The sequence below is a fragment of the Podarcis tiliguerta genome, assembly GCF_965153285.1.
Source record: "Podarcis tiliguerta genome assembly, chromosome: 10".
Lineage (NCBI taxonomy): Eukaryota > Metazoa > Chordata > Lepidosauria > Squamata > Lacertidae > Podarcis > Podarcis tiliguerta.
In genome coordinates, this window is record NC_139543.1 from 45,908,227 (window position 1) to 45,969,174 (window position 60,948).

At 45.4% G+C, this 60,948-nt stretch overlaps 3 protein-coding genes and 1 pseudogene across 6 annotated transcripts in view; 2 read left to right on the top strand and 2 right to left on the bottom strand.

Annotated features, from left to right (window-relative positions):
• Positions 1–489, top strand: part of ANKRD54 (ankyrin repeat domain 54) — an 8,872-nt gene extending 8,383 nt beyond the window's left edge. The window contains exon 8 of the mRNA XM_083400705.1: positions 1–489. This exon is cut by the window's left edge and continues 1,498 nt beyond it. The gene's annotated coding sequence lies outside the window, so the exon portion shown is untranslated.
• Positions 490–20,602: 20,113 nt separating this feature from the next.
• Positions 20,603–29,152, bottom strand: GALR3 (galanin receptor 3). 3 transcript variants are annotated; one of them, XM_083400829.1, is made up of 4 exons: positions 28,533–29,152; positions 23,929–24,095; positions 23,723–23,844; positions 20,603–22,536 (listed from the first exon to the last, which is right to left on the bottom strand). In XM_083400829.1, the coding sequence occupies exons 2-4, from the start codon at positions 24,070–24,072 to the stop codon at positions 21,672–21,674; spliced, it is 1,131 nt and encodes a 376-aa protein (XP_083256955.1). In that variant the 5' UTR covers positions 24,073–24,095; positions 28,533–29,152; the 3' UTR covers positions 20,603–21,671. The 3 variants fall into 3 exon arrangements, with proteins under 3 accessions (XP_083256955.1, XP_083256954.1, XP_083256953.1); XM_083400828.1 differs by adding an exon at positions 25,620–25,663 and having other exon boundaries at positions 23,723–24,095; XM_083400827.1 differs by having other exon boundaries at positions 23,723–24,095.
• On the top strand, positions 28,592–37,192 carry LOC310658846 (noggin-like; annotated as a pseudogene). Its single transcript has 2 exons — positions 28,592–28,687; positions 36,521–37,192. The product of its transcript is annotated as a noggin-like (transcript).
• Positions 37,193–45,034: 7,842 nt separating this feature from the next.
• On the bottom strand, positions 45,035–58,351 carry GCAT (glycine C-acetyltransferase). Its single transcript, XM_083400195.1, has 9 exons — positions 58,113–58,351; positions 55,396–55,526; positions 53,357–53,458; positions 51,820–51,966; positions 51,529–51,683; positions 49,630–49,712; positions 48,373–48,544; positions 47,810–47,931; positions 45,035–45,407 (listed from the first exon to the last, which is right to left on the bottom strand). The coding sequence occupies exons 1-9, from the start codon at positions 58,312–58,314 to the stop codon at positions 45,256–45,258; spliced, it is 1,266 nt and encodes a 421-aa protein (XP_083256321.1). The 5' UTR covers positions 58,315–58,351; the 3' UTR covers positions 45,035–45,255.
• Positions 58,352–60,948: the final 2,597 nt, after the last annotated feature.

Genomic DNA, 60,948 nt, shown 5'->3' on the forward strand with positions numbered 1-60,948 from the left:
CTCGTTTTGCCTGATACATGCCAACTCATCGGATTCAAGGATGTTGCTGCCACATAACAGCATGTATTGACTTCAGCCAATCCACATTTTTTAATCGGAGGAGGCAGGGGGCATTTGTAGCAAATCCATTATTGTGGTCTGATTCCTGCATCATTGAAATTCCAAGGCTGCTTCTGAACCTTGAGCCTAGTAGGCTATTATGACTGTCTTTTGTTGTTGCTTTAAAAAGTGTGCTGCTTTTGTGAAAGACAAGATTTAATGGGATTCGTATCTTTCGACAGAAGTCCACGTTTTCGATTTCACAAGCTAAGCAGCTTTGATAGGAGAAATCCTGAATGCTCAGGGGAGGAAAGTTGGGGACTGACTTGACTCTGACCTTGCCAGAGCTGTCACTGTGAATACGGAGAACTTTAATACAATGTGCAAGGAGGGTGGGAGGTGATTTGAACTTTTCCATTGTAAACTTCAATAAAGTGCTGTCTGCTTTCAGGGTGGCTTTGCACATTTCTGCCTGCCTACTTTTCCTCTTTCTCCCCCACCGCCCTGTTGCCTTCTCTGCCTGGGGCCTGGAGGTGGACTCGGTAGTTTCTTCACTTGAGCAAACTGCATTGAAATGAAAGCTGACAGTGTCTCATTGCCTTAAGCTCAAAGACGGAGGCAGTCTGTAGACCTGATGTAATTTGCTGCCTCCGTCTTGTGTTTGCGGCTCTGATCCCACGGTTGCGGCCTCCTAACTCTTAATAGACTGGCTGAGGACTCCATGAAAATCAATGTCTCTGCTACCCCCTGCTAGTTTCCTGGCAGTCACTTACGTGCACTGTACCTGGGAAACAGCGAGGCTGTCTAACTGAATCACATTTTCATATTGAGCTCCTTTAGTGTGCAGCCGGCGAAAACATTAATCACCGTTTGGGGGAGGGGAATAGCCGAGAGGAGGGTGCAGAATGTCCTTATATTTAAAGCAATTCACCAGGTTGTGGGAAACGTGGGCGGGTTTTTTTTCACAGGAGGACAAGTGGGAAAGGGCAGCACATACAAAGGGCCATTCTGGTGATAGGAAAAGTATGTAGTACAAGAAGCATAACCTACTCTTCGTTTCTGAGAACATCTCATTAGCCACATTTTAAGACAGGTGTTGCTAAACTATACCTCTTGTCAGCCAGTGTGGTGCAAGGTGTAGTTCACCTGTTTTAAAACGAGGAAAGGTCTATGTTGGAGGTGCGGTAAAGCAGAGGGGACATTTATACATGTTTGGCGGAGCTGTGAAAAAATCAAAAGCTTCTGGGACATGGTGTATGATGAACTTTAGAAAATGTTTTAAGTATAACTTTATGAAAAATACAGAAGCTTTTCTATTGGGGATAACGGACACAGGTATAACAAGAGAGGATCAGAAAATATCCCTCTATGCCACAAGCATGGCAAGGGCCTTAATTGCCAGAAACTGGGGAAAAATTCGTGCCAACAAAAACGGAATGGCAGGATAAATTACTAAACTGTATCGAATTGGCTAGATTAACAGAGGCAATTCGGGGACTCTCCAGACAAGAATTTCAAAAAGAATGGGGAAAATGTAAAGAATACTTTACAAAACAGTGCCCCAAAATATACACCTGGACTTGTTTCGATTAATGTCTGCAGGAGACTTTGTGGTTTGTTTTTAAGTCATAATTTGAAAAATTGTAGTAACAGCTCATAAAAGAAACAGTTCATAAGAAGTAAACAAGGCGGCCATGTCTTTTCTTTTGTTGTTTGTTATATTTTATGTTATGTTTATTTTTTGTTATGTTTATGTCTAATGGTGGCGGATTTGTTTATTTGAGTTGTGGTGGATTTATGTTGTAAATAAATAAAATAAAAACGAGGAAAGGTCACTGCAAGTTCTCACCGTGTGGGTAAAGGAAGCAATAAAGGACCATGCCTTTCTGCTTAAGATACCCATCCACACTTGAAAAATGAAAATGGGGAACAATTCCATGGGAAGCTCTCCGGTGCAAGCCCTTTGGAAGAACAGGAGCTGCGTAAGACATAAGAAGCTGCCTCACACCAAGTCAGGCGGTTGGCAGTGGCTCTTGAGGGTTTCAGAGAAGTGTACATACCCAGCCTTGTGTGAAACCTGCTGGAAATTGAACCTGGAACTTTCCACCCACAAAGCAGATGCTCTTCCTTTGAGGGACAGTCCCTCTCCAGTGGAAGCAGCCTGGTTCGTTGCCAAGGCGAACTGAATCACCCTTGTGTAGGAGAGGAACGACCTCTTTCTTCTGCCGTGTAGTTAGCCTCTGCTGTAAACTGGGCCCTCCTCGCCAACTGTTTACTCCCAAGAAAAAGGGTTAGGGAGGGTAATGAAATCTAGGCTTCAGCTCAGGCATGCAGGGGACCTGATCCACTACAAAGTTCACCTCCAGTGTGAATGCTGGGAGGCTTGTAGTGCTCCTACAGCATATATTTGCACCATCCTTGACTTAATACACAGACTAAAAAGTTCTACGTTCATGCATGTTATTTCAGGCTCTGCCCCTTGTTACCGCTTCCATTTCAGAAGTAGTGTAAACCATACACACATCACAGAAAATGTCAGGTGCTTTGTACTTCACCATTGTCCTTTGAATAGACATAATTACCATGTTTGTTTATTCATAACATGGGCCTGAAGAAGTGTGCATGCACACGAAAGCTTATGCCCAGAACAAACTGAGTTGGTCTCTAAGGTGCTGCTGGACAATTTTTTAATTTACTTTGATTGCGTCATACCAACACGGCTACCTACCTGAATCTCTAGTATCATGGGCCTGAAAGATTCACCTTTCCTAGATAGATCTGTTTCCTGATTCAAAGATAGTATTATCTTTGTATTATCTATATACCATGGTACAATAAAGGTAGTTTGGCATGTAGTGTTAACAAATACCAGGGGGCACATAATAATGGGAATGGGAGAGAGAGTCTGCTCAGAAGCAAGTTTCACTGTGTTCAGATCTCTCCCACATAACGGCATAGGATTGCAACCTTGAAATAAGCTGGAAATTGGGGTGGTTGATAGCACTTAATGTTAGTAGCCCTCAATGTGCTATTGGACTATACAGGGTTTGGAAACCTTGTGCCTTGTCGGAACCTGCGTTCGATCGAGCTCCTCCGGAATCGCCTCCGACGTGATTAACGACCTGAGCCCCTGATAAGGCTCCAGGCACATTCCCCATTACGCAGAGTTTCAAAGCAGCATGCGGAAGGATGAGAGAGTATGAGCTACATCGCAAAGAGTTTTATTCCTAACTACGCAGACAGAAAAGAAATAAACATGCTTTCTCTGTGAGAGCAGAGAGCAACTGAACAACAAAGGAACAGGAAACCAGTAACATCATATCCGTCTCCTGTCTTCCGTGAGACTTCAAACAGCCTGGAATGTCTCTGGAATGTAAACAGAGTCTTGTGACTCCAAGAGCACTGCACAGTGGCAACACACAGAAACCAACAGGCTTGGGGGCCAAATACAGCCCCCGGTCTGGCCCTTGGAATGCTCCCCGGCCACACCCACCACCCCTTGCTTTGCATCCTCCTTTATTTTTGCCTCGCTGAAATGTGCCTTTGAACTCTGATTATGGCTGGCTGGCTTGCTTGCTTGCTTGCTTGCTTGCTTGCTTGCTTGGATGGAGGACAGAATGTCTGTAGAAAGTAGCCCTACTCCAGCGAGGCCAAATTTACATCCATTGCTCCACCCACTTTCACCTCTGGCGCCTCCTACCTCCTCAGGGTCACCCAGAAGGGGAGTGCAGTTGTCAGGCTGAAAAGCCATTTTCTAACCCCAGGCTATAGCTCCTGTCCTCCCTGAGCATTGGCTTTGCAAGAGCTGCAGCAAAGGCCACAGATCTCCCCTTTCCCTAGCGCAGCATTTCCCCATAGTTATTTGCAGGTTGCTTTGTTATGTGGGGCATGCATTTCTTAAGAGCTAGCGAATGAGAGCAGGGATTGTAGTTCTGTGGTATAATCTATTCCCAGGGATTTAGAGGACACCTACGTGAACTTCACACTCTGTGCTGGGCAATGATGATACGAAGAGGACCATTGACCCTACAGGGCCACAGGTTCTCCACCCCTTGCTATAGGCCATCAGCATTGTGATAACTACAAAAATCCAGCTCTGCCGCACTGTTTATCTTCATCTGGGGTGCATCTGCTATCATGAAGAATTCATAAATTCCAGATACTGCGGCAGATGTAGCCATACAACCTAAAATGAGCACCACCAGCTCCTCAGCTACTGAAATATTTAAGCTAGGCTTTGAGACAACTGGCATTTCTAGAATCAAAATATACCTTTGTCTTCCCCTCCTGTTAATTTCATACTCCAATCATTTGTATTCATTATCCCTCATTGGACCTTTGATCCGACTTTTGGGATGACACGTTTCTCACTACCCGTTCTTTGAACTCTCTTCTTTGTTTATTGCAGAACATGTTTGCAAAACAAGGTTCTTATTCACTGCAATGTGCAAGGACACTGCGGGGAGAGAGCAGCCATGTCTGTGGAGGAGAAGCATTTGATGAACGTGTGGATAAGTAAGAACTGACAAAGTAGGCTTTCATAACGTCTTTTTAAAATTATTTTTAAGGCCCCTTACAATGATGCTGTTAGCAAAGGGTTCACCAAGCAGCCAACTGGGAAGGTATTACAAAACCATTGAAGACTGAAAAATGCTGATACATATATACATACACATTGGAGGCAGTGGAGTAAACGAAGAGGCAGAATGTATTGCTCATCACATCCCTAATGGTTTTAGTAACTACTGGAAGAGAGAATAAGAACTGCAGAACAACTGATACTAATGGCCAGTGAAGCTGAACAAAATAAAAAGGTGTCTTTATTACAAGCAGCTTTAGTTGGTGGTATAATGATAACTGTTTTCAGTTCGGACCACGAAGCCCTGGATTCAAATCCCTTCTCAGTCTTCAAGTTTGCCTCATGATCTTGGGTCACTCGCTGTTCATCCTCAAAGGGTTGTGAGGATAAAATATGTATCAGAGGTGAAGAGTTTTGCATTCTGAGCTCTTTGGAAGAGGGGAAACAAGTGCCTAAGAAATACTAAACATCTTTCATTGCAAGTTGGACTCAAATTTGATGGTAAAACCACAGGATATTCTATTAACTGAATTGCAAGCCATGTGAATCAACAGTTTTGCTGATAAGAATTGTATTACGACTACGTGGTCCTTTCTGGCTGACTCAGAACAAATCCAAGTTATCATCCGTAGCTATTATGCATGGTACATTTTCACAGTCCTAATGGCACTATGTTAGGTTGACAAACAGGTCAGTTTGACCCAGATTCTTGCTGTTCTTGTTTAAAGCATCCTCTGGTAACAAAGGGCAAGGTGGGGGTACTAGGAAATGGAGAATTATTCAGAGAGTGTGAATACCCTGCATCAAATATGGCAGTGGTGGTGGTGCTCCAATTCCTCATGGTTGTTACAGTGATGAACCAGAGAACAAAGACGGCAAAGGACTTCCAGCGGCGAAAAGAGGATAGAGAGTTTGATAAGGCGCACTGGCAAAACATGAAGTCCCAGAAAAATGTTTTGCCCAGTGTCCTCACTGCCTGGCATTGGATTGTGAAAATAGTCAAAGTAAGTAATCTATTTTCACTGTTTAGAACTGTTTGTCGTTATTAGCACGATCCGTTCCATGTCTACTCAGAAGCAAGATCCACTGAGTTCAGTGGGACATACTCCCAGGCCAGCAGGATATACGGTAAATAAAATAACAACGACAATAATCCATATAGCTCAGTTGGTCGAGCACGAGACTCTTAATCTCAGGGTTGTGGGTTCGAGCCCCACGTTGGGCAAAGGATTCCTGCATTGCAGGGGGTTGGATGAGATGAATCTCATGGTCCCTTCCAACTCTGCAATTTGTGATTCTATGAACTCATACGAAAAGTTTGCAGCATTTAAGGCTTTTTAGTTGAGAGAAAAGGCAAGGTAGAAGTTTTTAAAGTGATGAACAGCATGGAGAAAGTATTTGTCCCTCATAACACTGGCACTCATAGACGTCCAATGAAACCGAATGTTGGGAGATTCAGGACGGAGAAAATATATTATTCGCACACCACATGGTGACACCAGGGATCTTGCTTCCACAGGAGCCAGCAATGGCCACCAACTTAGATGACTTTAAAAGAGGGTTTGGCAAATTCATGGAGGACAATGCTATCAGCAACTACTAGCCATGATTGTTTTGCTCTGTCTTCATGGTTGAAGGCATTATTCCTCCTTAGGCCACTTGTTGGGACTCTCAGGTGGGCAGAGTTATGTGGTGCTCTGATCCTTCTTGAGAGTTTCCCATAGGCATCTGGTTGGCCACTGTGAGAACAGGATGCTGGACTACGGTGGACCATTGGCCTGATCCAGCAATCTTGTCTTCTGCTCCTATGTAACCCTGGCACCAGAGGACTTTGCACTGCCACATTTTGTTGCAGGTCCCTTTTGTATATGCTAATAGTGAATTCAGTTCTCTCAGTGCCAGACCTTAATGCAACCAAAACAGCATCGCCCACACACACAAAAGAGAGGTGTCAGCAGCCTCAGGGAAATCCCCAAAGTTTGCAGGCTTAAAAATAAGATTTATAAAGCCTGTAAAGCTCTGCTATGACTTTCCTGAGTGAAATTTTCCATTCAAACAGATTCAGCAGAAAAGCAAGGTAAAACAACGCAATAAGAACTCCTTGCATTCACCTAGTAAGTGAGACGGGAGAACAGCAAACCTCAACCCACAAAGTAAATGATTTTAATTAAAGACAGTGCCCAAGAGCTGAAACGTCATCATGTTAATTCATTTGGAGGAAGCAGCAGAGTTCTCCAGAAGCCAAAGGAAATATTAGAAATGTTCTTTTGTGGTGGTTCTTTTCCCTGTGAGCAGCTGTGGCAAAGGCAACAACAACAAAATACCCTTGTGGCTTTTTTTGCTCCTCTTCCAATGAAACTACCAGCAGCTCAGGAACATGGCTGCCCTTTGCTCACTAATATTGATTCTCCTCAGAAATTTATTGTATTACTAGCTAGAGGCCTGTGGGAGAGGGGAGCAGGTTGCATTTGCAGGAAGGGGGGAAAAGGCATCCACCGTTTCCCTTTTCACTCCAGTGGTCCAGCTCTTTTTTCTCCACTGCGACCCCATCTTCTAGTGACAGCCCAATATATTTTGTTGCCTGAAGCGAGGGACAAAATGGCTTCCCCTTCCTCTTCCACATATAGAAGCCAGCTAAAATGGCAGGTTACTTGGATGCTGGCAACAGGACTGTGCCCTCCTCTCACTACACCTGCAAGCAGGCTATATCACAGGCTATAAGAGATCTTCTTCAGTACATCTCTGTCACTTCCTGCCACATCTGCTGCCTGAAGTGACTGTCTTAATTTGCCAATGCAGGGACGGGGATCCTGTGGGCCTCCAGATGTTGTTGGACTACAGCTCCTATCATCCCTGACTATTGGTCATGCTTGCTGGGACTGATGGCAGTTGTAGTCAAAAACTGTTGCCTGGGACTATACCCATTACACTGCATTGCTTCTCAGAGTAGGATTGTCAACACTGCTGCAGCTGCCAAGACTAGGCAAAGAGTGTGCAGTGGGAACTAGAAGATTAGTTAAAGACCATAAACAGAGAACGGATGATGGTATTGGTTCCATAAGAAGCATTGGTGTCCACTGCAAGACAATACAAACATAATTACAGAATGTGAAACCCAATTACGAAGCTCCCAGAAGCTGCAGCAAACAGGATCAAAACAGCCCTGAAGTGACAAAAAAGCAAACAGCTACAGAACAGGGTCAACAAAAGTTCAAACGAACGGTGAACAAACAGGTACCCTATAAAGAATGGCATCCCTTCTTGACAGTCTGCAGTTGACTCCCACCTGTAAATACAGTGGTACCTTGGTTTACGAACTTAATCCGTTCCGGAAGTCTGTTCTTAAACCGAAGCATTCTTAAACCAAGGCATGCTTTCCCATAGCAGCGGGGGACTCAATTACAAATGGAACACACTCAACAGGAAGCGAAACATGTTCTGCTTCCAAGGCAAAGTTCACAAACCAAAACATCTGCTTCCAGGTTTGCAGCATTCTTAATCCAAGTTGTTCATAAAATAAGCTGTTCTTAAACCAAGGTACCACTGCAGTGATATTCTAAAAGTGCCCATAGTCTTCCCCACTTTGGTGAAATACATTGTATTTATGTTTAAATTATAGTATTTATTTATAAACTGGCATCTGTACTTATTAATTAGCATGTGCAAATCAGAGTACTTTTTTGGATTTCTTCTTTTTTTTGGCAATGCATAAGTGTGGACACGTTAACTTAGTTGGGAGTAAGTCTCATTAAGTGCACTTCTGAGTAGATATGTATAGGATTGCACTCTAAAAACAACAACGGTAATTATAGTGAAAGCACCAAGATTCTTCAGTTGTAATGCAAACTTCAGACCATGGGTGTTCAGCTCAGATGCTGCTGCTCCTGTGTTCAGTTGCATAACCAGCTTATTAGTGGCTTTTGTGAAAGTGCAAAAAAACATTTGAGGCTGCAGGGGACCCCTTCAGAACATTAAATCCAGGCCACCTCCTTCCTACCAGTCTGCTCTGTGACTGAAAAGATGGTGCTCAGCAGACAAGAGCTGATGGAGACAATGATGTGGGCTGCAATCCTATAATCATTTACCTGGGAGCAAGTTCCATTGAACCCATCTATACACATATAGAATTGCACTCTTGGAATAATAACAACAATGGGTTTTATATGCGGCCCATCTGACTGGGTTCCCCAGGCATTCGGGACAACTTCCAACAAATACAGTAACACATCAAGCTTTAACAACTTCCCAGCACAGGGTTGCCTTCAGATGTCTTCTAAAAGACAGATATTTGTTTATTTCCTTGACATCTTATGGGAGGGCGTTACACAGGGTGGGCGCCACTGCTGAGAAAGCCTTCTACCTGGTTCCCTACAACCTCACTTCTCGCAGTGAGGGAACTGCCAAAAGGCCATTAGAGCTGGATCTCAGTGCCACGATGGGGGTGGAGATGCTCCTTCAGGTATATACAGGAAGCTTCAGGAAGCTTGATAAAAGTCCTTCTGTCCTTCTTTCCTTTCTCAAGAGCTGCAGCCACAAACCTCCATGCAGGCAGCATGTATGTGTGAATAGAGCCATCAACGAGGACTTGGGTTAGCATCCTGTTGTAAACGTCTTGTGACATCCCTCCCTCAATATCTTTTCCCTCTTTAAAGCAGCAAGGGCCTGGAGTACACTCTCTTTCAGACTCCCGTACGGAATATCATTTCCTTCTCTTTCTAATTACAGTCACTGCTTCTGCTCTCTATTGCATTAGTTGGAATTATAGATTCTAGCCTGCGGGATCAATGAATTATTCACATGTTTCCTCCCCCTCATTTGGTTCCCCATGCTTCTGTTTGCTTACTCCTTGTCTTTGGCATTATTCAGATCAAGGCTGGCAGTACAATGTGTGTGATCCCAAATCCCAGGCCTAGTCCTTGGGTAGGCTTTAAAGAAAGCCTATAACATCCACACACACACACCCTAGGGATTCTGATGTCAGCTTTGTTCTCCTCTCTGATACTCGGTTAATTAGCTGACTGGTGTGTCATCTTTACATAAAACCCAGAACAGTGCATGAACTTTTGCAGTTCTGCAGCTACTGAATTCTTCACAGTCATTTCCTTTGGTTCTCAGAAAATATATGCTATACACATAATTCACACAAGTTGAATGCATGTAAGTTGCAGACTTAACTGTACAATGGTACCTCGGGTTAAGTACTTAATTCGTTCCGGAGGTTTGTTCTTAACCTGAAACTGTTCTTAACCTGAAGCACCACTTTAGCTAATGGGGCCTCCTGCTGCTGCCGCGCCGCTGGAGCACAATTTCTGTTCTCATCCTGATGCAAAGTTCTTAACCTGAGGTACTATTTCTGGGTTAGCAGAATCTGTAACCTGAAACGTATGTAACCTGAAGCGTATGTAACCCGAGGTACCACTGTACTGCAAACTCCAAATTAGCATGAATTTGGGAGGAGGGTGGTGTTTAGGTTCACATCTTGTTTCGGAAAGCAAGTTTGCCTTTACGTATGAACTGAATCGGATTTTGCCCCCATCTCTGAAGGTGTCAGGGTTTACACGTTGGACTTAGGCCAGGTTCACACCCCAACCAACCCTGAAGCTCACTCCGTGACCCTGGATCAGGAGGGGCTGAACAAGTGGAGCAGAGCTGCAGCAACAGCCTCCTGTCAGGGACGCCACTGCTGCTTACCAGGAAGCTGTGGGGTGAGGCAGCGTTGAGGTTGGGGCTGCCCCAGTAGAGCCAATCCAACATTTCCACTGGTGTGCCTGCACATCCCTGACTTTTCTGCCACACTCCATCCCTCCACCTCCTGGCGAACATTGTCACTGTAGCCGCACTCCCCTGCTCCTGGCCACCTGATGAACCTCAGGACTGACCGGGGGGGGGGGGGGAGGAAAACGTGTTAAATGCAGCCACACATACAGGGCCGGATTTAGGTTTGATGAGGCCCTAAGCTACTGGAGGTAATGGGGCCCTGTCCTTTGTCAACAGCATGTCCTTTATATGTCCAGCTGTCCTTTGTCAACAGCAAATTGTTGCTTTTTTGTGTTGAATGTATGCTATATGGTAATTTATGGACCTAATAAGTATCTAAAGCCAGTGTGGTGTAGTGGTTAAGAGCAGTAGTCACTGCATGCATATAACATATATATCTTTTGAAATTCAGGAAGTCAAAAAATCAGGTACAGCCATTTGTAATTTAACATAGAACCATATAATTGTAGAGTTGAAAGGAACCCCCTGCAATGCAGGGATATCAGCTGAAGCATCCATGGCAGGTGGCCATCCAAAATGGGTTGGGTTTTGTTTTTGTTTTTTGGTGCGCCACTCTTATCTCCTTAGGGAGGAAAAGCACGATAGAAAATTGTAAATTGCAAAAAGTAATAAATGAAAAAGGGCTCGTTTATTCAAAGGGCTGCTGTGCATATCTTTGACCATCCTGGCAATAGCCATGAGTCATGGATAATACCTGTAATAAGATACTTTCTGCTTCTTCCCTTCCTTGTAGTCCAGGGGTGTCAAACTCAAATTCATCGGGGGCCGCATCAGCAGTTTGGTCACCCTCAAAGGGCTGGTTCGAGTTCGAGTGTCTTCAAAGCCCATGACACCTTTAACAGCTGGATTAAGTAATGCAGAGCTTCTGGCTCATGGAACACTACACCTTGATTTCATTTGAATACATATATGAATATAACAATTGTTTCCTGTTTGGCTTAGTGTTTAAGTTACACAAGATGTGCAGGTTTTAATTTTTCTCATTCCCCAAATTTTAATCGAGCATTTGGATTTTTTCCCCTTTGCTACCTACCCTAAACCTTTGAGGAGGGCGGGAACTGATGGCCGGACTCTGTAATAACATTGAGGAAAAAAATTGCATGGTGTGTAAATACCCTAAAAAATAAACCAATTCCTTATCAGCTTTTTTTCCACATATAAATTTTTGCAACGCGCACCCTGCGGAAGCCGCGCCTGACGTTATTTACAAAACATGCACTTGCGTATCGAATTTGCTTTTGAATCACGAATCCCCAGAGGCGGAGGATGCTGTTCATTGGGCAGCGCGGAAACGCGACTAAAGAAATAAAGAAAAGAAAAGCAAAAGCACGCCGCCCCGAGTATTCACAGGGTGCGCTCCCGAAACACAAGCGCTCTCTCGGTCTCCCTCTCTCCAACGCGCACGAAGCCGGCTCTGCTCTTCTCTGCGTTCCATGGCGTGCTGCGCTCCTACAGGGACTTATTTCACCCCGGCGAGCCCAAAAAGAAGTTGAGAGCAGCAGCAGCGGCCTCCCATATCCAACCCCGCCCTCGCCGTGTCAAATAAGTCTCTGCTAGGTAGCTGGAGGAGGGGGAGGCCTGCGCCTGCGCAGAAGGGACCCGAGGCGCCCTGCGCGCGCACCACAGCCCAAGCTTCCCTCACAGATATATATAGACCAGACTACACGGGCCACATGACGAGGTCTGGCGGGCCGGATTCGGCCCGCGGGCCTTGTGTTTGACACCCGTGTTGTAGTCTGAAAATGCTTCACCATGGTAACAACTAGCTACTTTGCAGTTCTGAGACATGTTCCTCCCCAAAGAATTCCATTTGGAGAATGTAAGCAACATTCAGCAACTGCTTTGATTAGGCAAGATCATTAGGAATTGATGATACAAAAGGGCATCTCTTTAGATTGTCAGCCGGATAGATTTAAATTGGTCCCTTTTCCAGTTTTCACCTTAGTTCTATCCAAATGCTAACCCATGCTGATTATTATTTTTATATAGAAAGAAAAACAGCATACATTGAAATGAACTGACATTTGCACATGAACAGGAGCCAGGATTTTTGTTTTGAGTACTCTAGCTGGGAGGCTGCATATCATCACTGAAGACTTCACAGAGCAGAGAAGAACACATCTTTCTATGGTGGAACCATCACGTTTAGATCTAAGACCAAAACACTGTGCATGATAACTTGGGAGGACACGCCATGGAACTCAGTGGGGCTTATTTCCAAGTAAACATACAATGTACAGGGCTGTGTGAATCATATTGGCCACAGGATGTTGAAAAAAATGGCTGCAATTCAGAGGAAGACTAGAGGAAATGATTTATTATGGGAGAAGATGAAAGTCTATTGCACATAGCTCTGATTATTAAAAGGGAAGACTGTACAATAATTATTCAGAAGCCAAACCAAAACCATCAAAGCCCCTGAGTGGTCAAAATAAACAAATTCATAATTATGTATTTGGAGTAACACCCTTATGCCCAAAGGAGCTGTATAGTGACAGAGGAAAATTGGGGACGAGTAAGGAAGATTCATAATTCATAATTTTGAATTATGGTGTTGGAGGAGACTCTTGAGAGTCCCGTGGACTGCAAGAAGACCAAACCTATCCATTCTTAAGGAAATCAGCCCTGAGTGCTCACTGGAAGGACAGATCCTGAAGCTGAGGCTCCAATACTTTGGCCACCTCATGAGAAGAGAAGACCCTGGAAAAGACCCTGATATGGGGAAAGATTGAGGGCACAAGGAGAAGGGGACGACAGAGGATGAGATGGTTGGACAGTGTTCTCGAAGCTACCAGCGTGAGTCTGACCAAACTGCGGGAGGCAGTGGAAGACAGGAGTGCCTGGCATGCTCTGGTCCATGGGGTCACGAAGAGTCGGACACGACTAACAACAACAAGGAAGAGCAGGGGGGGAAATACATACAATAGGGTGACACTGTATCTTATTTTGCAGAGTACAGAACTCTGTTTGAACAGCTGTTCAATTTGAAGATAAACACCAAGAAGCCTTGGAATTGCTTATCAGCAGTCAGACCCTGGACAACAGACAGAGGTAAATCCATCACCTGGTCACAGCCCACTACAGTGACAGCCATCCGGAATGAGAGGCAGACACAGGCAGGACAGAAGGAGGGCTAGGAGACAGAGATGCAGCAGGCTTCTGAAGAATCCAGGGAGTCTCGCCCTCTTGCTGTAACCAGCTCCCCTCCCCCCTGGTCTCCCAGAATCCAAAGGGGTTCAAAGAGGGCAGAGCAACAAGATACAAGGCAGCAGAGCTTTGGGTTGCTTGGGAAGGAACCGATATTTTAAAAATGCTGTGAAAATGCTTTTTTTTAAAAAAGAAAAAAGTTTTGAAAAATACATTGCATTTTGCATAGCTCACTGTCTCCATCTAGTGCCACATTTGTATATCGCACTTTAAAACACATTTTAAATGTTTTATTTGCAGTTGTATAGCTGAGTCCCAGGAGAAGAGCCTTAGAGACCAGTGGGAAGGCGGGGACCTTGAGTCCTCACAACTGTCTCATTGGGGCCAAGGCTTATTAGGAAGAGTTGCTGTTCTTACTAGGCCTATGTTGTTTTGGTTTCTTTGAATAAAGTGTTAACTTCACTGACACTGGTGATTTTATTGCTACTCCTACTCCTGACAGTAATTATTTCTAAATATGCACATATGAAATGTGTGGTATATGCCGATAGGAACATAAAAATGTTATGCAAATCTGAGTCTTCTTTTGTTCTTTTTAAAACCATGCATTCCTCTTCTTTACTTCTGTTTCAAAATCTATATCTTAGCATATGCAAATTTTAGGCGAATATGTGTCCTTTTATGACAATTAATTTGTTATTTTTGGTGATATATACAGTGGTACCTCGGGTTACAGACACTTCAGGTTACGTACGCTTCAGGTTACAGACTCCGCTAACCCAGAAATAATACCTCGGGTTAAGAACTTTGCTTCAGGATGAGAACAGAAATTGCGCGGCGGTGGCACAGCAGCAGCGGGAGGCCCCGTTAGCTAAAGTGGTGCTTCAGGTTAAGAACAGTTTCAGGTTAAGAACAGACCTCCTTAACGAATTAAGTTCTTAACCTGAGGTACCACTGTACATGGCCACCCTAATATAAAAAATATGCTACATTTTTCTTTAGCATGCTTGCCTACAAAATGGTGTTTGAACAACTGCACAGAGCCTGTTACCTTCATATGGCAATGCACATACTGTTCTCTGAATGTTGAGAGGTCTTGGGGATCTGATCCAGTGTCTATCTTGGTTTTGATTTTCCTGGAATTAAGGTCGCTGCAGTGAAAACCAATACCATTTCTTAAGATGTAATGTTTGTTTACACAGACATATAGGCTTAGTGTGAGGTGGAAGGCTCCATCCAAGAGGTCTTGCTCCTAATCATTTAGGGGGAGGGGGAAGGTGGGGAGGAACCCAAGCCATAGCTTTGGTTTATCCCGGAGAACAAGCTAAGCCTCTGTGTCTCTTTCACTTCCAGTTACAATACTGAATCCCAGACGGCAGGCCAGCTTGCCCACCTCCCACTCCACATAGGCAGAGGATAGAACAGGGGTTGGGGAAGTTTTTGTGGCTTGGGCCAGTTCACGGTCCCACAGATGCCGCGGTGGGCCAGAGTGTGCGCGCATGCATGTGCAAATGCTGTTTCTGGTGCTCCTTTTGGCGCAGAGGAGGCGTGCACAGCTTCCGAGTGGCTGCAGGAGCTTCTTGCAGCCAATGGGAAGCCGGCCAGCATCGCAAAAGGCAGTCCCAGCTCTGCTCTACGCCGGTTTAGCACGGCACACAGGAGCCAACTGAGCGGGCGTTGGGGCTCCCCAATCGGGCAGCAGGGATCCATGGGCCAGTTAAACAACCCCCATGGGCCTTAGGTTGCTGACCCCTGGGATAGAAGCATGAGCTATCCCTCACCTAGAACCCATCTGCACTATATATTTAAAGCACTATTATACCACTTTAAACACTCATGGCTTCCCCCAAAGTATTATGGGAGCTGTTCTTTGTTAAGGGTGCTGAGAGCTGTTAGGGGACCCCTATTCCCCTTCCAGAGATACAATTCCCTGAGGGGGTTTATCAATCAGTTGCTCTTTACAAGGAATTCTGGGAATTGTAGTCTCCTAACAGCACCCAGCACACTTAACAAAAAACAACTCCCACAATTCTTTGGGGGAAGCCACAAGTGTTAAAAGTGGTATCATAGTGCTTTCAAAGTATAGTGTGAATGTGGGTCATAGAGGAAGCTCTGACTTATTTGGTTTCCCTGCTCCTGAACACCTCCCACCAAACTCCTATTCACAAAGTTGTCACCTGCGCATTTGTGTTTATCTCCACATTTGCAACGGCTGTCTTAAATGTGCACACCTGGCTTAAATACAAAGCAAATGAGGCTTAACTTTTCAAGGCAGACTGATGCTTGTTTGAGGGATGGGGGATGCACCAAACAGTCGTATTTGTCAAGAAACTACAGGGGGAGATGGGGCTTGTCAACTTGGGAAGGTAGCACATTTAGGAGAAGGCAAACTTTAATCCGAAACCTCCACTGCCTTGCAGGGTATCTTAGCCTTGCAGGCTAAGGAGCAAACACTACACAAATCCAGAGTGGAGTCCCTAAGATGGTTGGATGGTGCCTTGTACACCTCCTTCCAGCAACTCCTACAAGCCAAGCTGGTGCCAAATGTGGACCACATCAGTGAGGCCGAGCGGGGTGGGTGGTTCTTGTCATCTAGGCAGCTCAGGGCCTCCATATACACTGTCCAGGTTTGTGCCCCGGGGGGGGGGGGTCACTTCAGTGCTACTAATGCAGCAGTTTGACTTCACCTGTGGAGGTGCACTCCATTGTCTCTGAAGACAGATGTCAACAACAACAGGAAGAAGAGGTTTGACATGGATTGTGGCTAACATCATGTGAATGCAACTCCAAAAACTAGCACTGGGAACACACCGGGATGTGGAGTAAGCAATATTGTGTACACAGGAACAGGCTGGGGACATTAAAATGTAGGCAGAGGACAGATGATTGCGTTTTCAGCAAACTGAAGGCGATTTGGAAAAGGGATTACTTTTCATCCTACTTTTGCCACAGCAGATTTGGAAAGCTTTTTGCGTTGTTTCCAAAACCCGGACAACCTATTTGAACGGCGTCAGCAGTGGGACAAAAGAACTAGACGTGTTCGACTTGAGGAACCAAAGTCTCAAGCAACTTTCATCTGCCATAAAAATCTTGCCTGCCTCTTTCTAGCCTGTGAGCCAAGCGCTCAATGCGGCCTTCAGAACGAATCTGAGCGGGGAGATGGCTGGTGGAAAGGTCAGCCTGATGAGTGATTAGACCTTTTCCGTCTGTAGCTTCTGTTTCCATCAACCAGCAGAGAGTTGGAATGGCAATAACAAAATGTAAGAAAAGCAGGAAGGTTTCCATATCCCCCCTTCCCCTCAAGCTTCACAGTTATTCTGTTGAGCCATAGCTCCTGGGGTGAAATTGGAATAATAAGCTATTTATATGAGCTGCCAGCTTTCCTTCTGGTTGGGGCTTAGTAGGAACAGGATTGAAAATGAGGCCCTCCGATACAAAGCAGCAAAACGGAAGAGGCAAAGGATTAACCTCCAAATACGGCCTGATCATGCTGCAGTTTTCAAAGAGAAGAGAGAGAAGGCAGGAACTGAATTGCAATGCCTATCACTTGCACATATGAAAAGCCTTAGAATAATAATATCAGAGCTGGAAGGGACCCCAAGGGTCATCTAGTCCAACCACATGCAATGCAGGAATCTCAACTAAAGCATCCATGACAGATGGTCATCAAACCTGTGCATGAAAACCGCCAAGGAAGGGAGAGCCCCCCACCTCCCAAGCGAGTCTCTTCCACTGTCAAACAGCTCTTACAGTCAGAAAGTTCTTCCTGATGTCAGAATCTTCTTTCTTGTAACTTGAAGCCATTGGTTTGTGTCTTACCCTCTTGAGCAGGAGAAAACAAGCTTCCTCCATCTTCCATGTGACTGCCCTTAAGATATTTTTGAAGATGGTTGAAGATGGGTGGCACTGTGGGTTAAACCACAGAGCCTAGGACTTGTCAATCAGAAGGTCGGCGGTTCGAATCCCCGCGACAGGGTGAGCGCCCGTTGCTCGGTCCCTGCTCCTGCCCACCTAGCAGTTCAAAAGCACATCAAAGTGCCAGTAGATAAATAGGTACCGCTCCGGCGGGAAGGTAAACGGCGTTTCCGTGCCCTGCTCTGGTTCGCCAGAAGCGGCTTAGTCATGCTGGCCACATGACCCGGAAGCTGTACGCCGGCTCCCTCAGCCAATAAAGCGAGATGAGCGCTGCAACCCCAGAGTCGTCCGTGACTGGACCTAATGGTCAGGGGTCCCTTTACCTTTACCTTTATTGTATCTCTCAGTCTCCTCTTTTCCAGGCTAAACATACCCAGCTCCTTCAACTGTTCCTCATAAGCCTTGGTTTTCAGACCCTTGATTATCTTGGTTGCCCTCCTTTGCACACATTCCAGCTTGTCAACATCCTTCTTAAATTGTGGTGCCCAGAACTGGACACAGCATTCCAGATTTGGTCTGACCAAGGCAGAACAGAGTGGTACTGTTACTTTCCTTGATCTGGATTCTGGACACTATACTGTTGATGCAGCATAGAAAGCATTAGCTTTTTTTGCTGTTGCATCACACTGTTGACTCATGACAAGCTTAAAGTCCACTAAGACCCCTAGATCCTTTTCACAGGTACTGCTAGTAAGCCAGATGTCCCCTATCTTATATTTGTGTATCTGGTTCTTCTTGCCTAAGTGCACAACCTTACATTTGTCCCTACTGAAATTCATTTTGTTAGCTTGGGCCCAGTTCTCCAGTCTGTTGATGTCATTTTGAATTCTGATACTGTCTTCTGCAGCATGAACTACCCCTCCTAGTTTGGTGTCATCTGCAAATTTGATGAGCATCCCCTCAATTCCTTCGTCCAAGTCAATTATATAGACGTTGAACAACAGGCCCAGGACAGAACCCTGCGGCACCCCACTTATCTCTTTTTTCCAGGGTGACAAGGAACCATTAGTGAGTACTCTTTGGGTTCAATAAGTCAACCAGCTACAAATTCCCCTAACAGTTACCTTGTTCAACCCACATTTTACCAGCTTCCTCACAAGAATACCATGGGAGGCTTTGTCAAAAGTCAAGATACGCATGACCACAGCTTTCCCCTGATCTACCAAGCTTGTTCTAACCATGTCTACTTGGAAGCCAGCTGCATTCATCTGAACCCAAAGCATGATTCTAAACATGGTTGCCTAAGTGCATACTACTGAATCTGATAACAGACTCTACTCCCAAGCAAACATGCTCAGCATGGTACATGCACACACACAGAAGCAAGAGTGGGGAAGACACACTTTCCTTTCCTATTCCCCAGAAATTTCTCCTCGCCCCCCTCAAATGTTCAAGCTCTGAGCCTGAGCTCTTCAGCACCTCTGGGTCCCTCTTGATTGGTGTCTTTCTCGCAGGCTGCAATGCATAAGATAATAAGCACATTAGTGGTGGGTTTATACTGGACCATCCATCCATCATTCTGCTTTCATAGTTCTTCGGTGATGCTTTCCCCATGTTATTGCATTCTTGCCAACCTGACATTCTTACACAATAGTGCTGGAAAAGCAGGGCACACAAACCCAGAATGGTTGCAGTATGAAAAGTTACAGGATTTCAGCAGGAAACTATGGGACACAAATCATTTGGAAATGAAGCAGTATGCCCGCCTCAAAACTTTTGCAAGCGTAAACAGTCAGACAGCGGGATCGCATATAACCAAATTGATTCTGTCATGAGCACAAATAATCATGAATGCACAAGAAAAGGGGCATATGGAGCCCATAGTAGGCATATTCCTGTAAGGGATTGGTGCACACACGCAATGACATTTTTTTGTGGGTCTGTGTTCTGGCTTTCAGCAGGAGCAAGATTTGTGCTATCAGCCGTCCCCCATGTCAATCTGAAAGCCAACTTCCTCGCTTCTCAGAACAGCACAAAACCTGGTGTTTAAAAACATTGCAGAGAGTCTTTAAAAATATAAAATAAAAGCACTGAACAAATTTTTGGTTCAATAGACATGTGGTCTCTTGTGGGGAGGGGAGGAAACAAAGCAGACATGTCTGAAGACAGAGGTGGTGGGGCAAAGAGGAAGCAGCAATCCACAGGATGTGCATGTATCAGTGCAGGAAGGGGCTGATCAAACAAACAAAAACCTCAACAACCACTTCTCTTTCCAGGTATTTTTGCTTTTATTATCATTATTTATTGAATTTATCAGTCACTTTCCACAGAACATCTCAAAAGCAACTTACAAAAATAGCAGCACACGGTACAAAAATGTTTAAAACCAGTTATAATACTTGTAGCAACATCAAAAAGTGTTGATGTTCCTCAACAACAACCACCACCCCAAAATAACAAATCCCCCCCCCCACTCCATGCTCCCCACCAAAGAATTAACTAGCTAAAATACCATCAACTGCTGCAGAAATTAATACTGCCCAGGAGGAGAAAGACACCTTCATCTGGCAATGAAAATACATTGGTGTTGATGCCAGGCAAGCCACTCTGGGGAAAGCACCTCACAGATGTGGGAGCCAGTACTGAGAAGACCTGTTCTTACCACTTTCTGGACATCCGCCAGAAGGGGAACACAAAATAAGGCCTCTGATGACCTCAGGCTCCAGTCAGGCTCCTATGGGAAGAGGGCTCTTGTAGAAAATTGGGAACCCAATCTGTATAAGGCTTTACAAGTCAGAATCGGCACTTTGAATTGGACCAAGAAACACATTGGTAGCCTCTGTAATCAAGCCAGAACTGGTGTTACATGCTCAAAGCACCTGGTCTCCACCAACAAACTGGCTGCTGAATTTTGCCCCAGCTGCAGTTTCCCCAAACCATTGTCAAAGGCAGCTCCACATACAATGCATTGCAGTAATCCAGCCATAGGTCATAGCTGGGCTGACAGATAGAGCTGAAAGAAGGCATTCTATGCCATTTGCATCTCTGGTCACAGCAATGGAACAAGGAGCTTCCCCAATCTGTGCATCTGATTATACAGTGAGATACAGTGGCACATCACCTACCTGGACCAAGGAACCACCTAGTAGCCGTAGCTCTGACTTAGCTGGATTGAGTTACAGGTAGGTAGCCGTGTTAGTCTGCCATAGTCGAAACAAACAAACAAAAAAAATCCCTTCCAGTAGCACCTTAGAGACCAACTAAGTTTGTTATTGGTATGAGCTTTCGTGTGCACGCACACGTCTTCAGATAAGCTCATACCAATAACAAACTTAGTTGGTCTCTAAGGTGCTGCTGGAGAGAATTTTTTTTTATTTTGTTCTAACTGGATTGAGTTTCAGTTGTTTCCCCTCATCCAGCTGTTTACTGCAGTCAGGCACTGATTCAGTAAATACATGGGGGGATATGATGAATCCCTGTGAAAGCCCACAATGAAGCCTCCACAGGACTGAACAATAATTCTAAGCATCACTTGTTGGAGTGGACCACCCAAACAGGAGAGGAACCGCCGCAAAACAGTGACACCCACTTTCCATTCTGACAGAAGGTCCAGAAGGATACCATGCTCAATGGTATCAAAAGCAAACCAGAGCTCAAGGGGAAGAACAGCATCACCCTTCTACAATCTCTCTCCTGATAAAGGGTAATCATACAGGGTGCCCAATGTTGTTTCAGTGCCTGAAACCTGACTGAATTGGATCCAGAAAAGCAGTCTCATCCAAGCATGCCTGGATCTGGTCAGCAACTACCCGCTGAAGATCTTTGCCAAGAAAGAGGTTGATTGCCACCGGTTTGTAATTATTCAGCTAGATCTTCCAGATCTAGGGATGGCTTTTTCATGTTTTACCGCCATCGCCATTAGCTAGTCTGGGACCACCCACTCTTGTCAAGAGACATTAATAAATTCTCTGACCCAACTAACCACCCCTTCACTGCTGGGTACATCTCCATGCACCCCTTATTTCTACAACCATTTGGTGGCTTCATTAATAGTTTTTGTAGCCATTACCCAAGGACAGGGTGTAAATAGAACCATTAAAGTGCAGTCTCAGCTGGGAAACGTTGACATTCTCATTGAGAAATTCTGGGTAGTTTGTGTTTTTTGAGAAAAGCTATCTCAACCCATTCCACATCTGATGCTGATGGGGATAGGACTGTGATGCTAAGAGGCACCGCCCTCCATTTAAATAATCTGCCATGGATAATTAGTAGGTTACAGTCCCTCGTGTGTTGTCACAGCCAGTTGATTGTTGTCAGTTGCCCCTTCTTCATTCATTAGCTCTCTCTGATCCGAGATGGCTGTGTCTTCTAACTGATGAGACCATGCCTCAGGCACCCCCCCTTCAGTTTCTTTCAGCAACAGGCCCTGGTAGCATCGGATATTTTCCTCATGGAGTTGGGTTACCTCTGTGTTCCCTCCACAGAAGCCGGCCGTATGGTTGGCTAAACCATTGTTGACATTGGCTACGTGGACCTTGTTGCCTGCTCGCCTCTTCTTGTTCTTGTCCTGGATGAGGAGGCAGGTGAAGACCTGCTTGAATCTCTTGCGGAAGTGCTTGGAGATGAGAGCATAGACAATTGGGTTGAGGCAAGAATTGGCGTAGGACAGGCAATGGGAAGCCAAGCGGCAGGCGTAGGTGGCCCGGTTAAAGGGGAAATAGCCAAACCAGAAGCACAAGATCACTAGGTGGTGGGGCAGCCAGCACAGGCAGAAGAGGACGGCCACTGCTATGATCATCTTGGTGACCCTGCGCTTGGCTTTACGGGACTCCGAGATCCTCTCAATGGGATCTACAGCGGTCCACAAGAACTTAATGGTCCTAGCGTAAGCCAGGCTGACAACAAAGACTGGGAGGACGTAGCCAAATACAAAGGTGAGGATGTCCAAGATCTTGCGGCGCTGGTCCTCCCAAATAGGGACACAGATGGGCACCTCCTGGTAGTGGATTATTTGGTAGTAGCTGAGATACGGTCCTGCAAAAAGCAGTGACAGCGTCCAGATCATTACAATGGCAAGAGCTGCATTGCGGGAGGTCCGGAGATCCCGGGATTTCAGGGGGTAACGGATAGCCAGATACCTGGAAGCAGAGTGGGTGTGGGGTAAAGGGGTTAGTTTCTTGAACACAATAAATTTTGAGAAGCCCAAGAAACATCACCTTCCCTTTCCTATGGTTGCTTCAGTGCCTCACCTCCTTATTCTCATTTCCACATATTATCTCAGGTCACAGCCATACCATATGTTGAAAAAGCACATGACTTCCCCCAAAGAATCCTGGGAAGTGTTGTTTATTGAGTGTGTTGGGAATGGTACCTCTGTGAGGGGTAAACTACGGTTCCCATTATTCTTTGAGGGAGGCTATGTGCTTTAAATGCCTGGTGAGGATGTGACCTTGGTGACAAGCCAACAGAGTTATTTTCTAGGCTCTTCCCAAAACTCCTTAAGCTTAAACTGCCAACGAAAACTCCAAATTGGGGCCCACAACAACTTATGCAGATCTAGGAAGAGCTTCCATAATTCACAAAGCTTTTCATATGTGTACAATGCGTTTCCTTCCTCCTTCAATACAGAAAACTGAGTGCAGAAACACATATGCCTGAGGAATGCCAAGAATCCAAGTGAACTGGGAGATTGCATGTTCAGGCACAAATTTATTAAGGTGCCCCCTATGCAGAAACAGCAAGAGGTGCTAAGTGGGATTAGGTTGTTAAGGACAAAGGAATGGAGAAAACTTGAGAAAGGGTATTGAGAAAATGTATGCGGAGCAGGTTTGGAAGGATCTTTCATTTTTCTGGTATCAAATTCAGCTCTCCACAGTTTGCAGCAATTTAAGATTCATTCATTTATTTTAAATCATCATGGAAATTCATCAGCATTTTAGTGAAAATATTTTTCCATGCAATCTTTTCTTATAACCAATTTTCCCTAATACAATGCTATTTTTGGTGATGCGTGCATTTTAATACACACTTTACTTTAGTATATGCATCTTTGTACGCTGGAAAACTGACTGCAAAATTCAGAAAAGCGTGACTTTGGAAACAGAGCTGTGTTTCTGTTCCCAAGTGCAAATTTGGTAGGTTCACCTTTAAATGCAAAGTGGATCAAATTTCTCTCCCATCCCTGAAAGGTATTCAAAGGAGCAAGGTCCTTTGTCCTCTACTCCTTCCTATGGAAGAAGTAGGATCCTTCTCCTGATCAAGCAATATATTGGCTTGGAGGACAGAGAGGGAGACATGCCAGAGAGAAGGAGTGCTTGTATTTACCTGTCCACAGAGACAGCTGCCAGGGTGAAACTGCTGGCATACATGGTGAGGTAGATGAGAAAGTGCACTGCCTTGCAGGCAAAGGCACCAAAGAGCCACCCATCCAGCGTGTAGATGGTGGCCTGGAAGGGGACACAGAAGACAATGAAGCACAGGTCCGCCACCGCCAGGTTAAGGATGAACAGGTTGGTGGTGTTGTATTTCACCTGTCCATTGCGCAGCAGCACAGCCAGCACCAAGCCGTTCCCTACTGTGCCCACAAAGAAGATGAGGGAGAAGACCACCGGCACAATAATGCCTGCAGTTCGTGCTTCTACGCTGTCTGAAGATGTGTTCCAGCTGTCTGGCATCTCTCCATCTGAGAGAAAGGGGCCTGGCGAAAGAGGAAGAGATGAAATGAACAGAGGTAAAAGTAGGAAATCATGGGACAAGCCCTGCCTCAGATCCCTGCACTAGTTTCCTGTCCGCTCCCAGATCCTGCACACGCTTCTTGTCCCTTCAAAGCTCTCCAGGACCTTGTCTTCCATTGTCTCTTGTATCCCAATTTATCCCTGCTCAGAAGATTCACTCCTCCAGCTCTACCTTCTTCACCAGCACACACACACACAGCAAGCATACACATAATTCCATTTTTCTCTCGTGTGCATGCGCGCACACAGAAACACGCACTCATAAAGACACCATCATACCATCATAAAATTGTACCACACACACAAGATTGCTTTCAATCTCATTTTATTAATAAATGGGGAAATAATCCAGATTTATCAATAAGTGAAAAAAGAGTAGCCAACCAAGAGGTTGATGTTGTTTCATATATCATCTGGACCTGTTGACTGCCCATTCAGGAATACCAGGAGGCAGATATAGCTGCAAGTTACAGGAACCATTTTATAGGAACCTTTTGATGATGGTTACAGATGGCCTTAAAATGGTTCTCCCAAACCCTGGTACATGGCAAAGAGACCACTCACATTAAGGACTAAAATTCCCGAAGCTAATTGCCCAAAGTTTTCAGAATTTCAAGAATAGGAGGCCATTATCAGTTGATGCCATTAACTTAATACAGCCTGAACTGTGAGAATTATAGGGGTCTTGTACTTTTTTCACGGATCATAATAAGAGGTATCAAAAGACTTCTGTCATTCATATGATAATTTATATATCGGGTATGCGATTTACTCCTAAGAATCTCTTTATCAACCAAATCTTGTACAAATAGCCATTTCAGAAAGCATGCACTGGATTGTCAATCTGAGCATATTTTAGACACAATGGATTCAAGCCTTAATGTACTGTGCTCAAGTGAAGAGTCTGCTATTATTCTGCCTAAGCACTTCTGTATGGTGTCTTGAGAACTGAATCCATATGCCAGCCACAGCTCCAATAAGCAGGAAAGATTACATTAGATCATGATGCATCAAAGACAATCAATGTCCCCTCTCACACACAAACACCAATGCAACTCCAGTGAGGGTAAGATACTAGAGTTGGTTCCCATTTCCTTATTGCCCATTAGCCTGGATTGGTCAAATTCTGTGCATTCAAAATTGCAATAAATGGAATGTTCAGGAATGGGTTAGGGCAGGCAACTTGCTCTTATCAGACTCTGTTGGGTACCAGCATGAAACAAGTTAATTTATCAGTGACATCAGGCTCTGTAAAGCTCCTCTGTGATGTAAATGGCTCAGATTACGTTGGCATGAGACTGGATTAACTCTAGGTCACTCTGGGTGTCTGGGTTCAAGACCCCTTTCTCCTTCAGCAGGCACAAGTCTTAACCCTGACCGCCAATCCATCGTGGAGAAAGCCTCTGCCAAGCACCACTTGACCCTCTTTAGTTCATTACGTCCCCAAAGCTCTTAAGCCTCTTGTTTTGGTGAATTAAAATGCCCACCTTTGTTTGACAGGACTCAGCTGCTGCAACCAGCCTGGAAAAAGCTGGAAGGACGGAACAGAATATTTAAAGAGAATGGTGGTGAAAAGGGAGGGCAGGCCTGGATTCCATTTTGAAGTTGTTGATTAATCATAGACTGAAGTATCTCTTTTAAGGTTGTATTTCCTCCCTCTGCACTTTTAACAGTGGCAAGTTGAACAGATGCAACTTTCCCCACCAGCAGACTGTATCTTCATCCAGGAAATCTGAACCTGCTGAATTCCTGCAGGGTAACCTGTGCTTCCAGGAATGGGATTGGTGGGGCGGGGGTCATGGCAGCCGGAGTGCTCCGTGCAGCTAGTGCCTTTGCCTGCCCTCACATTCCATGGGGAAGCGAGTGCCAGACTGCCAGGCAAACTGCGAGAGCCCGGTTCCTCTTCCAACCAAAGAGGAATGCAGATAATGAAATTCCCCTATCATTATCTGATTATCTTGGTCTGTCTCACTCCCACAGTGTTGGGAGACTCCGTTCCTGGCACACCGGAAACAGGAAGCCTCCTGCAGATACCATCTTACCAGGAGAACTATCCCACACAAAGTAGGAATTGGGACTTTAGCATGGTAGCACCCACCCCTTGGAATTCCTTCCTTTTGAATATGTTATGTAGAATTGTTTAATTGTACATTGAAATGGAAAATGACTCTGAATATGTATTGCTAAAGGAAACATTGGGAAAATTCCACTGAAGAGCTTTCTGAGCAATAGGTTGATCATTAACTTAGGAATGCATCTCTGCTGCTCTCTCACGTGGTGTTTAACTGTAGATCACATGGGAGGTTTATTCAGTTACAAATCACCATTTTGAGGGAGTCTGTGCTCTCAAGCCAAAGGTGAAGACAAAGGTGTTCTAATGTCTCCCCTGGAAAGAAAACAGCCTCCAGGTTAATGGATGTGGGAGAGACAGAGCTCTGTGCGTCAGCTCTGATTATAAATAGTATTTCATATTTGTAAGAAGCTGAACATGTGCTTTTATGTAACTATTTGGATGTATCATTATTTGTTTTTGTGAGTGTTTGAACAAAGTTCTGTTAGTAAAGCTTTAAAACCATATTTTGGGACTGGACAATTTTAATTCCAAGCATTTTTCTTCATCTTATTGCTTCAAGTTGCACAATATTAATATTTGCAATAGAATACTAGATTTGCACCAATTTTGTTGTCTTTTTGATGCCTATAGACCTTCCTTTTTCAGCAAGCTTTTTAAGCTGAAATCTTTCCCAGTCTGCCTCTGTATTGGAATTGTTTTAAATATATTTTTACTCTTCCCCCCACCTATTGTTTGCTGTCCTGGGCAGGATATAAAATTAATAAATAGTAAACAAAAAGTTATAATCTATCTCCAATCTTAGCATCATTAGGCTGTGGTAGTAAATAATTTACTCTAGACTAGTTTTTGGACTAAAGCTGCACCCTATGCCAGCAGGGGCTGATGGGAATTCTAGTCCAAAACACCTGGAAGGAACAAGTTTGGCAAAGGCTGCAGTATGATCTGATGCACACAACTGCCTTGCCTGTAGCAGCTGCTTTTATATTGCTTTTCCCTGCTCTGGTTGAATGAATTATTTTATTTGCTGCAAGCAGAAGCGAATTATTTGAACGCTACCAATCAACCCACATGTAAGTGGCTTATGGTGGCGTGCAATATTCCAGGTGCTGCTTGTGACAAAATGAGTCCAACCACCCCATTTGTTGCAAATGTGGGGCTGCACACAAATGGGTGCCCTGTCCCTAGCTGGCTTGAGTATGGCAGCTTTCTTGAACAGAACACACACAGCTTGGAGATATGAAGTTTGATCCATCCCAGCAGCCAATAAAATCACATATGGTTTAGTAGTGGATTCAGAATCAGAAAGACTTTGCAATGTTAAGATGCCGTTTTCGGAATTTGGGAGGGGGTGGGAATCACTCAGAGCTGGGGTTGGGTGGAACTCACATGGTTTTATAGCATGCTGAAGATTAACATTGAACATGGCTTTTAATTTCTACTGCATCAGCTACACTAATAATTAAAATATAAAACATTAGCAAGCTCTACAAAACTGAGAGTGGGTAGGGGAAAAGGAGAGATCATTGCTACAGAAGGAAGAATGCTGTTTTGTTTCAGCTGTGATTTGCCTCTTTAGCCTTTAAGCCTTTCCGCATGTATACCAGAAAGACTGCTGTGTGAGCAAGGTTTGTGCCTTTGCCCCTCCTTCCCAGAATTCTCTTGAGCCCCCCACCCCCGCTTGCTTCCAGACTGCACTCGTTCTCTCCACAAGATCATTCTTTCTTTAAAAGAATAGTCATTTCCTTATTGCAAAGGGTTGCGTACATAATAACCCTTGTAAGCCAAGTATCACAATGAAGAAACTGTATATTTATAAATCATATGGCAGAGCTTATAAGATAGAAGCTGCAATATAGCTACAAAACACCCAACATTCAAATACATCGTTAAAGTAAAGCCATAACATATCCACGGCTGTTCATCGCTTGCCCAAAGAGAAGATGCTCAGACTCTCACTGTTCACCTGTCCCATTGTGGAAGGTGTCATTTCCACTCCGCCTCCCGTTCCAGCCCATCTGCCTGACACTGAACAGAACTGTCTCTGAGCTGGAATAAAGACGCAGCCCTTTCCGATCTCTTACTTCCCTGCCTCTGAAGAACAGAAGAGAGTGAAGCAGCATCTGCTGAAATTCTCCCTTCGGTACAGCAATTAAAAGCAGGCAGGAGCCTTGCCTACTGAATTTGGCCACTCTAGGAGGAACTCCACACACACACACACCCTCCTGAAAAACTCCCTTTGAGCCACATTGGGGGGAGACAGGGAACCCTCCCCTTGTTTCGATACCATTTCTATTTTTTTTTTACTTCTCAAAAGCTGTGTACTCACTTGTTAGGAAAGAGGCGAGATCCTCCTGGCCTCCTTCGAGTCTTCGCTATCCGGCACCGATGCTTGGGCAACACAAAGAAGCCCTTGCCCTGCTTCTCTCCAGTGCCAAGGGAAAAGAAACTGCCCGGAGGGGACTCTGCAAGTTGAGGTGCTCAGTAGGTCTTCCCTGTGCCTCTTCCTCTTAGCTACTTCTCAGTGCATCCACCTTGCTGCATCTGCTTTCTTCTTTCTCTCTCTCTCCTCCCTTGATCTCTCTCTCTAGATCTCTGCTCCCCCTCTCCTGCTCTTGCTGTGCCAAGCCCATTGATCCTTTTTTTCTTTCCTTGAGGTTTGGTTGGGTGTTAACCCTCCTATGGCCAGATCTCCAGTACTATCTAGCTGCCTATCAATCCACCTACTTACCTTCCTAATCGAAATGTCTGTCTGCTTATCTACCTACCTAATCTATTTTATCTGCCTATCTATCTGCCTATCTATCTATCTATCTATCTGATCTCTCTGCTAGCCTCCTTTCCTGACACAGCTGGTTCTATTCTTCAGGGATCCACAGGCATGAAGATGTGAATATATATCCATATATCACGGGTTGCCCTCCACACCCTCTCTACGAGCGCTGCATATTTTACCGCCGGCTTTTAAGTGGCAAGATCACTTTTGCAGCTTCAGCCAAAGAACGTATTTACAAAACCATCTTGATAGCCAATAGGGAAAGAGCATATTCTGCCCCCTCCGTCTCTCCCAAACTGTACAAAAAATGCAGGCATGCCAAGGATCACGCTGCTAGCAGGCACTGGGGACATCTAAGTTTCTGAGTACTTCTTGGTGTGTGCTATGCTTCAGCACGTGGCATTGAAAGCCACCACTCACCTTGGACTTAGCATCACCGCACAAAGAGCAGTGTATTTACTACCCAGTGAAACAGGTCACATTTTCCCAGGGACACCCCACTCCCACCCCAAAAAACGCATTTTGAATGCTGGGGAAATGTGACATGTAATAGCTTGAGGAAAGATGCCCAGATCCCTCCTTGTAATTAAGCGATTTATGCACTTATACCATAGCAAAAGCTGATGGGCGTGAGTCAGCCAACGATCAATACTATGAAGTCCCATTAACTGCAAGATGGGGGATGTTAAGCGCATTCTTAATGCTTCCATGGAAATGTATGGTGAAAAGTAGGCATGGCAACCCTGTGTCCAGAAGGGTCTTGTCTCTCTCCTATTGTGAGCTCTCTTTGTTTGTGTGCTGCACATACTATATACACATGTACATTTGAAGGCTGACTGGAGAGAAACATACTCCTCCCAGTGCAAAAGGCTTTCCTCACCATCTCTATTAACAAGAGACACTGCTAACTTCCAGCCATCTGGGACTAGGCGGCGTACAGCTTCAAACTAGGCCTCATCAGTTACGGCGCTTCGCTCTCCACAGATTGAACACATCAATATTCCCACTTTAAATCTAAGGCGCTGAAACGAAAAGTAGGCCAGTAAAAATTATGCTGCAAGTCTGCAGCAGGGTTTTTAAACACAGTTATCCATGTTGCACTGCAATGTACTCTGCAATGCACTCGTGCTCAAAGATGTGCTGCGCGGCTCAGCGACTTGCAAAAGTTGCTCGTGGCAGCGGGGAGCAGATGGGGACATATTTCTCTACATTTTATTTCACAGAATCTGTATACCACTTAATTGTAAATTAAACCTCTAAGCAGTTTACAAGAATGCTAAAAAAATACATTCAAACTGTCCACAAAAGTAAAAAAACAAGTTTAAGAATCAAAACATAAATAAAATCAACAGATTTAAAGTATACACAATAAACTTAACATTTCAGATTAAAGTACTTGCATGTCTGGGTAAGCTTGCTTAATTTTTTTTAAATTTTTTTTTAGTAGATGCTGAAAATAATACTGTTTGGTGAAGGCACCTGCCTAGTGTCAATAGGCAGGGAGTTCCGTAGTGTAGGAGCTGTCACACTAAAAGATTGATTTGTTAACAAGTGCAGAATGAATGGAGCTTGTGAAAGTAGCAGACCCATTAAGTAGAAAAAAACAAGTGAAGTAACAGCTATGCCCATACCCCTGCCCCCTAACCTCTCCCAAACACACCCTTAGCAAAGCTTCACATACAAGCCTCACTCTCAGACCTTCCAATTATCCGCAAAGATAACACTGCTAATCTCTTGCCAACCAGCAAGCATCTGGTCTACAAAAATAGAGCAGCATTAAGCAATATAGTATCATACAAATAGCAACATATCAACTCTCTAGGGGGGACCGGACCACTAAAACAAATGGTCCCCAAAGAAGGATCAGCCGCAGTTTTTCCCTTATCACTGTAAAGTTAAGGATATAAAAACCCTACCATACTGTATCAAAATGGTATTGGATATCCATTTACTGCTGTCATGAACTGGCAGGACACTGGGGAGGAGGAAGAAGATCCCAGCAAGGACTGGGACACAAGCAGGGGATGGAGAAAGAAGTTCAGTGGTACCTCGGGTTACATACGCTTCAGGTTACAGACTCCGCTAACCCAGAAATAGTACCTCGAGTTAAGAACTTTGCTTCAGGATAAGAACAGAACTCGAGCTCCAGCGGCAGCAGGAAGCCCCATTAGCTAAAGTGGTACCTCAGGTTAAGAACAGTTTCAGGTTAAGAACGGACCCCGGAACGAATTAAGTTCTTAACCCGAGGTACCACTGTACTCACAGGGTGAAGGAGCATAGTGAGGAGATGGGGGTCAGCACACAGGAGCCAGAGCAGCAGGACCCATCACTAGAGCCAGAGGGGCCCCTGTCTCCACGAACACAGCAGGCTCTGAGGTGTAGGGAGCAGCAGGCTGGGCACTGCAGGAGGCTGAGGCAGGCAAGGCCCCACAGCCCAGCTCCCTAGCTGGCCAGGTGGGTCTTGTTACCTCTGGGAAGAGGTGTGTGATTCCTCAGCTGGAGGAGGCTTGGAGCAGGTGAGGGTCACATGTCTCGTCAAGCCCAGATGCTGCAATCAGCAGGCAAAGTACAAAAGGGAAGCAGAGCTGTGGGGTTGTGTCTGCTCAACTGCCCATGTTGGTGGACCTTGACTTGGATGCTCCTGGAACTCTATGGGACTGCACTTTGGGTTTGACTCTGTGCTGTATCCTGACTGCTAGACATCAGACTTGGCCTACTTGGATTGACCCTGGAATGTGTTTCCTGACCTTTGGACTTTGGGTTTGGCATACTGACTTGTTGCCAGGTAGGCCAGGGGTTCAGGACAACACCAGGTATGGGGAACCCATGGCCCTCCAAGGGATGCTAGGAAATTCCAATGGAAAAGGAAGTGGAAATTGCCACAGTTTGCATATTCATCTGTGGTCAGGAGCAGAAATCAGTCAAGCAAATATGATCAATATTCACATTGTTCTAGGTTTTTTTTAATCCACACAAAGTAATTGCTTTTTGGTTGTTTCCTTTGCTTGAAATGTGGGTTAGCTGCATAACATAAAGGCAGACAAGGCAAATGTAATATTTGGAGGAAACCGAACTGCAGCAGAATGTAAATAGAGCTGATTGTAATGAGGACAGGTCAGAACAGAACCCATTGCCTTCTTACACCCCAAGCCCTCCAGATGTCGCTGTGCTCTTCCATCAGTCCCTGCACCCCGAACCAGCATGCCCAATGGTCATTGACATGTAGACCAACATCTAGAGAGCCACAGATTCCTTATGCCCACTTTGCTATCAGCCTTTACCAGCACATCTTCTCCGATATCTTAATGTCAATATTTTCCCAACTTTTAACTGGAGAGAATCTAGACGATCCAATGTGCAATATTTCTGTGGGCCAAAAATAAATGGGATAGGTGAATCCCATTACATATTGTGAAACCCTCTTAGCTCAACAAAGCAGATAGTTAGACATGGGGTGGCAATGCGGAGAAACAAATGTAGCAATGAAGCTAAGCATTATTTAGTTCTGGAGTAGGGAACCTGTGGCCCTCCAGATGTCATTAGACCCAGCCAACATTGCCAATGGTCAGGGATGATGTGAGTTGTGTAGCCCAAACATATTCGGAGAGCCATGGCTTCCCAATGCTTGATTTACTTAATATGTTTTATTACTACAATATTTGTTTTTCCATTTCACCTTGTGCCGCAGGTAGCTTATCTGCTGGTGTGACCAAGCCACATAGCCAGCTGACTTACAGAAGCATCGTGTGAGTAGGTCTAAGAGTAAGACTGTGTAAGATACAAGGATGATTTGCTGTGGAGGTTTCTTGGACCACTGGGGGAATTAGACATTCCCATGGCTGGGCTCGAGGACTCGTTACATGCACTTCCAGTGAGGTGGCAGCCTCTAAGGCTCAAACCCAGATAAGGAGGGAAGATGTTGGCAGAAAGAAATGTTCTGGGCCAACATAACAGACATCCTTGGATTTTGTTGTTGAGTTCATATTCTGGATCGTTTATGATAGGCTGCTTAGGGCACCAGGAGTGATGCATGATTGCTGTGTAAACACAGTTGCTAATCCCTAAGGACATGTTTCTGTCTGATCTTTTCTGGTGCTGGTGATTTTTAAGGGCAATGGGACACATGGAAGGAGCTTTTTCAATTGAGATTCTCAAAGTGAACCAAACCTGCTGTGAGACAGGATCCATAAGGCATCACCCACTCAATGGCTGAGAGCAGACTGTCCCACATACTTTTCCCCCTGACCAAAGGACCTCCTGTTGCTCTAACCCAGCCTTCTTCATGCTGTGGCCCCACCAGATGTTGTTGTATTCCAGCTCCCACCAGTCCCAGCCAGCATGACCAACAGACAGTGATGAGAGTTGCAGTCCATCAACATCTGGAAGGCAGCAGTTTGAGGAAGGATGTTCTAGCACAAGATGCTGATGTTTCTGTTATGTGTGAGCTACAGTACAGACATTTATTTTAGTTGCACACAGAGTTACTGACTGATGAAGCTAAAGGGGGGGGGGGAGTGCTCACATGCTCTTGTAAGTGCTTTGTTGCCTTGGAAACAGGAGCATCTAGAGGTATTTGGCCTTGTCAGTGTGCACTGCAAGTGAAGGATTTCTCTCTATTTTTTACTGTCCAATGTGCTTTTCTGATTAGGAGAAATCAATGCATTTTGGATGAAAGTAGGAATGTTTTTCCCCTCATCATGCTGGAAACTGGACAGATTATACATTGCCAGGCAATACCAGTAGAGACTTACGGAAGGTCTTATAAATGTTCATGTGCTTCTGTTGACTTCCTTTATTGCTTTTTCACAAAGTGCTCTGTTGAGATGATACTGGAGCGGGGCCATCCCTGTCTTGAGGCAGATTGAGGCAACCACCTCAGGCAGCAAATGGTGAAGGACAGGGAATGGAAGCAGCTGCATGTGTCATGTGGTCTGACTTGTCCTACCAAAGCAAGCCTGCTGCCCTCAGAGTGCAGTATGCTCCCATTGCCAGTGTCAAAATAAGATCCATCGGCTGTCAATTTGATCAGCTTTTGTACATGAAAAGGGAAGAGTGTACTCAGGTGGCAAAATGTATTTGGTTGGTCCTGCACAAGAGGTTTAAATGGAATCCAGCTTTCCTGAGCGGGCAAGAGAAGTGCAATTTATTATGCTTGGGAGCTGGGATGGTGGAGAATGTTTACTGGAAACATGTTTTAGTTGAAAATTCAGAGATGCAGAAAGCTCTTCTCAGTTCTAAGCTTCAACCAAGGGCATTACTAACTACTTAAGACTAGGGATGTAAAGAGACCTTGTTTTCCATTCTGCCCTGTATTTGTCACACGCAGCACTATTCCCATTGTGCTGTATTTTATCTTCTGCCAAAAACTGTTTTTCATCTAAGTATCTGCTGTGGTAGGCTGTATATGGCCTCCCTGTTTATTTAACTTATATGCAGAATTCATCATGCGAAAGGCTGGGCTGGATGAATCCTAAACCAGAATTAGGATTGCTGGAAGAAATATCAACAACCTCAGATATGCAGATGACACAACCTTGATGGCAGGAAGTGAGGAGGAATTAAAGAACCTTTTAATGAGGGTGAAGGAGGAGAGTGCAAAATGTGGTCTGAAGCTCAGCATAAAAAAAAACTAAGGTCATGGCCACTGGTCCCATTAGCTCCTGGCAAATAGAAGGGGACGAAATTGAGGCAGTGAGAGATGCTACTTTCTTGGGCTCCATGATCACTGCAGATGGTGACAGCAGTCACGAAATTAAAAGACGCCTGCTTCTTGGGAGAAAAGCAATGACAAACCTTGAGAGCATCTTAAAAACCAGAGACATCACCTTGCCGACAAAGGTCCGTATAGTTAAAGCCATGGTTTTCCCAGTAGTGATGTACGGAAGTGAGAGCTGGACCATAAAGAAGGCTGATCGCCGAAGAATTGATGCTTTTGAATTATGGTGCTGGAGGAGACTCTTGAGAGTCCCATGGACTGCAAGAAGATCAAACGTATCCATTCTTAAGGAAATCAGCCCTGAGTGCTCACTGGAAGGACAGATCCTGAAGCTGAGGCGCCAATACTTTGGCCACCTCATGAGAAGAGAAGACTCCTTGGAAAAGACCCTGATGTTGGGAAAGATTGAGGGTACAAGGAGAAGGGGACGACAGAGGACAAGATGGTTGGACAGTGTTCTCAAAAACTACCAGCATGAGTCTGACCAAACTGCAGGAGGCGGTGGAAGACAGGAGTGCCTGGTGTGCTCTGGTCTATGGGGTCACGAAGAATTGGACATGACTAAATGACTAAACAACAATCTGCTGTGGCAAAATTAGATAACTTATATATTTTATGTACCAGCAATTAGTTATGTAAGTTATATTTTGGGAGGTCAGTTTGGGAGGTCAGTTTGAATGATATCCTTGGATCCCTTCCAGGCCTGTGATCCTATATCCAGTAAGAGCTGGAATCTAGTTGAAGCGGCTGTGGAACCTGCCAAACTGGTTCCTTTGTTAAGGTAATGGTTTTATCTGGCCACTGAAGTGGCCTTATTAGCATCTCAAAGAATGAACTAGATCTCAACAGCTAGGTCACAGAATCATAGAATTGTAGGGTTAGAAGTAGTCCAACCCTCTGCAATGGAAGGCAAGCCACCCTGGCTTTTAGGCAGAACAACAATAGCCAGAGCTGTGGTGTATGTGATCTGGAAGCTGGAAGTGGGAAACACAGACATGTGCTGCTCTGGTTTGGACCACCCCCAAACAATGCCCCTGGTTTCAACCCCACAGTTCAACAAATTGTTTTGCAGTTAGGGAAGTGAGAGAATTGCACTGTGTGATGAACAAATCATTGACTACATAAGCAAGCCAGGATGGCCGCAGGATGAATGCTCACTGCCACATAATCTCCTCACAAGCAAATCAGAACAAATGCTCCAGAAGAACTGGACATAATCTAACCTCCATGTAAGCTTTGTGCATGCAAACCAGGATGAACTCTTAATAAGATGCTGAGTTTGAGATTTTAAACAAAGGTTGGGTGGCCATCTGTCAGGGATTCTTGAGCTGTGATTCCTGCATTCCAACTCTCCAATTCTATGATCTGGAGAAGGCCTAAGGTAGACAATAGATTAACATAGAAAAGCATGGGGCTCAGATAGACACTCATTCTAGTTATTCATTATTGGCCTCTGCTCATGGTAAAAAAAATATTTTAAAAGCCCACTTCTTGGTTTCTTTTCATCTTTATAATTGATTGTGTCTGGGAGCAACAGTGCAATCTGATATCAAAGTCTGTAGCTGGGAGAAAGGGAAGCTAGGAGGTTCTTAGCCCAAAGGATCTGCTGATTTAAAAAGGGGGTGGGTTGAGAGACGTATCCCGCATACTTTGTTTGCTGCAGCTGAGAGGCACACAAGTCTTGAAGGCTCTGCGGCAGGCATGGGTGTCAAAGCTTGGTTCGTCTATCTCCTGCTTCTGGAGCCCTGGTCCAGAAAACCGGAGCAATTTCCTCCTCTCAGGAAAGAGACTTTCCCCTCGGAGAGGCTCCCCTGCTTCCTGATAGGATCAGCGAGCAGCACAACCCCGACGTCCATTTTCCTACAACGCCTTCTGGATGTCTCTCAAGGACCCCCAAGGTCTCAACACAAGCCTAAAAGAAGTGGGTGTCCTCAGCCAGGACTTGGGCAAGAGTACAGCACGCTTTAGGAAGAAGCTTATGCAGCAGGCAAAGGGTTTAGATCTTTCCTAGCTGCTGCCTGTTGTGGATGGGATCTCCCTCGGCCTGAGCAAAACCCTCCTCCACCGCTTCCATCAGCGGCTTGTGGATAGTGCTACCTGCTGCCTGACCTCTTCCTGGGTGGACATGGGACCCATCTTCTGGCCACGCTGGGTACGCCATACGAACTGCAACCAGACTCACATTGGGTGTTCTTGGCCTCCAGGCATGACTTGCTAGCCTGGCCAAGTCACCCAGATCAAACTCCTAGCGTGGCACTGCTGGGCAAGGAAAGACCACATGCTGAGACCGGGGAAGTCCTCACAGCAATGCGCTTGGAGGCAAGTCCCTTACCCTGTGGTGGCTACGTGCAAGTGTTCCTGCTGATGACAAGGCGACGTGGGTTTCGCGTTGCCAGCTACGGATTTCTCAAGGAGTTTGCTGCCGTTTGCTGATGAGTTGAAATCTGCAGAGCTGGTGGTCACCCATAGTCTCAATGGGTCTCTGAACCAGAGGGTAACGGTAGCAAGAGACGCCAGAAAGCAGTGAAGATATTAAAGGCTGCGTCTCAGCGAGATGTTTACAGCAAGCAAAGAAAACTAGACTTTGGGGTATTGCTGCCGTCTTTCAGGAAAGGAAGTCAAGGCAGTGATATCTCGTGGGAAGCAGAGACGGCCAACATCTTTTGTGGACTGGCAGGCGTAATGACAAACTGACGGCAGAAACGGAAAGCATTTCACCATTGACGTCCTGGGAGGCAATGTGCTTTGGAAAGTCAAGGAACTGTGCTCATCATCACTGTTGGCGAGACCTGATTATTTTTGTGGAGAAATAAATGGTTTTAATAAGTGTTTGGGATACTTAGCCTCATTTAATTTTTATCTGGAGCCAGAGCAATTGCTATGTTGTTGGGGGTATAGGGCTGAAGTTTTGCTTGAACATAATTTAGTAAGGTGGGTTTTCTACACCTCCTGTTTTCCACGAGACTTATGCTAGTGAATTGTGCCCCATGATAATCTAGCTGGGTAGCTATAAAGATGGGAAAACATTGGTTTCGTTGACTTTGACCTAGGTCTTTGATTCTGAAGGGCTGCTGTGCAGTTTACTTTTCTCTCCATTAGTTTTTAATATGCATTTGTGGCAGGCATGGGGAACCTGTGGCTTTCCAGAGGTTGTTGAGCGCCAAGTCCCATCATCCATTACCATTAGCCGTGCTTGTTGGGGCTGGCTGGGAGGTCAACAACATTTAGAGGACTTCCCCATCCTTGATTTAAGAAAGTGGATGGAAGACGGCTGCATTTGTGAGTTAAATCAAGATAGGGCGTGGGTCTCACAACACCCATTTTGCAACCTCCAAAGAAGCCCATTAGACTCTGAGATACACACCTGGCAATTTCCTAATTACAAAAACGCCCAATTTCTATTCCCTTTGCACCTCTTGCCTTAGTGTTATTAAATTTGTATCCCACCTTTCTTCAATAGAACCCCAGGCAATCCCCATCCAGGTACTGATCAGACCTAGAACGTTTTAGCAAGTGCAAGGCCTCTGCTGAATTTTGTACCTTCATCCCATAACTTCTCTTAAAGATGTGTGCAGGGAAATATTACAAAAGACAACTCAAGGACCTGCTACTTAGTGATAAAATGTGACCTTCCCAAAACAGAATACTTCCTGTACTTCTGTATTTGATTATATCCACACTACAGGCTTGAACTTGTTCAACAGTTCCTTTATTCCTGGGACTCCCAGGATTCATAATTTTCCCAGGGACCCGGAGGAACAGTAGTCTTCTGAGGGAGCCCTAGGAACTGATGTTTGGTGAAGGGAGGATGCTAGGAAACCTCTAAGGTCTTAGAATCCAAACCAAACTGAAATTCTTAGCATTGTCTGCTGGAAGTGGTGACTGCGGGTATTGATTTAGATGTGATGTATGGGATCAGAGTGCTAGTCCTGGGTTCAACTTCTTCCTACTATTGAAAGTCTGAAAGTAGGTCAGGTCCTGATTTGCACAACTATTGTTTACCTTGCCTGGTTCAGGCAGCCTTTTTAATCAAAAGAGCCCCAGGATTTCGTCAAAACAATGAGCACCAATTTCTAACTGGAGGCACGCTGGAGGAGAGTAGGTATGTTGGAAATATAAACAGGACAGCGATGCTTTTAAAGTATTGCTACCTTGAACTCCTTTGTCCTAGCAATTTCAAGGCTGCAATTTGTTTCCATGTTACAACAGGAGAAATTGCAGCTAAGAGCAACTCTATTGATGGCTCATAATCTCTAAGACAGGAATCATCAGCGACAGGAATGAGACAGGAATTTAGTAATTAAGGAAATCGCTGCCCTGGAATACACTGATGGATCTGAAAGTGACTGAACCAGAGTAGCAGAAACGATGTGGCTGTAGCAGCAAAAGGTGTGTGTGTGTGTTGCTTTTGGCAGTGCATTGTGATAGATGGCAAGACAGGCGCTGCATATGAATGTTGCAGGTTACATTAAAGGGAAGGGCTTTGGTTCAGTTCTAGGGAACATACTTTGAACATGGGGCTCTTTGCATGCAATCTCTACCACCATCAGGTAAGGATGGGAAAGAGCCACTATTTGTTACTATAGAGAGTTGGTGCATCTAGCTCTGTATTATCTGACTTGGTAATCTAGAAGCTATCTTCCTTTGTCCCAGTGTTGTTCAGCTGCAGACCGGCAGCCTGCCGTACATCATGGATGCCGTCAAATCAGAAACTAACCATGACCTTTTTATAAACATGAACATTTTGATCGAAACCAATTGCATTATTCATCTTTCCCCTCTGCTAAATCTTTTGATACTGCAACCCTTCTTATTTCCCAGCATGCCTCTTGCTGCAGGCCAGTGCAGCACTTGGCTGCCAAAAAATAAGGGGTGGGAGCAGAAAAAAGGTGGACAGAGATAAAGCAGAAAGTGGGGAAGTGCCATCTATCCTTTTGGAAACCAACGAAAATCATTGGAAGCGGAGCAACCTTTATTTGAGTGATTTAACCAACCCCAAAAAACCAACAGTCGTTGAATTTCTTGAAGGGCAAACCTGATTGTCAGGTACGGCAGAAACGATATGGTTTGTTTTCAGTAAGGAAATGGAAGGGAACAGTAGCAGTGTGGTTTGCTAGAAGTACCAAGACACTGTTTGCCAGGGCAAATTAGATTTTCCTGAAGTAGCATTTCTGAAACACACTCTACCTTTTGTGCACATACCCAGTTTTGTACCCAGGGCTAGCCCAAGACTTTTTGCTGCTTGAGGCAAAGGATAAGCTGACATTTCACTTGCTTCCCATTCCCTTTAGAAGCACGGAGCAGGCAAGCCGTTGAATTTTACTTCAACACTGTAAACAGGGCAGTCCTCCACTCCAATGATCCTGAGAGCAAGCTGCATGGCACACATAGGTCAACATAGGTCAATCTTCCCTGTTTGCATGGTACACATAGGTCAACATAGGTCAATCTTCCCTGTTTGAACTATGAGTACACAGAGATCCACACATGCTGTCATATGTACGTGCACAGCCTGCTCTTCTGTATGAGTATCTCTGGACTGGGAAATTAATCCAGCAATCAAAATACAAGGGGGGCGGGGAGAGAAAGAAAAAGCAGCCTTGTATTCCTCTCCCAAAGTTTGTTTTGTTACCGGAAAAATCCGAGGGCTCCCTTGGACAAAAGTAAAGACACCAACCAGAGTAAATTGGAGCAAATCAGCAGCCTGTAGGCTTGGCCTTTATTGTACTGTTGCAGCAGGGTGTTCCCCTCACTCGCAGGAGAGAGGAAAAGACCCAGAAAAATGGTGTGCAAGACCTTATAAAAATTTTGAAATTCCCCTCCTCTAGGTCAAGCCCACCCCCAGAAACATCATGCATACATTACAGAAAGGAGGGGTTGAGGGAGGACTTGTGGTGGTAACCTGAGTGTCCTGTCACCTGGCTGGTTCCCCTCTTTCCCCCTCTCCATGAGTCATTTTCTGAAGACAAAAGGTAGTCGCAGTTTCCTGCCCCCTGAGGGGGAATCCAATCACTGTTCTTTTGTTATAGTCCGTGTTGAATCCACTGGTGTATGCAGGGTTGATGGTCTTCTGTCTGAGACCATCAGGGTTGGCATAGCAACTGGGCAGGGCTCCTGTGGATGTGCTGCTATGCTCAAGGGATTATGGTGGCCTGTATCAAACCTTCCCCATTTTGTAGTCCTTCCTTCATGGAGTAAAATAAAAGTGGAACAGTGCAAATCTGATGTATGGTTGATTTTCTATGTATTTATAACAGAAGTGTAGCGTATGTAGTGTGTGAGTGTGTGTGAAGTCTGTACAAACTGAATGATGGGGGGGGAGGTTCCTGCTACAGTTTATAGTGTAGAATCACAAAACCAGATTGCTGATGGAGGTAGTTTTTTTGGTTTTTTGTTTAGCATTCTGTAGTGCATCATGATGAACACATCAAAATGATGGGGTTTTTACGATGCAATATCATCGACCTCTTGAGACAGTTCTTCCCTTATGCAAGAGCAAGTCATTTGGGATTGTTACAAGGATGCCCTCTAGTGACCAGGCTGAAGTAGCTGTTTAAATAAAGATGGCATCTTTTGCTAGTCTATCAATGCAGAGCAGGAGAAAGAACAAAGAAACTCATTGCTATCTCCCCATATTTTTAATATAATAATAATAACTTTATTTATGCCCATCTGGCTGAGTTTTCCCAGCAACTCTGGATGGCTGCCAATCGAGTATTAAAAACAATACAGTATTAAATATTAAAAACTTCCCTAAACAGGGCTGCCTTCAGATGTCTTTTAAAAATAGGATAGTTGTTTATTTCCTTGACATCTGATGGGAGGGAGTTCCACAGGGTGGGTGCCACTACCGAGGAGGCCCTCTGTCTGGTTCCCTGTAACCTCACTTCTTGCAATGAGGGAACCGCCAGAAGGCCTTCGGCTCTAGATCTGTGTCCAGGGTAAATGATGGGGGTGGAGACGCTCTTTCAGGTATACTGGGCTGAGGCCATTTAGGGCTTCAAAGGTCAGCACCAACACTTTGAATTGTGCTTGGAAATGTACCGGGAGCCAATGCAGATCTCTCAGGACCGGTGTTACCATGGTCTCGGCAGCCGCTCCCACTCACCAGTCTAACTGCTGCATTCTGGATTAATTGCAATTTCCGGGTCACCTTCAAAAGTAGCCCCACTTAGAGCACATTGCAGTAGTCCAAGCGGGAGATAACTAGAGCAGGCACCACTCTGGCGAGACAGTCTGTGAGCAGGTAGGGTCTCAGCCTGCGTACCAGATATAGCTGGTAGACAGCTGCCCTGGACACAGTTAACCTGCGCCTCCATGGACAGCTTTGAGTCCAAAATGACTCCCAGGCTGTGCACCTGGTCCTTTAGGGGCACAGTTACCCCATTCAGGACCAGGGAATCCCCCACACCCGCCCGCTCCCTGTCCACCCAAAACAGTACTTCTGTCTTGTCAGGATTCAACCTCAATCTGTTAGCCGCCATCCATCCTCCATTTATATCTCAACAATCCTGAAAGTTACATTATGCTGAGAAACAGTGACTGGCCCATGGTCAGCTAGTCAGCTGCACAAGTGTATAGATTAGGTATAAACTGCATTGGTGGCAATCACACACATGCCTAACTGTCCAGAAACACAGTGGTTAATTCTGTTCCCCCAGCATTTCCCTGTTCTATTTTGCATTGTGTGAAAGCTCAGATAGAATGCAAACATCAACCTTGCTTTAAGGCATTCACAATGGCATTCCTAGCCCCTGGAAATCTTGCTGAGCCGTGTTCTGACTTCTGAGACTGTGCCAGGTATTCCTTTCACTTGCCCAAAGCTATCCTTGAAGCCCTAAGGCTAAAATCCATGTTTTAAAGAAGCAGCAGAAATCCTCAGTTTCTGCAACCAGTACCAAACACCAGGCTTGTGTAGCTCAGCCACAGGATCCTACGATATCAGAGAATAAACCATGTCATCTAGGGCAATCTGTCAGGTACTAGGCGCAGCAAAGAAAAAGAAGAGGGCACTAGGACAGGGAAGGAGGTGGTAGCTGGGCCCACATATAATGCAGTCCAAGGAATGTTTAATCAGGAGTGAGTCCCACTATGTTCAGCGGCTCTAGATCCTGGAGATGAGCCTACTGGGTAGTATGACAAACTGTTCTCTCCAGAGAAAGGAGGCACAAAATCAGCTGCAGGGCCTAGTTAAGGGCATAAGAAAAGCCTGGCTGCATCAGACCAAAGGCCCATCTAGTGAGCCAGTGTGGTGTAGTGGGTAAGAGTGGTAGACTCGTATTCTGGTGAACCGGGTTCGCTTCCCTGCTCCTCCACATGCAGTTGCTGGGTAACCTTGGGCTAGTCACACTTCTCTGAAGTCTCTCAGCCCCACTCACCTCACAGAGTGTTTGTTGTGAGGGGAGGAAGGGAATGTTAGCTGCTTTGAGACTGTGATAGGAATTTTGAGGTCTTAGATATATGGTAATGTTCATAAGTGTACCAACCAAGCACGTACATAGATCAGCACAGGAAGACTCATTTTGATTCCTAAACTGACCAAATGTTTTCTCTGCAAGGTCAAAGGAAAATGGAAACGACCCCCCATTGTCTTTTCCTTCACAAATCCTGTATGTCTGTGTTTGAATAGGGTGTGAGCCTGTGACATGGCCCAGGAACTAAGTATTTATCATTACAAAAGACTGGCCAGGCTCCCCAGGCAATCCAATCAAGTAACCTGCCAGACAGGAGAAAAACAACATTCAAATTTCTGTTTTAGAGCGCCTTTTCTGTGATGTAGGTATGATGTTCCTGGAGGTGGTCTTGATCTACAGGATGGCAATTTCAAGTCTTTATAAGGCCTTGCGTGCCATTGTTCTGGGTTCCTCCTCCTTTCCTGCAGGAAAGATTCCCCTTTCCTGCAACAGATCAATAAAGATCAAGCTCACTAGCTGTTTTGCTTCTCAATATTCTCTGGTTGGCCTCTGTTACTTTCTCCTACCAATAGGGAACCTATGTAAGGACTCTATATGGGCTCTTAGATACCCCATAAGGGAAAAGGGCAATTTTTGTTTACAACAAGACTCCTTTGGGTAGTGATAAAGCGGGATATCAAATGCAAACTCCTTTTCTTCTAGTCTAGCATCCTGGGTCCCACAGCAGACAACCAAATGTCCATGAGAAGCAGGACCTGAAAACATCAGCACTATCCCCAGTTACGTTCTCTTGCAACTGGTATTCAGAGCCATACTGCCTCTTATGGCTTTAGCAGAGGAACAGACAGATTCATGAGAGATGGGCTCTCAATAGCTACTAGCCACAACAGCTGTGTTCTGCCTCCACAGTTGGAGGGGCTGGACTGAAGCTGCTGGAAACCATGAGAGGGGGGGATGCTCTTCTGCTCAGGTCCTGCTTGTTGGTTTCTCAGAGCATCTGGCTGGCCACAATGAGAAGAGGATGCTGGACTAGATGGGCCACTGGCCTGATCCTGCAGCCTCTGCTTAAATTCTTATTCTGGAGGGAGTACAGTGGTACCCCGCAAGACGAATGACTTGGAAGACGAAAAACCCGCTAGACGAAAGGGTTTTTCATTTTCTGAGGTGCTTCGCAAGATGGATTTTTCTAAGGGCTTGCTTCACTAGACGAAACAGCCCTGCCTCTCCTGTCATGGCGACGGTCGCACACTCACTTCCCCGATCCTCCGGCTCCCTCCCACCTTCCTGCTGACGGCTTCTCCGGCTCCCTCCCACCTTCCGGCCGACCTTCCGGCTGCCTCGCGCCGCTGCCACCGCCCTCACGCGCTCCCCTCAGGAGCCGTTGCCGCCAGCAGCCAGCGTTGCAGCCGGAGTCGCGCTCCTGAGCCCCGCTGCCCTCCAGCAGCCACGTCGCGTGGTGTCCACAAGGCGCGGGTGAGTCCAAGGACCGGCTGCGGCAGCTGCCCTGCTTCTCCCCACCCCTCCCCGCCATGGTGCTTCGCAAGACGAAAAAACTCGCTCTACGAAAAACTCGCAGAACGAATTAATTTCATCTTGCAAGGCACCACTGTATATAGCCATCATAACTAATAGCTGTGAATAAGTTTCTCCTCCATGAATTTGTACAATCGCCTTTTAAAGCTACCCAACTAGGCAGCCTTTTGACACTACGGAAATTGGTCTGAAGCCAACCTTTTTCATTTTATTACCCATTCCTGCCTTTAGCATTAGTTCAGGTCAGGGAAGGAGAAAATATCAGCAGAGCAAGACATATACAAAGGCAAATATGCATCATTGATGCACAAGATAACAGTACCAGCCCTGTCTCTCCATGAGGAAATTTATTGCAGCAGATGCATTGTACCAACAAAAAGCTTCCTTCAGACTAGGGTCAGTATCACCTTTATTACTCTCCTCCAGGCACATTGCGGTCCTCCTTAAGCGGAGGTAGAATGCACAGGTTCTAGAGTCTGGCAACAGAGCACCAAAAGTGATGTGAGCAACGCCTCTTTTCAAAGCCACTACCATCTCTCTGAAAAGCAGTGCGGTCCACCTTTTCAGGTTTCAGGTTTCGAAAGGCATCCTACAGCTCACGATCTTCAGCCATTCAAGGCAAGGCTCCATGCTTACGGCCGACTTCCACAAAGGCCTCCACACACCGATCAATATCCTCATCACTGTGAACAGCCGAGATCTGCACCCGGATGCGAGCTTTTCCCTTGGGCACCACGGGGTAGCTGAATCCAATGACGTAGATGCCTGACAGGTGAGAAAGAGGGGGGGAGAGAGAGATGAGTGTAGCAGAGGCAGCAGATCAACTGCATAAGCAAGACCTTGTTTTGTTTCTTTAATAAATGAGTAAAATAAATAATAAACCAAGAGATTAATAAATAAAACTCTTTCACAAGGCAGCACACAAAAATGCATAAGCAAATATATCACAAGAATATAAGATCACACAATTTAAGAAAACAATGCATTAAAATATCAGCATCCATCCATGTAACTCATATGGGGGCATGCCACGTTTGACAAACTTCCACAATTTCATGAACTTCGCTGCCAGGCTGACCTAGAGAATCTACAGCATTTGATGTGAATTGTTAAGCATCACTCGGGATAAAACCCAACACTGTTTGTATCAATGGATTGGTTAAATTCCATCTCCATTGTGCACATATTTCTGTACAACAGCACATGCAAGCTTCTTGCTAGGCAACTTGCAGGAAGCAGGTGACGGATCCCCACTCCCTGAATCTCTTATTTATGTTCTTAGTGTTTTGCTGAGAATAGCAAAGCTCCACATGCTCAGAAACTGCACCAGGGTCCCCAACCCTTATCAGTATTATTATTATTATTATTAGGAAGTTTTTAATATTTGATGTTTTACTGTGTTGAATGCACCCAGAGTCAGAGAAAATAAAGATATCCACATGATGGCAGAGGGGAAGTTAAGAAGTAAGAGGACTTGGTTTGGCTGCCTTCACTACCCTCTCACACTGCAGACTATCACCCAAGCTGTCATACAGCCCAGGAGGACCAAAAAGGCAGTTGGCAAGGTGACAATGCTATACTGCTCTGAACTAGCCAACCGCTTCTTGGGTTACAGACTGTTGTTTAGTACTGCCCAAGATTTCTTCCAGTGTGGCAGATCACACACCTCTTGGATCAGGTTGTACAGCAAAGTGTTGTCTTAGGCCAGCTCTGGATTGCGACCAAGAGTACAATAAGGGGTGTGTGTTTACCAGCGTCAAACTTCCAGGATGGTTTTCTGGAGACAATGCTGCCCTCTACAGAGCAACCAGGGGAATTCCTGTTGGAAGATGCAGGAGTGGCCCTGTGACAGGTCAGATGGACTTGTGCTGTTGTTAAGGTGTGATTAAAACCAGAGCAGAAAGGCAGCTCTGGAAGGACTGAGCAAATCTAGGTTGAAGAGGAGGAAAGTAGCACTGAATCAAGGAGCAGGAATCTGCAGGAGTGGTGAGCGCTGGTTGGTCACTGTGAGAACAGGATGCCAGCAGGCTGCCCTTATCCATAATATTTTTGGATGTGTAGCAAACATCGTTTTAGGAACTTAAGTGAGAGAAAAGCAGAAATGCCTCTTAAGACTGGCCAACTGGAGTTTTTTTTAAAAATTGCAATTACTTGTATTAAAAATGATAGCATTTTTATATGCTTATTTTCAGATGGCAGATTAAACTTTTTTTAAAAAAAAATGGATCAAACAGATTTGATTCAATGCTGCAGCTTTATGCAGTCCCTGATGCCCGTCTTCTACTTAACAGCTGCACATCAAGCAAAAAGTTTGACTAATGATTTGCCGATCATCACAGCTTCTGCCCAGGGTGGAGGCACAAGTGGGTGTACTGAATTTCTGCCTGTTCTGTAGTAACCCCTCAGAACAGGAAGAAAGAGGGAAACTGAGCAAGAAGCGACAGGGGTTGGCAGCATGAGGTCTAGTCTCTACATGTGGCCCATTCTCAAAATGAGACTCTGAAATGAAAGGAGCAGGAGCAGGAGCAACAACACATAATGGCAGGCAGATTATGGTTCATGACCACTGGCATACGGGATCGGGGATAATTCCACTGCCAAATCATTAAGAAAAATGCAGGAACACTTAAGAGTCAAGGCAGGGAGGAGAAAAACAAAGGAGGTTTAAATAAGAGCCCCATGCTGTGTCTATGGTAAAGCAACTGGTACACAGCATGGAGGTTAGGGATCTGAAGACAGAATTGCCATGCCTTAACCAGGAATAGGGTCTGTATTATTAAATGCCAATTTACAAGAAGTGCTGAGAATGCTTGTTAGTATAGCATAATGCACAATATAAAGCAAAACAAAAAACAACTCAGCCAATTTTATTAGCTTTGAAATGCAAAACACAATTCATGCTCAATGTCTTAAAGCAAGAATTAATTAATTTTTTCCTCAGAGGCTGCCTGGCAGTTCCCTGAGTTCCCTGCTGTGCAGAGTTAGCTTCACATGAAATGGGGATACAAAGAGAGCCGCACCGATTGTGACAGCTTCCAAAGCAAAGACGCGTCTCTGGGTTTCCCCTCCCAACTCAAAAGTTCTTAAAACCATCCTAGGGCTTTTCAGGCAGTGACACCCGAAGATATCATAAGTTACGCGAAGCTCCCCTGCCCCACATTGGTTACCTCTCTTCAGCATGTCATCAGCCATCAAGGACGCCAGCCGGGCATCGCCCAACATCACAGGGCAAATAGGGTGGTCATTCCCTGAAATGGTGAATCCAGCTGCCGCCATCTTGCTTCGGAAACTGCAAAGAAGAGGAACGCCTTCAGCGTGGGACCTGCTTTGCCTGTCCCCTCTACGGAGCACTCCCTCCCACTCCCATTTATGTCTGTGTACTATTTTACTTCCATTCTGACACAGAAACACCCTCTAATAAAGCACTGGTGTGTGGAGTGCCAACAGCTATAAGTCAAAATGTGACCAGTGACAAATGAAAGAGAGTATGTTTGGAGGAACCAAAAGATGTACAAAAGTACAAATAGTACTTTCGGGGGGAACGGGACTAGCTGAGCAAATTCCCCCCAAAACAGCCCAATGAGGGTTCAGCATGTTCAGTGGCCAAAGAAGGTGGAAAACCAGGAAAGAAAATGGAGTATCCTAAGGAGGGGCGCACACTATGGGTTGTAAACCATCTTGAGGACAATTTGAACAAAAGGTGGTCTAGGTAAATGACAGGCTCCCTTACCGTGTGGTCTTGGCAGCCATGGACTGTGCAATGGCATTGCTCTCCATGAGGATATCCAGAGCCTTGGAGGCACAGCCCACCACGGCAGGAGGCAAACTATTGGAAAAGAGGTAAGGGCGCGAACGTTGGCGCAGAAGGTCAACGAGCGCTTTGGGGCCAGTTGTGTAGCCACCTGCAAAGAGAAGAAAGACAAAGTTAGTTCAAGGCCCCAATGGGCCACCATGGATGACATAGATGACTGTGCTCTTCAAGGGGGCGAGGGAGACACTCATTTGTTGTGCTCATCTGCTCTACCCAATGGAGGTGTGGGTAACTTTTGACCCTCCAGATGTTGCTGGAGTACAACTCCCATCATCCCTGCTGCAGCCATGCTTGCTGGGGGTGATGGGAGCTGTCGTTCAGCAATGACGGGAAGGCCAATAGGTCCTCACACCAGCTCTAGAGCAATCCCTTCTAGATCGTAAAATGGATTTTGTCAATGGCAGGTGCTCAGAACTGAACCACTCTTCCTTTAAGGCTGGGGCAGGGAGAGGGATGAAAGTGGGCAGAGCCAAGGATCCACTTTTACCTTTACACAGCAGGCTGCATTGCAACCACACACACACACACACACAAACACACACCTCTCTTTTCTCCATCCAAGCAAGTGAAATACATTATCACAGTTCAAGGGTACATTCCAGCCAGGCAAAAGTATTTGAGCACAGAGCAGAGACAGTGAGGGCTGTGGTCTACGGAGAAGGGGGTTAGCCAGACGAGGGGCATTGCCTCCAAAGAGTTCCAAGGGCCAGGCAGAGAAGCCTAGAGGGCCACATTCTGCCCCAATGCCTGAGATTCCCAATCTGCGCTTTAAGGTATCAGGTGCTGCCACAGCTAAGGCAGAATTGGGGGGTAGGGACTTTGCTGCTCTCCAATTCCTACTTGAAACGGCTTCCTCCAACTCAGTGGTTTCTCTTGACTCTATTCCCTTTCCCTGCCCCCATATTCAAGGATGTTCCTTGTGTCTAGCCCCGCTAGCTTTGGCCCAAAGATGACATAACCAACCTGCCTCTCAAATCATCTCTGTGAAAGAGAGAGAGGTGAGAGGAAGAATAATGAACAGGGAGACCTCTGGAAAATGGATGGTGATGAAGATGATGTCAGCTGTTCTGAGTTTAGAAAGACAAGCAGGGCAGAAGTTATTAATATGAAAAAAAATTTAAATGTATTTTTCTCCCCTACACTTCTAATTAGGGTACTGCTAGTTAACAACTGCACCTGCTGCTCCCCCAAGCGCCTTCCCAAGTGTGGAGTTGATTATAGTGACTTGGTCCATCACTCCCAAGAGTTCGTCAGTGCCCCTGCAAGGAGAAAATAACTGTTATTAGCTTAGGCTTCAGAATTCTCCCATTCGTCTGTTCCAGAGCTGAGCTGGGGAAGCTTTCTCCTCCAGGCGCTGCTGGACTACAACTCCCATCATCCCCAGCAACTGGAAATGCTGTGACGGCCTGCACGTGGTCTGGGAAACAGCTATGAATATAAATGTAGGCCAGTCACCAACTCTCAGCCTAACCTACCTAAACAGTAAGGCAGGTTGGTGAGACAGTGCCCCATTCACTCTAATGGAACAGACTCCACAGCTGGTTTGTTTCCCTTCTAACAAGCCCAAATTGCTAGCCAGGATTGAACCATGGTTTGTTGTTTGCTTACAGACTGTGGTTCATTACAGAACAAACCATGATCTTGGGTTCAAACTGAAGACAAAGCCATCTCCTTCCCGATTGTTTGCCCTCTTTCCATTAATATTATTATTTATCCAATTTGTATACATCCCTCGGTGTTGTTTTTTAGTCGTTTAGTCGTGTCCGACTCTTCGTGACCCCATAAACCAGAGCACGCCAGGCACTCCTGTCTTCAACTGCCTCCCGTACTTTGGTCAAACTCATGCTGGTAGCTTCGAGAACACTATCCAACCATCTCATCCTCTGTCGTCCCCTTCTCCCTGTGCCCTCCATTCTTTGGCGATCAGCCTTCTTTATGGTCCAGCTCTCACTTCCATACATCACTACTGGGAAAACCAGAGCCTGAACTATACAGACCTTTGATGGCAAGGTGATGTCTCTGCTTTTTAAGATGCTGTCTAGGTTTGTCATTGCTTTTCTCCCAAGAAGCAGGCGTCTTTTAATTTTGTGGCTGCTGTCACCATCTGCAGTGATCATGGAGCCCAAGAAAGTAAAATCTCTCACTGGCTCCATTTCTTCCCCTTCTATTTGCCAGGAGGTGATGAGCCCAGTGGCCATGATACATACAGCCCTTACATCCCAAGATTACAAGGAGGTCCACAACATAGGCCAGTTAATGGGGGTTCAATAAAAGCCATAAAAAAGCAGAGTGTGGTTTATTAAGCTTCCTATTTTACTGCTATGAGCTAACTTAGCCAGGGCATAAAAAATATCACTCTTCTTCAACCACCCCATTGGTCTTTTTATGATGACTGAACTGCTGTTCTCACCCCAGAGTCTGCTTTATATTCTGCTATTTTAAGTCATTATTATCATTGTCACTATCATCTTATAATGCAACGCTGGGTTTTATATAGTGTGTTTGATACTGTATTTTCACTTGTGTGCCACTTTGGGGGCTAAAAAGCAGCACAAAATTAATCCTGACTCATTATTCTCAGGGCTGCTACCCCTGCTCACATCGTTTGCCAACCTCCCTCCCCACTCCCTATGCCTGACCAATCCCCCCTCCCTTTACACTTGGCCAGCCTTGCCAAACCCACCCTTGCAGGTCACTCAAGCTCCAGCACAGGTAAGCTACAGACCAAGAGGCAGGACAGGCTGGGCCAACTCTCCAGCAACCATCTGGCTCTGTGATCATTTCCCTGCTCCTCAGTCTCTGACCCTGGTGAGGCCAAAATAGCAGCATCAGTATGGTGTCCTGATGTTCCTCTGTGGTTTGCCATGACCACCTGTTCATTCACCTGCCTGCCTGGGCTGCCCACATGCTATTTGCTGCTTTGATGCAGCTCACATGGCTGCAGCAAACTGCACCTTGACAACATCCTTACAATTTTATTATATAGTTAGAAATCACTGGCGATAATTTTTGATTGCTAAAAACGACAGCAACAAAGAATGCGACGAAAGAAAACACTTTGATATTTTTTTTTACCGTCCATTGGGCCCAAGAAATCCAGTGGCGTGACATTCATCAACAAAAACAATGGCTTTGTATTTCTGGGACAGCCTACAGATTTCCTGCAAGGGAGCAATGTCACCATCCATGGAGAAAGCACCATCCGTAGCCACCATCCTCAAACGATATTTCTGCGTAGGAGAGCAAGCAGGGATGTGGTCAATGGAGACCAAGTAAGCAAGAACCTAAGAAAAATTGCTCATGGGGAGGTGGACACTTGGGAAAGCAGGAATCTGACTTTGCTTTGGAGCCACAGCACCAACTTACTTGGGCATCCTGCAACTTGGCTTCCAGGTCCTGCATGTCCATGTGCTTGTAGCGATATTTGTTGGCTTTACACAGCCGGATCCCATCAATGATAGAGGCATGATTCAGTTCGTCTGAAAGTATTGCATCTTCAGGGGTCAGCAGAGCCTGTAGGTACCGGAAGGCAGAGAGACTAGTTACAGCAAGCACCTGCTTACTATACATCACTTAACAACGGATGTTTCATACTTCCCTAAAATACAGTGGTGCCCCGCAAGACGAATGCCTTGCAAGACGGAAAACCCACTAGACGAAAGGGTTTTCCGTTTTGGAGGTGCTTCGCAAAACGAATTTGCTATGGGCTTGCTTCGCAAGAGGAAAATGTCTTGCGATTCCTGGGGTTTTTTCCCCCCTCCCAGCCTTTTTCCCAAGCCCCTAAGCCGCTTAACAGCTGTTCGCTAAGCCGCTGAACAGCTGATCTAAGCCGCTAATAGCCTTTTAGCAGCTAATCCGCTAATCCCTTAAGCCTTTAATAGCCGCTAATAGCCTTTTAGCAGCTAAACCGCTAATCCCTTAAGCCTTTAATAGCCGCTAATCCGCTAATAGCGCTAATCCGCTAATGGGCTTGCTTCGCAAGACGAAAAAAACCGCAAGACGAAGAGACTCGCGGAACGGATTCTTTTCGTCTTGCGAGGCACCACTGTAATAGGCTACTCCACAGACTATTAAAAAATGCCCACAAGAGTCCTGTGACATTTTTCTTTCCCAATACAAGGGATATCTAACAAGGCAGTGTTGTGTAATGGTTAGACCTGAGAGACCAGGGTTTGAATCCCCACTCGTGCATGAAGCTCACTGGGTGATCTTGGGCCAGTCACCATCTCTTAGCCTAGCCTACCTCACAGGGGTGATGTGAGGATGAAATGGGGTGGACAAGAACCATGTACACTACCTTGAGCCCCTTCGAAGAAAAAGGTGGTATATAAACTAAGCAATAAAATAACTATGTTGTGATGCTTGTGTTATCCATTATGGCCATTGTGAATGGTCTGTGTGATTTTTGGATACATAGAAGTTTAACACAGGGGTTGCTAACCTGTGGTCCAGATGTTACTGCATCCAGTGTGGCTAATAGTCAGGGAAATTGGGATCTGTAGCCCAGTAGCATCTGAAGAGCCATAACTTCCCCAAGTCCACTTTAACAAAACTGTCATGGACTATGTGTATTTTTTGCACGTTCTTTCCTTTTGTCCTCACTGTCACACTCACTCACACACACACACACACACCTCCCAGTATGTGGCTGTGCATGTCTACCAGCTGAAAATAACCATGCATATTATGAAGTAAATCTTAGTCCACAAAAACTTATGCCATAATAAAGTTGCTTAGTTTCTAAGTGCTGTGAGATTCTTAGTTCCCTGTTGGTGCAACATATTAACATGGCTACCCCTCCGGAAATCTGTCACAAAGAGAGTTACTTTGGGATTTTGATGCTTTCCACTGACCACCCCCCAAATACCAACACTCAACTTCCTAAACAGAAAGTGCTATGAACCTCAAAGATCCCAGCATTGGCATCAAAGCAGCTGGCATAGAGAATGGTGTCTTCTCTCTGATGGAAACGGGCAATCTTCTCCTCCAGATCCTTGTGTATATCCTAATGAGAAAGCACAAAAGGTTCCAATGGTTATCCTGTTAAGATGCTTTGAGACATTTTCTTTTCCTCATAAAGCAGCTAAAAAATTTAATACATTATATATTATTGTCATCAGTAGTGCTATAGCCAGACATGCTAGATCACTTATTTATAAACACTGAAAGTTAAATTGGGATACTCTTTTGTTCCAGGGTTCTAGCCCTGCTAAGATTTGTACAGAGGTACCTTGGTTGTTGAACGGCTTGGCTCCTGAACAAATCAGCTCCTGAACGCCACAAACCTGGAATTGTGTGTTCAGGTTTGTGAATGTTTTTTCGAAGCTGAACGTCCGACTTCCGTGGTTTCCAATTGAGTGTAGGAAGCTCCTGCAGGCAATTGGAAGCCGTGCCTTGGTTTTCAAATGGTTCTGGGAGTCGAATGGACTCCCGGAATGGATTAAGTTCGACAACCAAGGTACCACTGTACTCCAGTCCTACTTAGCCAGTCTGCTTGCCCCCAGGGCCCAGCACTGAAACATCTACATGACCATACCTTTTATTCTGTAGGATCTACCTTGACTGAAACAGGCATATGGGAAAGGCTATTACTTCCCACATCTAAAACAGGCCCAGCTTTCTTGCCAGAAACATCTTGATGACTGTGGAAATACCACCATAAGGAGAGTCGTGCTGGATCAGGACAAAAGCACATTTATTCCAGCATCCTGTTCTCACAATGGTCAAACAGATGCCTATGAGGAGACAGCAAGAAGGACCTGAACACAACAGCACTCTCTCTACTTGCACTTCCCAGCAAATGGGACGCAGAGACATACCGCTTCCAGCTATGAAATTTAACATATAAATTCATTTCCCTGAATTTGTATATTGGCAAATTAATATACAGTGGTATCTTGGGTTACGTACGCTTCAGGTTACATACGCTTCAGGTTACAGACTCCGCTAACCCAGAAATAATACCTCGGGTTAAGAACTTTGCTTCAGGATGAGAACAGAAATCGTGCTCCGGCGGCACAGCGGCAGCAGGAGGCCCCATTAGCTAAAGTGGTGCTTCAGATTAAGAACAGTTTCAGGTTAAGAACAGACCTCCAGAATGAATTAAGTACGGAACCAGAGGTAACACTGCACCGATAAATTTGGGAGCTCTGTGTGTGTGTGGTGGTGGAAAGGCCTGTACAGTGATCCTTCCTATTATTATTTTTTCTTGGGTTGGGGGTGATGGAAGGTGTATGTGTTTGCACTCAATTCAAAGGCTAATTCCTTCATCAATGAAGGTGCACTGAAGCCTTAGAAAGATGTCTTTTGTTGTTCAGGGCCACTTCTGACACACATGAGAACATTCCCCTGAGAGGAGCTACATCATCATTCTATCGGGATAGCTCAAGTGAGTTTTAGGTGGGGCTGTGCAGCTGCCCAGGGGCAGAAATTGTTAACTTGTGCATAACGCAGCATCGTGGGAATCCTTTTCCTTCAAGTGATGTTTCTAGCCTGTACATGTTGAGAGTGTGTGGGTAACATCTGATAATATCAAATAGTCAGCTATGGGGTGGAGACAGGATGCCCTGTGTGGTTTCTTCTTACTGCTTCTTCCCACAACCATAAGAAGTGTAAAATTATGCATAGCATGCAAATACATGTAAATATGCTTATTCTGTATCATTACTGCTACACTTTCATTGTTTTCTTCATGCAGAACTTTGAATTTCCTTCTCCCCTCCCCCCCCCCCACAAAAATGCAAAGTCCTTGGATTACAGCTGCTTGTGAATTAATAAAAAAGCATCAATGCAGCCAGAGCTTTTCCTTAGTTGCTAAAACAATAGCAGTTTTAATCAAGAAGCTTGCCCTCAAAGCAATTACTTGAAGCAGGCCAGTGGCATTTTCAGACGCTTGCACTGCAAATATGGTTAGGTCTTTGCAACACTCCTGCTCATTCCTACTTGTGTTCCACAGATGAAGCGGACGGAACTGAGGCCAGCTCCATACTTCTCCAGGGCCTCCAGTCCAGAACGGATCACCTTGGGATGGCTGGACAATCCTAGGTAATTGTTGGCACAAAAATTCAGGATATCTGCAACAACGAGAAGAAGACTGAAACAAACGAGCGATGTACACACACTCCTACCTTATTCATCTTCTTAAGTATATTTCTCACTTTGATTCTAGGAACATAGGAAGCCACCTTGGACCAAGTCAGGCTATTTAGCTCTCTACTGTCTTCAGTGATGCTCTTTAGGATCTCCAGCAGATGTTTTTTCTACCACCCACCATCTGATCCCTTTAACTGGAGATGGTGGGGGCTGAAACTGGAGCCTTCTACATGCAAACCATGAGTTCCCCCATCAAGCTGACCTCCCCCCCACCTGGCGATACCCAGATATTTTGCACTGCAACTTCCACCATTCACTATTCCTTCTTGGGCAGATGGGAGTTGTAGTCCAAAATATACAGAAGGCACCTGGTTGGAGAAAACTGCACCCAGTTATAGTCTCTTCCCTATAGCTGGAGCTAGAGGTCAGGTGGTGTTCATAGCATAATGCTTCTGTAGAGGGAAATGAGAAAAGAAGTCACTGCTGTTGCAATACTCATATGCCATGTCCACGCTACCTTACCCAGCTTAAGGGAATTTGGGGTGGGGAGGGCTGGCTGGCTGGCTGGCTGGCTAGGGAGAGGGGTTTTATTACAAATCAAGCAGCAAATTTTATTAAACGAAACAGTTTACTGGTAGCCTTGGACATGTTTGTAAAACAGAGGATATTAAATGCCTACTTTGTGACGAAGCATTATGCACAATTGAAATGCTAGGAATTTAAAGTTAAAATCCCAAATCAAACTTTCTAGCCCATTTTTGATGCTGAGAATTTGTGCTTATGTAATGCACTGTATTTTTAGCCACTTGAAATGTACAGAACTGGCTGCTTGAAATCTTTGGAGGAGGAGAATTTGATTCATGAGAAATTACAGTTCAAAGCAAAGCTCCACAAAGTTCCCCCCACCCCAGTTTGTGTGTGCAGCAGCTACATAGTTCAAGCACAGGTCAAGTATCTGTGGCCTCCAGATGTTGTTGGTCAGTCATCAGCTCCAGCCACCATGACTAATCTTCCTTATTAAGGGTGGTGCAAACTGTGTCAAACCACATTGGGAGGGCCACAGATTCCTCATCCCTGATGAATTAAATGGAAAGGATACAGCTTTTTCTCAAAAATGACAGCTCAACTCAAAAGACATTAGGCAATAAGTCAAAATTCTGGAGTTTACACAAAAAGATCTGGCAATTGGTAAGAAAAGCAGAACTAAAACACACACACACACACACACACACACACACACTCCATTTGTTTAACAACGCTGCTTGGAACCAGACCAACTAATCAAGCCTCCATGAGCTAAAGAGCTAAAACAAACACACCAAGAGTACTGAGCACAGGATCAGAACTATGGAAACAGTCCAGTTAAGGAAGGTTCCATCTAACATATGCTAAGTTTCTACTGGCTATATCAATTACAACAATCTATATTCTCACAATTGTGGCTCATTTTGTAAGAATAAATAATACTTAGTAATTATATGATAGGCTATTACAGACATGATTAGTTTTCATATCAAGTCAGTTTTAAGGAGCAGGTGTTGGCTAATAGCCTGCTCACAAACAAAAAGGAGGAAGGAAAAACGGACACAGGGCCTGAATGCTGTGGATTAAGCTTGTTTCTGTTTTGCTAGTCATCTGCCTTGTGAAACTGATGGATCAGCTGGATCCAACCTTTTAAACAATACACTCATCCCCTACAACTACCTCTTTTGTTTCTGCACTACACCTTCCTGTGCCCCAATCAACGTTTTCACACTCTTCGGGCACTGTAAAAGCCCTCCCTTCTATCATATGAGTTACCATTCTCTAACTTCAGCCACGGTTAGACTAATAACACTGAACTGAAGTTTTTTTCCCCAAACGTAAAGCGATTTTGCAAATATACTTTTAGTTCTGCATAGCTCTGTGGAACTCCAGCACTCACTAGATAAATTACATTGCTGAGGGTAATAGGAGCCATGATGCTTTCTCCTTATAGCCAGCACCTAAGTTCAACAAGTTTAACAGGCCAAGGAACCCTGATGGAAGGGGGAAGAAAGGCGGCCATGTTCTCTTGGAGCTGTCAAAAGGAATCCTATTTGCCTAAGGCAAAAACTTTCCTCCGTAGCCAGGCCTTTAACTACCTGTAGCCTTTTAGAAGTGAGTGCAATGTTTTAATCTCTTTCCTCTTGGTTTTAATGTATCTATGTAGGCAGTGCTTTTTTCTGGGGGACGCATACCCCTAAACATTTTGCGAATTTAAGTTTGGCCTCATTGAGGGGCAGCATTTCAATATGAATAGGAAAATGAGAATACCCCTAAACATTTTTTAAGGAAAAAAAGCACTGTATGTAGGATTTATTGTCTGTCTGTCTGTCTGTCTGTCTGTCTGTTTTGGTTGTTAAGTCACTTTAGGTTGCCCTGGGCACGATAAAGCAACTGGCAAAATTCAATTAATTAATTTAATATAATAGTAAGGCAACTCCAGCCGAAGCTCTCTTTCTGCTATCCAAGTCCCCGCCCCGGGATTTTGCCTCTTAGTTAAGCAGCAGCAGGGTGCCTTACCGCCTGGCCCCCCCCCCACCTACCTCCGCGGCTGCCTTCCACCTGGATGCGCGGTCCTTGCCTCGAGGTGATCACCCTCTCGCCCTTCCAGGTGCCCGCGCCGCGGATGCCCTCGAGCTCCCCCTCCAGCACCTGCTGCAGCTGCGCCAGGGCAGACTGGGCCCGGGAGGGGCTGCCCAGGCCCGGAGAAAGCGGGGTCCTCAAGAGGCGCCTGCACCACCACATAGCCGAGCTCCGCGTGCAAAGCGAAAGAGAGGAGGAGGAAGAGGCGAGAGGCAGGTCGCTGGAGGCGTAGGCCGAGCCAGCCAATCAGGCCTCGGCGGAAGCACGACCAATGGGCGGCGGAGCTCATTTAAAGGGGCAGAGAAGAAGAAGCGGGATGCGGGCAGAGGTGCTAATTGCAGGATGCTCTCAGCTTTCACTGCTTTTTGGGGTAAGTTTCCATTGTTTTTAACGCAAGCTTCCAGTGCACGATATGGAGCGGGACCTTCCGGTGGTGTATTCGGGCTAACCCTTTTCTCCAGCCGTATTTATCAGCCTCACACCTTGCTTCAATTTATACTTGGGGGGGTGGGGGTTGTCATTCGATGCCATGGGACATTTCCCCCGTATGCGAACTGCAGGCATGGATCCGGGTCGGGACCGTTTGTGTGCAGACGACAACTGCTTATTACCACCTCCCGCCTCACACACCCTTCTCTCTTTTTTTAAGCCGGATCTAAAATTTTAAAATAAATTAATAGTTGTTTTAATGTATTTTTAATCTTTGTTGGAAGCCGCCCAGAGCGGCCGAGGAAACCCAGCCAGATGGGCGGGTTACAAATAATAAATTATTACTATTATTATTGTTCGGTCTTAAGTTCCGTACCAGCGGCAAAGCAGGTGCTTTGGAAGGAAAAAGGTTCCAGGTTCACTCCGTTCTCTCGTATGAAGCCCAGGAGAGCCGCTGCTGCCGGTCAGTGTCCGCAGTACTGAGCTTAGATGGGCCGCTGAACTGGCCTGACTTGGAATAAGGCAGCTTCCTACGCCCCGGTCAGCAGGACCTGCGGCACAAAAGGTGCTGCGCCGGTGCCTACAAGCGGCCTAGGGCTGGGTGAGGAACAATAAGAGCGTGGCTAAGATTAGAGGTTTCGATCGAAGAGGTTTCATGGAGCTAAGAAGGCTGCTTACATGCTGGCCAGGTGTGGCAAGATCCTCCTTTCGGTAGGGAGATATCTGTCTGATTTGTGAATGGCTTGGCTAGGAAACACCGGGAAAGTCCTGAAAGGGGCATATGTCTTTATGACCCTCTGCCACCTGCACCCTAGCTAAGGATGATGTGCTTTAGGTCTGTGAAAAAGAAAATAAGCCAGAGAGGGAGAGATCTGAGGCTCTGTTCTGGGGCAGTAAAGGTAAAGGGACCCCTGACTTTTAGGTCCAGTCGTGGCCGACTCTGGGGTTGCGGCACTCATCTCGCTTTATTGGCCGAGGGAGCCGGCGTACAGCTTCCAGGTCATGTGGCCAGCATGACTAAGCCGCTTCTGGTGAACCAGAGCAGCGCACGGAAACGCCGTTTACCTTCCCGCCGGAACGGTACCTATTTATATACTTGCACTTTGTCGTGCTTTCGAACTGCTAGGTGGGCAGGAGCTGGGACCAAACAACGGGAGCTCACCCCGTTGCAAGGATTCGAACTGCCGACCTTCTGATCGGCAAGTCCTAGGCGCTGTGGTTTTAGCTAATAATAATAATAATAATAAATAACTATTAATAATAAATTTATTACTTATACCCCGCCCATCTGGCTGGGCTTTCCCAGCCACTCTGGGCAGCTTCCAACAAAATATTAAAATACCGTAATACAATAGCTGTTTGTTGGAATGTTTAAGCTGTTCCTCCACATATTATCAACCTATATATTTGTATATAATATGTACACTTGTAGGTCAGAGTGCATTTGATTTATACTGTCCATTCATTAGGAATTAATTTTAATGAAACAATGCACTTCTAAAAGGGGAATTTCCTTTCATGGAAAGAGAGATTACTGGAAGCAGGGTTGCATTGCTGGCCCCACCTTCAGATATCCACAGTTAGGCTAGACTGTGTGCATATGTTCCTGTGTTCACATTCCTGTTCAGTGACAAAAATTTGCTTGGGAATATTGGTTACCATTATCTCTCAGCCTAACCTACCACAAGTGGTTGAGAAGGTGAAATGGGAAGGAAGAAACCATGAGCTTGGAGGATTGGATAGAAATAAATGAGAACTATAAGGAGGACAGGGAGGTGTGATGGACAAGTTTGACACTTTCAGATGTGGGCTCCATAGAAATGTGCCTAGTTCAGCACATAAAATAATAGTTGTGTGTGTGTGTGTGTGTGTGTGCATGGAACACACACATACACATGCATTAGTGCTTAAGAAAGTGCAGAACATAAGCATATAAGAAGAGCTCTGCAGGATGAGACCAAAGGCCCATTTATTTCAGCATCCTGTCCTTAGAGAGAGCAACTAGATACCCCAAGAGTGTTCCCAAGAAGGACCTGAGTGCAAGAGCACTTTCTTCACTTGTGATTCCTCGCAATTGGCAGGCAGAGTCATACTGCCTTTGACAGTAGAGGGAGAACATAGCCAACATGGGTAGTAGTCATTGATAGCCTTATCCTCCATGAATTTGTCTAATCCTCTTTTAAAGACATCCAAATTGGTGGTCATCACATCATCTTGTGGGAGCTTTCTCCATAATTTGACTATGTGCCTTTCTTCTGTCTGTTTTGTCCTGAATCTTTCAGAATTCAGCTTCAGTGGATGGACAGGTCCCTGCCACAAGCAGCTTACATTTTTAAAAAATATATACAGAGGAGGCACTTGGGTCAG

Excerpts from the sequence above, each read along its gene's own strand:
- GALR3 (XM_083400827.1), bottom strand. The coding sequence starts at position 24,072 with ATGCCAGACAGCTGGAACACATCTTCAGACAGCGTAGAAGCACGAACT. Across the intron at positions 22,537-23,722 it reads GCAGCTGTCTCTGTGGACAG|GTATCTGGCTATCCGTTACC; the intron begins GTAAATACAAGC and ends CTCTGCTTCCAG.
- GCAT (XM_083400195.1), bottom strand. The coding sequence starts at position 58,314 with ATGTGGTGGTGCAGGCGCCTCTTGAGGACCCCGCTTTCTCCGGGCCTG. Across the intron at positions 53,459-55,395 it reads GCTTCATCTGTGGAACACAA|GATATACACAAGGATCTGGA; the intron begins GTAGGAATGAGC and ends CTTTCTCATTAG. Across the intron at positions 47,932-48,372 it reads ATGGCTGCCAAGACCACACG|TTTCCGAAGCAAGATGGCGG; the intron begins GTAAGGGAGCCT and ends TCTTCTTTGCAG.